This window comes from Hordeum vulgare, chromosome 5H (genome assembly GCF_904849725.1).
Source record: "Hordeum vulgare subsp. vulgare chromosome 5H, MorexV3_pseudomolecules_assembly, whole genome shotgun sequence".
NCBI lineage: Eukaryota > Viridiplantae > Streptophyta > Magnoliopsida > Poales > Poaceae > Hordeum > Hordeum vulgare.
In genome coordinates this window covers 153823370-153895458 of record NC_058522.1, presented here as the reverse complement: position 1 = coordinate 153895458, position 72089 = coordinate 153823370, and positions in this window count along the sequence as shown.

Here is a 72089-nt window from a genome sequence, read left to right as displayed (position 1 = left end):
GCCAACATTTATCATGGCTGGTCATTTGCCTTGGTCCTCTACCCCACTGTCGATGGATTTCATCTAACCCGTGTCCTCATGCACGACGGGAGCAATCTAAACCTGATCTATGCTGACATGGTGAGAAAGTGGGTATCAATTCATCATGAATCAAACCCAGCAACACCACATTAAAGGGAGTCATACCTAGTGTGGAGGCCCAATGTAGTGGCACCATAGCGCTACAAGTTTTTTGGCTCCCCGGAAAACTTTTGAAGCGAGAACTTAATATTTTATATAGTTCCCATCCGAAGTGGTTACCTTGTGTTGTTTGGTCATACGACATTCACCCTCTTTAAAGTGGTGGCACATTAGGCTTATCTAAAGATCAAGATGCCTGGTCCCAATGGTGTCATCACCATTAATGGTAATATGGAGTGCTTCCTCCGTACAAAGAAGCATACAACGTGCTTCACAGTTATCTCCCAGGCGGCTGAAGAAGCGTCCCGACGAGAAGCTCGGCAGGATCTCCCGGGCTCCTCAAAGCGCGTCCACGTTGTCACTTTGACTCGTGGCTGAACTCGCATGAATCCTAAATAGGAAAACACACTTCCTAGCTCCTACAACCTGGTAGCAGACTATAGTCTTAAAATTCCTTAGGAAATTGGGGAGTATAAAACTTAGAAAAGGAGGTGTGATGTCTCGGATCATCGATACACACCAAAAGCCGGGTGATCTCTTGAGCACAATAAAGGCCCACCAGAAGGAATATCTTGGCAGAGTCAAAGTGCCAACCCACTACTCTAGTCTCGTCAGGGGCCCCATTTCTCGAACGCTTCAAGCATAGCATATGCAGGGGAGTCGTCAACATGTACCAAGCTTGGATTAGACAAGGAAGAGATGGTCAACAACACGGAGGTGCAGACGTGCGACAAGGAAGTGTGGGCCACGACACCAGCTCATTAAAGCATTGTATTACACTCTTTTCTTTTTTAACATTTCAACATTCTCTCTTTTCCTTTTAAGTTTTTCCCTTATAATAGCTCCACATATATGGCTTAACCCTTTGAACGATAAAACAAACCTTTTTCGGTCCTTCTACAAATTTGCGTGTTCTCTTATTTTCATTCTTGCCTCGAATCAATTCATAAACCATATTAAAAATACAGATGATTCTGGCTTTCAACCAGGGGCTTGGATTCGTAATCGAGCCCATGTTGTAGTCTGATATCTATTTGGCGTCTTGGATATTGCATTATATGCATCTGTTTTGAATTGTGATTTTGGTCAATGATTGGGTTGGCCATCTCATGTCCTTGCCTCCTATGTCCCGCTATGTTCGGCTAGGAGTGTAAAGGGAGAAACAGTGTGATTGTCCTTCCAGCACGAATGGTCAAGCGCCTCACTGAAGAATGCCAAAAATCGAAGGTCTGGATAAGCTTAAACTTGTCGACAATCCGAAGACAATGTCAAACTAAAAACCGTTAATAGCTATGCCATGTTAAACAAAGGGTTCTTGTCACAAGAATTAAGGTATTATGATAGGTCAACTACCCAATGATTTAAGATTCTATGACTAAATGAAAGTAATAGAGCTACCGTAGTTTGATTGCCTCATTCCTCTAAATACACAACTGCCTATGGGACTTGAGATATCGGCTAAGGGTTCACACATTTTAACAAACACACCGCATAACATCTACAAGGGGGTAGAATCTGACGACTCACAAGTTTTATAAGTTAACATGGTCGCACATGAGACTAACATGTTGGATAGATATGACTAATTAACAACTTCCGAACCGCAGCTCAGACTTTGTCCATTGGACCTTGGTCACCCAAGCCCTTTCTTGGACCCCGGTCATAAACTGCTCGGGCATTTGGTTCTTCCCTATAGGAGACCCATACATAATTTTTAGTTTCTTGATCTTCAAAAAATGCGACATCACGGATGCATACACCTGTTCAGTGCCCTCCAAATAGGTCAACCACTTTCATTTGTTCATCTTATGGAGGGCATATGGCATCGTCTCAATAGGCCATAGGTTGATCCAAGTTTCCTCCATCATCGGTCACGCCGTGCAGAATAGCTCCCCTAGTTGTGGCATCTGATTGTTTACAAAGGTGGGTCCTCGGGTACCTGGAATTAAGCCGAAAAGGCCCTCTCCATGCAATCGTCGGGATGGGCGGCATTATACATCAACGTATCGACAACTTTTTTTATTCCATGCTATTATATTATAAATCTCAGATACATTATATGCAGTAATATGCTAGTCTATATATCATTTTTGGGAACTAACTAATTAACTAAGTGCCTAGTGCCAGTTTTGTGTTTTGCGTGTTTTAACTTATGGAGAAAATCAGTACCAAACAGAGTCCAAACATGATCAAAAAATTTGGTGATTTTTTCTAGAATAGTTTGGACCGACAAAGCTTCGGGAGGATGCCAGTGAAAGCACAATTGCTCGCTAATGTGGTTTTGGTAAGTAATAACAATATATGTGTCATTGAACTAATGTTCTTAACGAAGTACATTTTTGAAAAGTTCAAAGATGCATTGGCTAAAGGATTGTGAGGAGAAACCCCTTGATGTAAGGAAAGGAATATGATTGGCCAAGCTTCAAGCTACAGGACTCTACATTTTATATTTTGAGAAATCACATTTGGGTTTATAGGAAAGCCAAGACTATTAAAATGGGGTGATGTATCTATGATGAATAGGTTGCTCAAGTACTTATAGATAGCCACGAAATATACTCAACCATTCTCCCACCAAGTTCTCTATCCAAAGACTAAACATAAAACTCACAGCCACCAATAATTTCCATTCGGCCCTATCGATTTGCCACCAGACAGAACCTTTGCCAAACCCTAGAATCTCAGTACCACCAACCTCTATTTCGGTGCCACAAAAACCAGTGACCAACTTTCAAGAATGTATTTATCAAGAATCGGACATTCCGAGTCTTGGAATCAGTCTCAACAATATTTGGAAACTACCCTAGGTCACCATATCGGTACCACCGAGATTCCTATATCAGTCTCACTGAGAATTCAAAATTTGCCACATTTTGTGCAAATCGGTGCCACCAAGAATCACTTTGGTTTCGTCGAGTTGGGCAATAATGATCTAATGGTTGGATTTTTGGAGGTGCCTATTGTTATGACCGGTACTACGTACCAACGGAGGAGGCCCAATGGGCGGGATTAGTACTGGCTTAGCCCAAGTTATCTTAGTTATCTTAGAGTCCAAGTTATCTTAGTTATCTTAGAGTCATAGTTATGTAGATTATATAAACCGATGTAAACAACTCTGTTGGAATTAAGCAATAAGAAATTTCCATTGCCCGCCTCCCAGAGGAACCGGAACCCTAACCCTAGCCGCCGCCTCCTCTACTCGCCTCCCCCTCCTTCGTGCGTCGAGACGGCGCCATCACGCCGGCTACGGCGCCTTCGTCTCCTCCAAATCCCCTGCAATCCTTATAACCTAAGGCAGAGGTCTGGTAGATCCCTAGATCCTACCAATTTGGTATGAGGTAGCTTAGGTGCGATCATGTCTTCGCCGCTGCCCACCACAAGCCTCCCGCTATCGATAGCCACCATCGCCCCGCCGGCCACCATGGTCGACGCCCCTTCCCTGTCGGTGACGGTTGCCTCCGCCGCACCGGTTCCCACCGTCTTCACACCAAAGGAAGTCACCGGAGAGCTCCGTGATCTCGCCACCGCAGTCCAGGGCATCCGCCTCTACTTGGTCGGGCCCTACGGGCCACCGCCGGCCGCACCATCCGTCACGGCCGCCGGGCCGGTACTCCTGCCGTGGCAACCGCCGTTGGCGCCAGCCTCCGTGGCACTCGCTGGACCGGTGCAGCCCCAGCTGCAGCTGCAGCCGCCTCCCGCCTACAACCCGCCCTGGCCGCATTGGCCATCGCCGACTCTCGCTACCACCGCCTCGTCCGTTCCACCCTTGCAGCAGCCGCCGCAGCTGCAGGCGCCTCCGCCAATCCACTCTGGGCCGGCTACTACCGCGCCGGTGGGAGTCCCGATCAACCTGGTCCGGTTCCCACCTTCGCCATCGCCGCTTCCGACCTGGTTGGCCCGGTCGTCCCCGCCGCCAATCTATACGATGGCCTCCAACCAGCCGACACCCACCCTGTAGTACGGAGGGTCCTCCAGCTCCACGTGTCCATACACTAGCCTCGACGGGCAGCCACTTCATGGGGGACCCCGCGCGTCCACCGTTTCGGAGCTGCTCCACACCGAACTGTACGTCCATGGCGGTCATACTCAGACAACTTCGTGTTGTGCCAACTCGACTTCACCACCTATGACGGCACCGAGGACCCCCTCAACTGGCTCAAGCAACGTGACCAGTTTTTCCGGGGCCAACGGACCCTGGAGTCCGAGCGTACCTAGCTCGATTCGTATCACCTCTGAGGCGCCGCACAGACGTGGTATTACACTCTGCAACAGGATGAGGGCGGCATGCCCCCATGGGAGCATTTCCGCGAGCTCTACCTCCTCCGCTTCGGGCCCCAGATCCAAGGGACCGGTTGCCAGAGCTAGGCCGCCTTCCCTTCACCTCCACGGTGCAGGACTTCGCCGACCTCTTCCAGGCCCTGGCATGTCATGCACCCGGCGTGTCGGCTCCTCAGTGAGCCGAGCTCTTCGTGGGCGGACTGCCGGACCACATACGCATGGACGTCGAGCTCCGCGGACCGCAAGACCTCTAGACGGCCATGTATTACGCTGAGCCTTCGAGCGTCGCACACAGGTCCTTCAGCAGGCGGCCCCGGCCCACGGCGTCCGACAACCAGGCCGGCCATCCCAGACTGCACGGCCACCAGGACGGCGGCCCCGGGGACATATGGCAACCCCCGCTTTGGCCGTGCCACGAGCCTTCCACCGACTGACCACTGCCAAGAAGCTCGAGCACCGTAGCCAGGGGCTTTACTAGAACTGCGACGAGCCCTACATACCGGGCCACGTATGCCCGCACCTCTTCTACTTCGAGACGGCTACCGACGTCGAGGAGGACACCGCCACCGATGGGGCCTACAACTTTCCCGGCCTAGTTGCGGCTGACGTGGCCCCGACACCCGCCCTGATGACGGCTCTCGTGGTAGCCCTACACGCGCTCGCGGGCATTCGAGACGAGCGGACTATGCTCTTGCCGATGATGATTAATGGCGAGCACCTGGTGGCCCTCCTGGATACGGGCTCCACACATAACTTCCTGTCCGAGTCGACGATGCGCTGCTTAGCACTCTAGTCGATGGGAGGGGAGCAACTTTGGGTCACCGTAGCTAACGGCGACCTCCTCCGGTGCCATGGGATCGCCCGAGACGTTCCGGTCACCATCGGCGACGAGCACTTCACCATCACGTGTGCCGGCAATCATCTGGGCTGCTTCGACATCATCCTCGACATGGACTTCTTGCAGACCCTCGGCCCCATTCTTTGGGATTTCGATGCCATGACGATGACTTTCTGGTGCATGGGGCGCCGCATCCAGTGGGCGGGCGTGGCTGGCGCCTCCCCAGCGATGTCGCTGCTTCAGCTAGCCGCGACTAAGATAGGGCCTGAGCACCCCCTGTTGGATCACCTCTTTCAACAGCACAACGACCTCTTCGCCGAGCTTCAGGGCCTTCCGCCAGCCCGGATGTATGACCACCGCATTTATCTCCTATCGGGCATAGCGCCAGTTGCGGTGCAGCCCTACCGCTCCCCCCAGTTCCAAAAGGAGGAGGTGGAGTGGCAGTGCACGCTCAAGCTAGCCTTGGGCATCATCCGGATCTCCACGTCACCGTTTTCAGCACCGGTCCTTCTCATCTGCAAGTCGGACGACATGTGGCGCTTGTGCATCAACTACCGTGCCCTAAATGCCCCGACGCTGAAGGCCAAATTTCCTATCCCGGTCATCGATGAGCTCTTGGACAAGCTACATGGGGCGAGCTTCTTCACCAAGATCGACCTTCGTTCGGGCTATCACCAGGTGTGGGTGCATCGAGACGATATCGCCAAGACGGTGTTTCGGACACATCATGGCCACTTTGAGTTCTTGGTGATGCCTTTTGGCCTCTCCAACGCTCCGGCGACCTTTCATGCCTTGATGAACGACGTCCTCCGCCCCTACTTGCGCCGGTTTGTGCTCGTCTTCTTTGATGAAATTCTTATCTACAACACTTCTTGGGCGGAGCACCTTCAGCACGTCGCCATCGTCTTCAACGAGCTTCGCGCATCATCTTCATCTTAAGCGCTCAAAGTGCTTGTTCGGCACGCCTTCAGTCACCTACCTCGGCCATGTCATCTCGGCTGAGGGTGTGTCTATGGACGCCGACAAGGTAGCGGTCGTTGCAGCCTGGCCAACGCCGCACTTGCCGCGGGCTCTCCCCGGCTTCCTGGGCCTCGCGGGGTACTACCGGAAATTAATCCGGGAGTTCGACCTCATCGCGTCCCCGCTCACGCGTCTGTTACAACACGACGCCTTTGCTTGGAATGCGGAGGCAACGGAGGCGTTCGGGGCTCTCAAGTAGGCCCTCACGACGGGCCGTGCCCTTCATATGCCCGACTTCAACCAGCCATTTATGGTGGACTACGACGCCTCCGGTGCGCCGCTTGCCTTCTTCAGCAGGCCTTTCGTCGCGCGCCATCATAAGTTCGCGGCCTATGAGAGGGAGTTCAGTGGCTTGGTGCAAGCGGTACGCCACTGGCGTCCATATCTTTGGGCGCAGCCGTTCCGGATTCGCACGGATCACTACAGCCTCAAATTCCTATTGGACTAAAGGATGTTGTGGGGACCCCGACTTACGATTCGGGACCGCCGAATGAACGTGCTATGTGATCCTAGAGATCAATGCTCACCGAACACAAAGATACTGAATATTGAGAGTCTTACATCGAAGTACCGAATTATTACATCAAGTGACCGAATAGTCAAGTTCACAAGGTAGGACCTATAAGGCTAGATCACACGGATACAACTAGTAGCGTAAATCTTAATTAGGGCTAAGCGGGTGCCCATGCCATCAGCCTACACCAACTAGCATTCTGACTCGGAAGCATCCTAGTTCGCAGGCCGTCTCCGAAGACGTACTCTTTTCCAAACTCCGGTCCTTCCATGTCTGGACAATAATATAACCAGTGACAAGCCAATGAGTACTTTTGAATGTACTCGCAAACATCCCATGATATGAACAATACATGTGAAGGATAACAAGTAATATGCATCTTTGGTGGATAACATCTTGGTTGTAAATAAACATGATCATGGATGTGTAACATAAGTTAAATGTTGATTTGAAGAACATGTTGCATATATCAACATATCTATAAAGGGCTGAACTCTCCGGGTTCACCCTATATGCCAAGTCACCAAACTTGGTTATATCAATTGTTTCATATAAACACCTTTTTACCACACACTCACACACACACTTGGTTTATGCGGAAACGAATGGACATAGTTTAAGCATGATTTCCCAACTGTCCTTGACCGTGGAGATGGCTATTTGAATAGATTTACACTTTGCAGAGGTAGTACACTAGACCCACGAGATTCGGGAAACTTCCATGTAATCCATGACTCGTGGTATATAACATATCCGAGGTAAGTACCTGATCAATGCCTTTCCCCTGACGATACTAGAAAAAGAGGTACACTCGATTGGTACCCATCCCACATGTTGTATATCTTACGAGCATCGACTCTGGATAGTATCAAACATGCAGGGACCAACGGTGTGCTTGGAACATGTAAAAACGGCATACTGGCCCTAACTGGCATGACCCCATCACGAGAGTGACCACACATCACTCCCGCCACTAGTAATGTGGCTCTTTGCTAGCATCGACCAGAGTAATCAACAAAGCCCCGTACCATAAAAGGGGTAACATGGTGGTACATGTAGGGTTGGGATGATCGACACTTCATAAATCTATTCCCATTTCCGAAACTATAAACACACAAATACCTGGTGCACCACTTCACCAAAAATGGCCGCCTAACTCATCATCACCCTCGGGCATTAGTGGAACCCGATGGGCTTTTCATAAACCTTTGATTTAAATTAACATCATGCTCATGCTGCTATGCTTAGATCTGCTTGTAACCATGGTATTACCGTGACCCTCATAGGTGGTAGGATCATGCTCAATAATGCAAGTGCCCCAGAGGAGCAATCGGTAACATCACTCCGATCGTTTAACGATACTTATGATCACATGCAACGGAAACCTTTGCTACACTAGCTTGCAATATAACTTATGCTCAGACATGGTCAAAGGGCTGCTTGCCTTGCACAGCTAGGTATCCGGTGTCTTCGAGGTCTTCAACTCCAACTTCTTCGTCACACGGGTTTTGTATCGTTGTAGTAAGTAGAAGCAATAAGTAGCTCACTCCAAAACAGATCACAAAGTCACTTTAAAAATGTTGTTTAATTCTGATAAATCAATATTTTTATTTTAAAAATATTTGTCTCTGGTTTTAGTGAAAGAATATTTTAAAATAACACAAGAAAAACTATTCCAATTTAACCTTTTTTATTTTTCTAAAATAGAATAGTTGTTGCAAAAATTCATCCAATGGTTCTGTTAAATACAACATATTTTTAGGGAAATAAAAGTGGAAGAATCATATTATTTTACTGGTAAAATCATTTTTTGAAAATCATTTAGAATCAAGTTTAAAACAAATAGAAAAAGGGGTACAAACCCCTGGCCTGGCTTGGCCTGGGACTGGGCCAGCCCACTAGCCAGCCAACCAGCCTGCCCAGGCGCGTGTACCGTCAGGTTTGAACCTGACGCGTGGGCCCTTGCGGTCAGTGGCTCTGGCAGCAAGGGAAAGAGAGATGGGCCACCGACAGGTGGAGCACACCTATCGGGGTCGTCTCGTACCTCTGGCCAGAGAGGAGGAGGAGCACGCCGGCGTGGCTACCGACGTTCTTGGGCCCTAACAACGACATGAATGGATCCGGCTCGTTGTCGCCTACCTACTGGAGGTCGAGTAAACGACGGAGGGGCTCTGGTTCACTGGTGACGAAGTAGCCGTGGCGTAGGGGTTTCGGGTGAAGGTGAAGGTGGTAGCTACGGGCACGGATTTTCTCGTGGAAGAGGGGGGAAATCTTCCTCGTGTCACGGGGAGTGTTTTGGTGGGTAGAGGGATGCAAGAGCCGACGTGTAGCCGGAGATCGACCGGAGCTCCGAGGTGGAAGGTCCTTAGTTGATCTCGAGCATCGGGGCTCTGCTTGCTCAATGGGGTAGCTAGGGTGGTGATTGAGGTCTTAGTGAGGTGGAGTGAGGGGTTCTGGAGAGAGGGGAGGGGCTATTTATAGGCCCACGACAGTGAGCCGACTCGGGAGAGCTGGTGATCCACCATGGCATGCATGGGGGTGCAGAGAGAGGGTGGGGTCGAAACCACGGTCTCAGGACGGGGTTTTGGACCTCCAGGACTCACTGCGAGAGAGAGGGAGAGAGGAGAGGCGAGTTATCGTGGCCGCGCTCCTCTAGCGCTTCTGGTGTGCGCGGGCATGCGTCGCACCGACTCTTAGCGCGGGAAAGGAGGGGCCCTGATGGCTGCGTGATGCAGAGGGGTTGTTGGGGAAGAGGAGAGACACCACAGGGAGTCTGGAACTGGCCGACGGAGTTGCGTCCACCTCGGTTGCTCTCTTTGGCGTGTCCAGAGCACAGCTTTGGCACGCCACGGCATGCTGGCGCGCTCTGGGGTTCCTTGGACATGTCTAGCGTGTCCTCGGCACTGGCTTGGATATCCCTAGCCATTGGAGTCTCGTGGGAGCCTCTAGTGGTCGAAGAGAGACAAGGAAACAGGTGCTGTCAGCCTTGGGCTGAAGCTTAAATTGGAGATTTTGGTGTATCTACTTTGAACCAGAGAGGGGCCACTTGACTGGAGTTAGGCATTGATGTCAGCCACCTAATCTATGAGTTTGGGAGAAATGGATTGGGTTTAGCTAAGGTTAGGAGGGGTTTTACCCAACTGTCAGAAGGTGCTCGACAGTGGTTTGCGGTGCTTGCACCCCACCAGTGTCTATGCAACTTAACATGATTAGGTTTGGTGCTAAAACAAGGGGTTTCACCAAGTTTGAGCTCCACTGGACAAGTTTAGCTTCGTAAACTTGAAAACATTACCAAATGACCAGATATGTTCCTTTCAAAGAGTGTGTGGGCAAATAAAGTCCCAGAAATGCCATTTTTGGCATGGAGTCCTCATTTGAGGTATTAGGCACTCCTGCAAAGTTTTCAACTCCATTGGATAAACTTTGCTATGTAGAGTTGCTCTAACTTCATAGTGGACAAAAGGGGTTTTGCAATTATTTGGTGACCTTAATCACCTTGTATCATGGTAAAATTTTATATGGGCACCCAATATGGCATAGGGATACCATTGTAATGTTCTAGGGATTTGTTGGGAATATTTCCTTTGGAAATATTTCAAAAGGTCAAAACAGACAAAAAGGGTTTTTAGGGTTTTACTCAAATAATAATAATATAAATAGGGGTTGAAAATCTTATGTATGGAAAATATATGTCCTTTTGAGTATCTCCAAATTTTCTCACATTTTCTCAAGGCAGAAAAGTATTTTTCCATATAGGAATATCATTTCTGGCTTCAGAAATGGACATGCAATTAAAATAGGAAAATAATTCATAAAATAATTATTTTATGGTTTTGGTGAACTAAAATAGTGCTAGATCCAGATCACCAACTTTGGGTAAGAGCACTCCTTGCCATCAAGGACTTGTAGTGCAACCCAAAGCAGGGTTTTGAATTAACCAGAAATAAGAAAAAGGGTTTTAAAAATAATTAGGTTATGAGAATGTGGGTTTTGATATCACACACTCAAGCATTCAAGCATACAATGGCAATCATGGCAGTCACAACATTAGTTTTGAAAAAGTTTTAATAAGCTGATATTTTTGAATTACAAAAAAAGTAACAGACAAAACAAGGTGTGACAGCTGTCCACCATATCGCAGCACGAGTGGATCAACAAGCTTTTTGGCTTCGACTGCACCATGGAGTATTGTCCGGGTCACCTTAACACCGTGGTCGACGCCTTGTCCCGCCACGATGCCGACCACGACGCGAACACCGGCGACTCCGCCGGGGCGGCACTCTCCATCCGCTCGGGGCCTCCTTCTCCCTCCTTGACGACGTCTGTAGGGCCACCACCGACGCGCCCGACGCTCAGCTTCTTCGACACGGCCTCACAGCCGATGAGCTGGCCGAGCCATGGCGCTTAGTGGATGAGTTTCTCCTACATGGGCATCGCCTCTTTGTGCCGGATCACGGTGATCTCTGTCACCTGGTCCTGCTGTTGGCCCACTCGACCGGCCATGAGAGTGTTCAGAAGACCCTCCACCGTCCCCGTGGTGATTTCTACATCCCCTGTGATCAGGCCTTGGTCCGGGACAGTGTGCGCTCTTGCATTACGTGCCAGCTTAACAAGACGGAGACACTGCACCCGGCGGAGCTGCTATAGCCCTTGGAGGTGCCTTCTCAAGTCTAGGCCGATATCTCCATGGATTTCATTGAGGGCCTCCCCAAGGTGGGTGGCAAGTCCGTCATTCTCGCAATGGTCGATCGCTTCTCCAAGTATGCCCACTTCATCGCGCTTGGCCATCCTTACACCGCCACCTCCGTGTCCCGGGCCTTCTTCGATGGCATCGTTCGCCTACACGGGTTTCCCTCTTCGATCGTCAGCGACCGGGACCCGGAGTTCACGGGGCATGTCTGGCGCGATCTCTTCAGGCTGGTGGACATGAAGCTCCGCTTAAGCATGGTGTTCCATCCTCAGATGGACGGTCAATCCAAGGTGGTCAACAAGGTGATTGCCATGTATTTGCGTTGTGTTACAGGTGATCGTCCTCGTGCTTGGGTGGACTGGTTTGCGTGGCGGAGTACTGCTACAACACTTCTTATCACTCCACCCTGCGCAGAATGCCGTTCTAGGTAGTCTATGGCCGACCACCCCTGCCCATCCTACCGGTTGACCCAGAGACGGCTAGGACGGAAGCGGCGGCTGATCTTCTTCGCATCCATGACGAGATGCTTGCAGAGGTGTGCCAACGCCTCGTTCAGGCCCAGCAGTTGGCAAAACACTACTATGACGGCGACCACCGCGATGCGGAGTTCGCGGTGGGCGACTGGGTGTGGTTGTGTCTCCTTCAGCGTTCTACATAGTCCGTTGACCCACGTGCGAAGCACAAGCTGGGCTCGCGCTACGCTGGCCCATTTTCCGTGCTGGAGCACATCAGAAAGGTAGCCTACCGTATTCCTCTTCTGGCCAGTGTTCGCATCCACAACGTCTTCCATGTGGGGCTTCTGAAGCCTTTCCCTGCGGAGCCACTGGCAGCAATGTCGGCACTACCCCGACCTCCGACGGGCGACTCCTTCCCAGGCCAGCAAAGGTGTTGCAGGCCCAACTACATCGCGGGGTGTGGTACTTGTTGATCCACTTGGAAGGTCTTCCAAAGGAGGACGCGACTTGGGAGCAGCGTGACGAATTCCGTCAACACTATCTACACTTCCAGCTCGAGGACGAGCTGTTTGCGCAAGCGGGGAGAGATGTTATGACCGGTACTGCGTACCAACGCACGAGGCCCAATAGGCAGGATTAGTACGGGCTTAGCCCAAGTTATCTTAGTTATCTTACAGTCCAAGTTATCTTAGTTATCTTAGAGTCCAAGTTATCGAGATTATATAAACCGATGTAAACAACTCTGTTGGAATTAATCAATAAGACAATTCTATTGCACGGCTCCTAGAGGAGCCAGAACCCTAACCCTAGCGACCGCCTCCTCTACTCGCCGCCCCCTCGTCCATGCGCCGAGACGGCGCCGTCGCGCCGGCTGCGGCGCCCTCATATCCTTATAACCTAAGGCAGAGGCCTGGTAGAGCCCTAGCTCCTACCACCTATATATACCCATCCACCAGTTTTGTGTCGCACAGGAGGCACTCAGAACAAACACACACTTGCCATATCGATTTTTCTGAGAGAGATCCACCTAGTCATTTGTTGACATCAAATATTCCAATCCATCCATTTGAAACTTGATATCTAGCTTCCCCAAGTTGCTTTCCACCCTATAAATCGCATCTACTCATGCCAAATCTGTCAGAGAGTAATCGAGTGTTGAGGGGACTATGTTTTGAAGCACAAGATCAAGACTTCATCGTACTAGCACATCTATCACCTATTGGAGGCTGGTGCATCCTGGATTGGTTAGGTCTCGCTTGTGAGACTCCTACTTCATGTTGTGGAGTTGAACAAAGAAGTTTGTAAGGGAAAGGAGATCACTTACTTTATGAAGATCTAACCCGAGTGAGTCTAGTCCTTCATGGATGTAAGCAATGGTGGAATAGGCAAGGCCGCTTCTTCAGCGTGGAGCCCTCCATGGGTCACGGAGGTGTTACCCTCTATGGGTTGAAGTCTCCAATAACGTGGAGGTATGATAGTAACACCTATCAGAACCTTTGTGTTTGATCTTCCTATCCCTATCCTCTACTTAGATGTGCATGTCGTTACTTTCTGATGCTATACTCTTAGTGTCACACCCTGTATTTGAACTCTCGTGGCTAAACTAACATACCTCAAAAATTAGGACCAATTAAAATTTGTTAGTTCTTGTGATGTTTGATGTGATTTACCCTTGCTTGCTTGTTTTCTTTTCTTTAAATCACAAAGTTCCTACCACTCTTTACACTCACATCCATGCCAAAAGTGTTGGCCCAATGACCATACCATGTATATAGGACCATAAACTATTTTTACAAACTTCTATTTTTACCAATGAGCTTTTATTTAATTTAAGCTTTCAAAAAAACCCTGAGTTGGGATTAGTTCTACAAGTCCTGAAACTAAGGAAGTTCTTTGACACGCAATATTTTATTCAAATCCCATTTTTCTGAGGATAGAAATGGTCTTTTATGAAGAAAGGTTATTTTTCCTGCTTCCACAATATTTCAGAAAATTTAGGGAAACTTAGTGGACATATATATTCGATATATAAGAGTTTTAGCACATGCTCATGTTCAAAATATTCGAGAAAACCCTTCAAAACACTTTCTTCCTATTTGAAGCTTTCGGAATATTTCCATAAGAAATATTCTCAATAAATCCTAGTAAAGTTCTTGAATTTCACACATCATATATGTGATGATCTTGCCAAGTTTCATCTCAATCCAAGTTAATTTGATTCAGCTAAATATTCCAAAACTGTGTGTGTCCAGATCCAAATTTGAGCAACTCTACATTGCCAAGTGTCTCCAATTGTTCTCAAGTTTTGTGGACATGTTTTGATGCTCCAACAATGCATCCACACCAAGTGGAGCATCAAGGAGAATAGATGAACTTGTCAAAAAACCCTCAAAACCTGCTCTATCGATTTCTAGAATTGGGAAACTTTACATTGTGATGTTTCTCCAATTGATCCCAAACATTTTGGGCATGCTATAATACTAAAATAGTGTCACACACCAACTGGTGCATTAGTGGAAATTAATTTGCATGGTTTTATCTCCATCAAACCAGTTCTTCCCATTTCTAGAGTTTTTCAAGTCTACATTGGAAACTTTCTCCAACAAATCCTCAATTTGGTGTCCAATCTTATTTTCACCTATCATGTGATCCTATTAAGTTCCATAGCAATTGGAATCCATTAGCTAGCCCTAACACCCATCAAACACCTTCTTCTCACTTACCAAACTTGTTTGTCGTCCCCTTCAACTATTCTCCTTGAGCTCAAATTTTACCGCATCTTCTTCTAGCCCTCTACCATCTCGAGAAACTTTGCCATGGCCCCTGGTAAATTATTAGAGGGTGACTCCATCTCTATAGCTCTCCTATTTACCATAGCAGCACCTCTTTTACCCCTCATTCAATATCTCTGTTCAAGCCAATGCCCCCACATCCTTCCAAAGCACCTCTAAAATGCTAATGCAGTATTTCAAGAAAATATATGGCCTCCTCATATGGAGAATATGACCAGCCCTGCCGAAACATGATTTTTGGCAAAAATGTGGCCTTGAAGTGCAAGTGCTAGCTACTCTCCTCTCCTTGAGCTAAAACTTGATAGTCTTGTAGTCCCTCCATGCCTATGACTTCTAGACAAAGTTTCATTTCAAATTCCTCCCAGTAAAAATAATTTAAGGTAGCCCAGAGTTTTCTGGTGCAAACTTAAACAAAGAGGAAGCCCTAGCTGAATTGGCCCATATGAGACCAAACTTCTCCATCAGTCTTCTGCACGCATGCCTTGCATACCAGACACCTTTGATTGACCAAAATGCCACTGTGGACATGAATGGGCATGGTGACCCCATCCCTCGGATGCAGAAACGGTGCTCTGCACATTGTCCTCATCCTACATCCGATGACTGCGAGCGGCAGCATGCCCTAGCGTGCTATAAGATTCCTTTCTCCACCCTTGACCCCCTCCACGACGACAGCAAGTATCCAAAGCTGCTCACGCTGCATGCCCCCCATGCCCACAGCTAGGTGCATCTGAGGTCCCCTCCATTTGATCTCGCTCCCGAGCCCACTCTTACTCTCCCTCGCTCCCTCCTTCTTCTGTGGACCTCCACGACGACCTCATTGGAGCTCCCGCGCCCTCCCTCGCCTCGTTCCGCTCTAGCTTGAGCCAACCGGCCCTCCCTCGCCACGGCCAAGAGCTCCTGGAGCATCCCGGCGACGGCAGTAGACCCCTAGAAACCTCGGGGTTTCCTATCCGCAATCGTGCCATGCCCTAGCTTCAGCCGACGCCGTCATACACCACCCCTTCGGTGAGCTCCTTGCTCCTTGTCCCCCTCTGGCAAATGGGGCCACCCCAAGCGCGGCGTGGGGCGGGGCACCCTCCCAGGGCCACGACGCAACCTCAGGTGCAGCGGGGCAGCCAGGCCACGATGGCTGGCACCCCCCTCGGCCTCCCGTCGAGAGGTAGGTGACGGTGGATGAGAGAGAGAGAGAAGGGAGTCCAGTAGCGCCCGCCCGTAAGCGGCACGGTGGCGGGGCCCAGCCCTTTTAGTGGATCCGGGTTCTGGCGGACTATGCGAACCCACGAAGAAAGCACCGTTTTTGAAGTGCGCATTCGATGTGGTCCGTATGCCCGCGCGTCTAGACTGCTAGGCCGGCCCAACTGCCCATCCTGCACACTGAGCGCCTTTTACCGATGGTAAAGATTTCTCCTTTTTCTTTTGTTTTGGAAGATTAAAAAATTCACAATAAATTCATATGAACTCCAAAATAGGTGATTCAAATTCCTACATATCCATAAAAGCATGACCAGCCCAAATATGTGCATTGCACATTTTTCGAAAGAAACTTTCTCTCGTATTAATATTCAAATGCAAATTTGAGTATTTCAAATCCCACCTTCTAAAATTCCTAGTGACTTCAAATATAATTCTCTATTTTTCTAGCCTTAGTCAACATTTTTCTCTGGCATTGTGTGTGCTAGGTCAAATAAATAGCACCTGTTTCCATGTATTCCATGTTAGAAAATCCGTAGGAAATTAATACCAACTCAAAATCCAATGAAACCACTTCCCAAATGTTTCTAAATTCATGGCCTACTAAATGAGTGCCTCCACTCATTTTTAATAAAATATTTTCTGTATACTTCTTGTGGGGCCAGTGATGCCTCCATTTCCACCGTTTAGAAATCTCTAGTGATCCAACTCTCTTAGAACAAGCTTTAGGAATTTTTCTTATGACCAAAGATGTCCAAGAAAAATAAAACTCCTATTTATAGAGCTCTTTTGTTTTCTGCTTGTTGTGTGGCTTACTGTGGTTGCTTCCAACGATAGTTGACGAAATACTCGAAGATAGATGAGAAGCATGAAAAGACCCCGAATACTTTGCTGAACTAAGCAAGCAACCCTTGGATCATGCCTAAGAAACTTTTATTTGTATGTCATATAACGGCTTACTTATGCATATATTCATGTTGGATCGGACACCCCCCTTGTTGGGATATCCACGAAGTACTCCTTGTTCAAACCTGCAGTTGGGCATGACCCTACCACCTACGAGGGTTGTGCATGTGGGATGTAATTAGTTGCTAGTAGTTGCTACAAAAACAGGGATGGGAATATGCATGGTGATACTAGTGTTATGTCATACTTCGTTATTGCCTTGTTCCACATCATTGGTTTCTTGCGAGTACATTCAAAGTACTCATTGGCTTGCCACTTGTTATTTCATTAACCAGATAAGAGAGAACAGGGGATGGTGAAGAGTACCTTGGTGACGCTCCTGCGAGCTAGGAGACTTCCCACTCAGAATGCCTGTAGGGTTAAGGCAGATGGCATACGTTCACGCTATCCTTGAATATTTTCGTTGCATTGTATATGGAGTCTTGTACATAAAGGCCATATCCGAGATAGACGGTATGTATGGAGTTAAGACTCTTGTTATTAACTTTCTCTGTGTTCAGTGAGCATTGTTCTTTGGGATCACTGTACACGTGCATTCGGTGATCTCGACCTACAAGTCGGGGTCCCCACACTTATACTTGAATGTGTAAGGTGTTCTTGACTTGATACAGCTTCTAAAACTTGCCCACAACTAAAATTGGGCAAAGGCTAAGTTTTTATTTGGTCAAGTAGTCTAATCACCCCCCTCTCGACAAACTTTGGATCCTACAAGTGGTACTAGATCTTTAGTATCCATTGCATTGGTTACATAACCTAGGAGAGTATGGCGTACCGTGAGGGAAATTACCAACGTAGAGGTCCATATTTTGACGGTACAAACTTTGCTAGTTGGAAGCATAAGATGAAAATGCATATTCTTGGTCATAACCGTACCATTTAGGCTATTGCTCGTATTCGTTTGCAAGGTCAATTCTTTGTTGATCTAAAGGAACTGGATTGCGAAGGAACTACGAAAGAATTGAAGATGTTGCAATACAATGCTCAAGCATGCGGCATTCTATTCAACTACCTATGCCTTGAAGAGTTCAACAAAATTAGGTGTCTTTAGAATGCAAACGAAATTTGGGATACTTTTATTGATATGCACGAAGGTACCAAATCCGTCAAGGAATCTAAGTTGGATATGCGACAAAGTCAGCTTGACAAGTTCAAGATGAAGGATGGTGAAGGAGTCGCTGAGATGTAATCTAGGCCAGCTCTCATCACCAATGAGAATGCTAGCTTAGGAAGCGAAGAGATGACCTATAAATTCATCATCAAGAAGATACTTACATCCTTTGATGGAAAGTATGACACCGTGTGCACATTGATCGAAATGATTCCGAACTACAAAGATCTCAAGCCAAAGGAAGTCATTGGAAGGATTGTCACTCACGAAATCTCACTCTAGCACAAAGAAGAGCTGCACAACAAGTCAAGCGGTGCTTACAAAGCTTCATTTGATGCTCCCGCTACTTCAACTAAAAAGCTTTGTCACCAATGAAGAAATAGGCCACATGGTTAGAAAATTCAACAAGTTCTACAACAGTAGAGTCAAAGAGAGATGCTCCAACTCAAGATATGAAGAGAAGCGTTCAATTGAAGGGATCAGTGCCACCAATTTCTGTAATAGGGTTTCTCAGAACCATCTCGGTGAGACCGAGTCTCACTCCTCGGTGCTACTGAAAAGTATGGCCAAGTCTGTGTTGAGTAGATAGTCAATCTTGGAAGCTCCGAGTTTTCATCTCGGTGGAACCGAAACTCACAAAAACTGATACTTAGAACTAAAATTTTGAGTTCAACTTTTTCAAAATATCTTTGTTTGTGATGCTCATCCACTCGTGCTCTTCTATAACTATTCACAAGGTCAGCTTGTTGCTTGTCAGCTTGTCAGCATGTCAGGGTCTGAAGACATACATAATGATTCCACAGAGCCAAGTAAGGAAATGGACTCAAGCACTAGTCTTGAGAAGACTACTTTTGATCTAGGTACTCCAAGCTCCCATGATATGCCCAAGGAAGCTACTAGGTCCACAAAGAAGTTGAGCTCAGATGAGGAGGATGCTAATTTCACTCATGAAAAAAGAATTCCCCAGAAGCAAAAGGAGAGGGTCATAGTCAAGAAAACTGTGACAAAGGAGTATGCCACAACCAATTTTATGAGAGCTCTACAGACTGCTCAGAAAGGGACGAAGCTCACCCTTGAGATCTCCACCTCCAAGCAAGCTAAGAAATGGGGGCAAAAGAGAGTCTGGAAGAGGAGGGTGCATGTTGTAGGTAGGCAAACCTCCATGTATGAAGATCCAAAGAAGTTGCTAAGGAAGAAGAGGAAGAGGAAAATGCTAATCGACCTCCTTCCAAGAAGAAGAAGCCGATTGCAGATGTTATGCCCAACAAGTTTGTACCTAAGCCATATTCTATTGCTCCCAAGACCAAAAAGCATATAGCTCCTAAATCCAAGAGGACTACTAGGGATATACATGCATCAGAGAAGAATAAAGGCTCTGCATCCAGAGATGGTGCTTTAGAGGAGGAAGAAGATCTTACTGTTCTGAGGAAATTGAGGGCTCACCTTCCAGTGCATAATGATGCTAATTCAAGTTGCAGAGAACATGAAGAGGAGAAGAGATCAAGGTCTGAGGTTGTGGAGAGTAGCAGATCCCTATGATACTAGGAGGAGAGCTGTTGTTGATGTTCGTCTTCATACCAAGGGGAAACAAGATTTTTATGAGATAGTGCCATTGGACAAGAGAACCGCAGTGAGTGATATGAGATATGTAGACCAGGACTACATGAAGAATATGAGGACTACTACCCTCATGTGAGAGAAAAATTCACGGCAATTCATATTGAAGATTTTGATGGCAAAGAGATTACTGCTTAGAAATAACGAGATGATCATGCAATTCTACTCCACTTCACATTCTTACCCAAATGGTAGAATTGTATGGATGACTGAAGGTTAGAGATATGAATCAACTTTTGAGGAGTGGGCGACCATCATAGGTGCTCCAAAGGTCCAAGAGGGTGACTTGGATGTGTACTCTGAGCCAAAAATGAATCACAACTCTATGGCTAATATGTACAATCTTGTGCCCCACAAGTACTTGAAGACACACAATTTGGCTGTGTCTATTTCCTGCAAGAAGGAATACCCACCAAAAACACCATTATGAGGTACACCCTGATGCCCAAATCAGGAGATGATAAGAAGATCAGAGGGTATTCCATCAACATGCTGCACCACATTGACATCCACACCAGGATTAAAGTGATGAATCTGAAAGTTGATACACTCACGAGGATAGTTGCTGATCAAAACACATCATCTAGATATGCTCCGTACATCCAGATGTTGATCAACTCCAAGATGGAGAAGAATGCATATCTTCTAGATCATCCACACCTTCCACTCAAGCCTGAATTTGAAGACAATGAAGTTGTGAGGGACCCCAGCCATCCTAGTTCACCAATAGCACATGAACATGTAGAGGAAGCAGCATAGGAAGAGGCAGCCAGAGGAGCTGTAGCAACAGAGTTGAGAACGAGAGAGGAGAATATGTCATTTCTTGTTAGAACCATGTAAGCTATGGAGAAGAATATCTGTGAAATTTTCCTAAACCAGAAGAGCCTTGAGAGGATCGTGGAGACTAAATTCCATGACATGGATAACGAATTGACGGAGTTGGCTTCCACTGTTGAGTAGATGAAAAATAAAGTTGATGCAATGCACACACCTCGATCCAGTAGTGAAGAGGATAATTCGTCTCTTCCTACAACTACTCAGTTCAGGACTCAGACCAGATCTGTAGCCATGCTAGATTCAGAAGCTACACCATGTTCATCAGTCCATGCATCAACACCTTTAGCTCCTTCAGCTCCACTAGCTCCTGCACCTCTAGTGTCAACACCTCCACCTTAGTGGACATGTGCTGAAGCCTTTGCCAACACTATCCTGATGACTCCATCAACTGCTCCTGGAGGAGATCCAGCCCAGAGCGACTCTTAGTTCTAGACCTTTGAAATTTTTGGTAACTTATTGACAAAGGGGGAGAAGTGTATATATTCCTCAGGGCTTGGAGAGAGAGAGAGAGAGAGAGAGAGTTTTATTCCTATGTTTGGCTTTTCAGAACATCTGGTCTTTTGGATGTCTTAAACTTCTTTGTGTTTGATCATACGCATTGATTTTTCATTCCACTACTTTATATCTTTTAGCTATCTACATGGTGATCATTCACTCTTAGTTTAGTGTTATATGTATTACTACTCATTCATATCATTTATGTGCACCACCAAGATGTATTTGACATGGAAGAGTAACCCATGATCCTAATTGATTGTGCATTTGCACTCAAACGCAAATTTAAAATAATGCACAAATTTAGGGGGAGCTCTTGCTTTTCACATACTTCTCAAAGTGACAATGCTAATCATAGATTATATCTTTTGTCGAAGATTTGATGTATATGATGTCATCAATTACCAAAAAGGGGAATATTGAAAGCACAATTGTTCCAGAAGGTGGTTTTCGTAATTAATAACAACATATGTGTCATTGAACTAATGTTCTTATCCAAGTATATTTCAGAAACGTTTAAAGATGCATTGGCTAAAGGATTGTGAGGAGAAACCCCTTGATGCAAGGAAAGGAATATGACTGGCCAAGCTTCAAGCTACAAGACTATACATTTTATATTTGTGAGAAATCACATTGGAGTCCACAGGAAAGACAATACTATTAAAAGGGGGTGAGGTATCTATGATGAATTGGATTCTTAACTGCTTAGATATAGCCACCAGAAATACTCATCCATTCTCCGACAAAGTTCTTTGTCCAAAGCCTAAACATCAAAATCAATCCCACCAATAATTTCCATTTGACCCTACCGATTTTCCACTAGATAGAACCTTTGCAAAACCCTAGAATCTCGGTACCACCAACTTCCATTTCAGTGCCACCCAAACTAGTGACCAACTTTCTGTTATGCCGTTTTCTCACCGAGATTTGGAAACTGCCCTAGGTCACCATACCGGTACCATCGAGATTCCAATATCCGTCTCACCGAGAATCGGAAAGTTGCCAAACTTTGTGCAAATCGGTGCCACCGAGATTCACTTTGGTTTCACCGAGTTGGGCAATAATGTTTTAATGGTTGGATTTTTGGATATTCCTATATATACCCATCCACCACGTCTCATTTGTATAGGAAGCACTACGAACACACACACACACTTGCCATATCCATTTTTCTAAGAGATGGCCACCTACACATGTGTTGAGACCAAGATATTCCAATCCATCCATTTGAAACTTCATATCTAGCCTCCCCAAGTTGCTTTCCACCCAATCAATCTCTTCTACCAATGCCAAATCTGTGAGAAAGTGATTCAGTGTTGAGGAGACTATCTTTTGAAGCATAAGAGCAACGAGTTCATTGTACTACTGCACCGTCTAACTTTTGTAGGGTGATCCTCCTATATTGGTTAGGTGTCACTTGGGAGCCTCTTACTTCGTGTTGTGGAGTTGAACCAAGAAGTTTATAAAGGCAAGGAGATCGCCTACTTCGTGAAGATGTACCCCGAGTGAGGCTAGTGCTTAGGGATGTACGTCATGGTGGAATAGACAAGTCTGCTTCTTCGTGGACCCATCAAGGGTAGAGACCTCCGTGGACTTTTGCAACCGTTACCCTCCGTGGGTTGAAGTCTGACTGACGTGGACGTAAAATAGCATCACCTATCGGAACCACGCCAAAAATCACCTATCAACCTTTGCGTTTGATCTTCCTATCCATATCCTATATTTACAGGTTCATGTCATTACTTTCCGCTACTATACTCTTAGACTTGCATGTGTATGGTGTGCTTTAGTTGCTACAAATGGGAAAACTAGCCCACAACTAAAACTGGGAAAAGGCTAAGTTTTTATTTGATCAAGTAGTCTAATCACCCCCACTATACATACTACGGATCCTACAGTCACACGCTGCACGGGCTGGCCACAAGCTCGGAAGGCATGCTCTGGGGATAGTGCGCGCCCCTAGGGATTGTAGGCCCCTCGTTGCTCCTCTTGACCTAATTCCACTTCTATAAATTCTGAATATTCCAAAAACCCTAGAGAGCAATCATAAACACTTTTTCTACCACAGCGAGTCTGTGTTCCACCGTGATCCCATTTGGAAACCTTTCCTAGTGCCCTGCCAAAGGGGGGATCGATCATGAAGGCCATATACATCAATCTTTGGGCCTCCATGATGATGTGTGAGTAGTCAACCATAGACTTATGGGTCCATAGATAGTACCCAGGTGTCTTCTTCTTTATCTATGATCGTCAATATAATGTTGTCCGTGATTCTTGAAGTGATCTATCCGCTGAATCCTCTTTTAATGTGTGTTTGTTGCAATCCGATGAATTGTGGGTTTATGATCATATTATTCACTAAAGGTAAATGAGTCTCCTCTGAATTCTACTGTGCATGATTATTATAGCTTTGTATATCTCTTTGATCTATCTATTTGTTTTGGCCAACTAGATTTCTTTATCTTTAGTGGGAGTGTTTGTTGTAGTGGGTTCAATGTTGTGGTGCTCTATATCCTAGTAACAAAAGGGTAAAGACACATATTTGTATTGTTTCTACTAAGGATAAATTGGCGGGGTTTGAACATATTGCTTGTCGTACTTTGTCAACATCATGTCATCTTGTTCCAAGCATTACTCTGTTTGTCATGAACTTAATACCTAGAGAGGCAAGCATATAAGTGCTGTCAAAGTGGAGTAATAGTAGTAGATGCAAGATTGTTTTGGTCTACTTGTTTATGGGCTTGATGACTATATACACATAATCATTTTCATGAATAACCTATAACAAAGCATTATTATGTCAATTTCCCAATAATAATTTGTTTACCCACCGCGTGCTATGTTCGAGAGAGGAGCTTCTAGTAAAAACTAAGTCCCCCGAGTCTACTTAATCCTATTGCCAAAAACACAAATTACCTTACTTCACTTTTACTTTTATTTATTTACTTTTGCTATTTATATTATTTATATATTAGAATTAATCCTTGCAATTAACGTGTTCAAGGGGCTTGACAACCCTCTTTCCTGTGTTGGATGCAAGTGTTTGGTTTTGTGTGTGTAGGTGTCGATGACGAGAGTTTGTGTGATTCTTCTGTTGGTTGGATAACATCTGTTCTCACCAAGGAAAATAATTACCTCTACTATACCGCATCACCCCTCCTATTCGGGGAAACCCCAAAGTAGTTTACAAGATTCCTGGAGTGATTGCTGGGGAGACATCATGAAATTCTCATCAGGTTCCTTCATACAAATTGTCGTTCATTTGGTATACTTTTTATTTGCCTTTATATTTTATTCCTAAAAAATTTCTCTACTTGTTTTTTACTATGGCCAGTTCTTCTTTTGTTCCATGTACTCTCGAGAATGATGTGCTTAATTTAAAATAAAGGAAAGGAGAAAAATAAAAGATGCTTGGTATAGAATTTGTGGTGCTCAAAATAGTTCCACCCGTAGGCAATCGAATACTATTTTGGTTCATAATTTCTACATGGTTGTTACTACTTCATATAGATTTGAGATTGACACTATTATCAATGGTGATTTATTGACGAGTCACACTGTGGACACTTCCAATGCTATAAAAATTTAGTCGAGTCACAACCCATCATTATTAATGATACATTATTAATGTTGAAAGATGTCATGCTTATGCTGTCAGGACCGGTTAACAAATAATATAATTATTGGAAATTATCCATGAATGTTATTCCACCATAGAAAATAACTCCCATTGGTAGACCAACCTTGATACAAAAACACCCGTTGTACTTAACATTATAGAGGATTGAGCGAAGGTCGCTCAACAGGTTATTACAAGCATGCCCATATTTAACATAAAGGCGCATATAACACAATGATCATGGGGGGAGTTTAGCACTATTGACTCACCTATATAGGTGGATGTGTCACGACGGAGTGAAGTGACACGACTCAATATACTACAACATGTCAAGCATGAGAGTGAGGCTTGGCAATTTATTCATGGTGGCGGAAGCGGTGAAATAATACAACGGTAGACTCCAAGATCGCAAGACTGACTGGCACTCCTCTAGGCATCGTACTCGCTATCGTACTCTTCATACATGAGACATCCTTTGTCAAAATCTAGAGAAATCAACAAGCAAGTGAGTACTTTCAAAGTACTCGCAAGACAGTTCAGACATAAGGTATAGAGAATGCAAACAGAATGCACAAGCACAAGTTAATTCATTTGTGACAATCAGCAAAGGTTAATAAATTAGTAGTAAGATGAAGTAAAGTAAAGATAGATCAGTCGGGTGGTAGTCCTCCTGAAATAACAAGGAAAAATAAAATACACCAATCGGGTATCACAGGCGACACCTCGAAAGTTTAACCGTTAAAGTAAACTGCCACGGTCGGGCGTCTAGGCCACACCACGTAAAGGGCTTAATAAGATAAATCAATTTCTGTCACACCACAAAAATTTAATAATATTTTTATAAAATAAACTATTGCCTAGAATAAAAATTTTGAGAAATAATTTGCTTCATGACTCTTTTCAAAGCCTTTTTCCAAAAACTTTTCCTTTCAATTGGCTTTTTAAAGATCATTTAGTGCTTGAGCCCCTGCTTGAGACCTTTTTAAATTCTTATTTAATTAAATGGGGATAATCTTTTTATTTTGTCCATGTTTGCTTAATATATGAATTTCCGGGTTTTCAATTGATTTTTGAAACACTCCTTTTTCCTTTTATAAAATTCTTCCCCAAGTAAATATTTTTGACAATTATGTTGGAACCTGAGTGCTTGAATCAAAACATTTCTTTTATTCTAACAAATTCATTGGAGTTTTTATTTTTAAATATTTTTGCCAAAGTTTCTTTTATTCAAAAATGACTGTTATTTCCTTTAAGGGCCTGTTTTGCACTACAACCTTTATATTTCTTTTTTCTAAAATTTCTACAAAAATTTGTAAGTGAGAGGTGATGTCCGTGGATCTTATTTTTTAAAAAACATATCCAAGTGTTTTGGAAAATTTGAGCTGATTAACTCCTTTTCTATTCTGGCCAAAAGTGGAGTTTGTACTACAACCCCTAGATATATTCTTTCAAAAATTCCATAAAAATCTGGGGATGTAAAGTGATGCAAGATATTTACTTTTATGTAAAATCCAACTTTGTGCTTTATAAAAATTTAGCAAAACAACTCTCTTTCTCTGCTGGTCCAGTTCGGTACTTTGTACCGCAACCATGTTTTTCCTTGCTCTGATTGCCTTAAGATTTTGCATGCTTGTGTAACACCCTAACAAAATCTAAACTCCATGAGATGAGCCCCATTGGATAATTTTAAATGCACGTCATATTAGCCTCAACTTTCTGGCGAGAAATAATTTTCTCTAACAATTGCATTACGAAGTTTTTCTTTTTGCCAAAATAACTTGATCATCTTGACTAACACCTAGAGAGACCCTGAACTGGAGCTTTGGGTTGACATCAAAGCTAGAAGCCTCTGGCATTTCATCAAGCACCTTGGGAGCATTGACAGATTTGGCATTGTTTTTTATTTGCATTGTGGAGTTGTTTCCCCAGCCGAACACTCATGTCCAGCAGCCCTCCCCTTGCCCATAGGCTAACCCTAGTAAATCCTAGGAGCCCTCGAGTTCATTTGTAGGTGCCTAGCAATTCATCGAGCAGGTGATGAGCATGCTTTTGGCGGGCCAGAGCACACGTTTTGCACGCGCTCCCCCGAGCTGCCACGTCACTGCGTGTGCCTCTAGGAAGCCTGTAGAGCCGCGTGAAGCCCGAGAGGTATTCATCTCCCTGATGTGCTCTACCGCAGCCTCTTTCGCGCCCGAAGCATGGCTGCCACTGGAACAGCTGCTCCGACCGACGCCCCTGCTTGAACGCTGTTGTGGCAGCACCGCCCAAACGCGCTCCGAGCACCACCTAACCCGTTGGACCACCGCTGCGTCGCCCTCCTGCTACCGCTGCACCCATTGATCCCTGCAGCCACCCCTGCTTCGCCCTGCTGCTCCCCTGCCATTGCCAGAATCTGCCGCAGTTGGTCTTATCCGAGAGCCGTCGCGGAACTGCCTCGAGCCGGCTATAAGAAGAAGCCCCTATCCCCCTTGAGCATCAGGCAACCTTCTTTGACCCACAGCTCGCCCCCATCGCACCCTTACAAATAGAGTGGCAACCCTGCTCCCCTCCGACAGCTTTGACCGCTGCAGCCTTGTGGAGAGATTCGTCGCAGCCAAAGCCCCAAACCTCACCCTACCCCACCTGCTGCACTCCCATGAACCTCTCGAAGCGGTTCTACCGCTCGAACTCGACGCGGACCACCATAGGCCGAACCCTTCGGAAGCGAAGCTCCATTCCTCCATTGTTGGAACACCGCCCAGCCTTGAGCTCCATCGCGCCCCTAGCCTCCAAAAATCGATGCGGCATCTTCGCCCGAATATGTGCATAGCCAGAGCACGACGTGGGCTGCCATGTCCAGTTGGTGAGCCTCGTCGGAGCTCACCTCTACTTCCTGCCCAAGCACGCGCGGGAGGTGGTAGATGTACCCGACAGGCGGGCCCCACCTGTCGTTGAGCCAGTCGTAGCCCCCGAGTGGTGCAGCCCCGCCTCTGTGCTTTTCCGCTTAGGAAGCGCCCTCCTATGAGTATGCCTCCCCTGCCCGATAGCGTATTTTTGGTTAAACCGTGTCTTCCCTAATTCCTTTTTTAAAACAGAATTAAACATAAATGGCTCTAACCTTTTAGAGAAAAATACAAATGGACATATTCTTTTTTCCTACCTCTTTCAAATTTCCTCTAGTTTATTTACATATTTATTTCAAAAATATTCAAACAATTTTTCTGTGCTCTTTTATGTTTGTGTGTTAATTAAAATATGTTCAAAATTGGATGTTGGAGAGAGGAGACTCACTTCAAGTATTATGTGTTGCACATCACCCTCCTCAAACTCCAAAGGCAAGCATCTTGAACTCTGATTTGCATAAAGTTGTTTGATGTTTGTGGTGGTGCATCTATTGCGTGATTTTAGGTTATGTTGATAAAAATCTCACATGGAATCATACCTTGCATGAGAGCATGTGATGGATATTTTTGTTGCTAAGTTTGTGGAAGGAAATTGGGAGTGGGTACTGCCTCATACCTCGTATGCTATGTTGGTCTCGACAACCATGGAGTAAGGTGTGTCATGGTGGTCATGAGACCATGGGCTAACATCTCGTGGGACGAGAGTGGTCAGTGATAGCATGTGAGGGTGTGGTGGTAGTAACCCTGAGACAATTCCTTCAGCAAGAATCTGTAGTTCTAACCTATGTAGGAAAATATTAAATCTCCTAAGTCAACCGTAGATCGAGTCTTGTCTCTGTGTCACCTTACCTTCGTGCTACCGCAGGTCTTCGCGAAAGAGATACGGTCTTGTAGGTCATAAATCTATTCCCAAGTACACACCAAGTAGAGAGGCCGGGATGAAGGTATCCATGGCCCTGGACTAAATCCAGTGATCCGGTCAGGGCGCATGGGTGTTTACGGTCTGGGACCGAGAGGGAATGGCCCTTCCCTTGTAGCGCGTGGTATAAATTTAGTCCCACGCTAGTCGAGGTCGGAGCCTCCCCGTCTTATGCTTTTTCCCTGAAAGGGTAGTCCGGGTGAAGCCGGGCTTCGCGGGCGTAAAAATAGGTGTGTACTGGTTATGAGAGTTTACTTCTAAAATACCGTACGTGGGATTAGTTTGAGTGACTATTGAAACCCGTGGGTTGTGGGTAAAGAGTACATCCTCTACAGAGTCAAAACTATTCGAGTAGTCGTGTCCATGGTCAAGGTCGACTGGTTGATTATTCAAGTGTCGGTCTGAGTGTGGGTCTTGGGAGGAAGTTAAAGAAATCATGAGACTTATTAGGAATTGTGGTGGATAATCATACTATTATTATTATTTGTGTGGACTAACCCCTACGATTATGATTGGGACGGTTCTACCTCTTAGATATTCCACATTTATTATTATTTCTTATAAGCCCTTTTTGTGGTGTCACTCAGACGTTCGACTGAGGCATGCTTATGATTATTTCTTATAAGCCCTTTTTGTGGTGTCGCTCAGACGCCCGACTGAGGCATGCTTATGATTATTTCTTATAAGCCCTTTCTGTGGTGTCGCGTAGACGCCCGACTGTGGGATGCTCGTTATTATTTATTATAAGCCCTTTCAGTGGTGTCGCTTAGACGCCCCGCTGTGGCAATTGTTATTACTTGCATGTGAGCCCTTTAGGCGATGTCGCTCCGATGCCCAACTGCGGCACGCATGTTATTACTTATTCATTTTTACCTACCTTGCTTGTTTATACAACATTGGTGTCAATTGTTTATCTGCATGAATGCACCCATAAGTTAATTCTGATGGCATGGTAGAGTTGCTAAGTGGATTATGCACACATCTCACCTGCTTTAACTTATCTGTTTTGTTGATGTTTGCGAGTACATTCAAAGTACTCACTGGCTTGTCCCTGGCTATTGTCTTGGCTAGAATGCATTCAGAGAGGGGTACGATACCGTCAACCATGGAACCTAAGAGCCCAGGATAGCAGCCTTGTGAGATAGAAATTTATCCAGGTCAGTTGTTCCTGTGTGAATTGTATCCCATGGACACTAGAGAATTCCTCGAGTCGCTTCCGCCGTCAACCTAAGACTTTTGTCCAAACCAATAGACCTTTATGGTCTTGGAACCCAGATTTCGTATTTTTCTTGGATATTCTGTATCAAGCGAGAGTCTACTAGTTAACAATAGTCCTAGGGCTGGTAAACACAAAGAACTGTTTTCTGGAAATTATTTTCTGAGATACCGGTCGCTACAACCTTGGTATGACAGCTAGGCTGACCATTGGCTAAACCTATCTTAGCCGGGTCGCTATCCCTATCCCAGATATTTATATATCCACAAACCAGCTTAGCCTAACCAATAGGCACCCATAGTGTCCATTCGACGCCTTTTGGTAGTCGGTGCCTAACCTGTCAACCTAGCCCTTAAGATGTGTGTCTATGACCCAAACCGGAGTTGTCGCATTCCTTAGCGTGCGATAGAACAGTCCCTACCCTATATAGTAAGACCTTGCCTGAACCCAGCAACCCGCAACTTTTAGACCACTACCCAAGTAACCCCCTTGACTTGCAAGATGCCTGGCCGCATTCTTTGCAACCAGACCACCGTTTCTGAGCCTGGAGAATTTATAGTCATCCTCATAGGCCCCAGCCGCCAAGTTTTTGGCATAACAGAGCCTCTAGTGTATGTTGTGCCTGAGGAGCACATGATTCATGCTATTCATTACTTTTGGGCCTCGGTGCATCCTATGGAGGGACTTCCTTACTGGATTGCCCTCACCATTTCACTGGTCGAGCATCCACCAATGAAGCCCAAGCCCATCAGCTTGTAGCCCGAGAGGCTATAGTCCAGGTGCGACATCTGTCGCCATGGATGAATAGCCGAGCCTTCTGCTACTATCCTAGTCGTGAAGGCTATGGTAGTCTGACCCGAGTTGCTCGAAAAGACCTTGAGGCAGACCCTGCCCTGGTGCAGGTTGTGTGCTATTTGAGAGCGCAGGAGGCACTCATCAATCAGATCACCTCTAACTTGGTTGGAAGGCCTATTGGATCTTTGATGTCTACCCCAGCATTTATGTTAGCCCACCCGACCATGACCCGGGCAGAGCTTCACCGTAGTTTGGATGCCTTCTACAATGAAGTTGTGCCAAGGGCGCACCGTCCGAGACATCGTCACCACCGCAAACCTGCAACCCCGTTCCATGGCCCTGTTGACTCTGGAGCCATGGGAAATGGGGTAGCCATATTGGTTACTGAGCCCATCCCCTCAGAGGCCAATGAAGGCGAGCGAGTCTGTCAGAGTAGCTGTCTGGCCTTAGTACCGAGTGACGCCCTGTAGCGTTGTATTTGAGTAATAGGCACTGTTTCAAATAAATTGCAGGATGCCTGCACGCCGTTGGTTTCAAAAGTAAATTTGCGTAAACCAGTCCGCGTGGCCTTAGATTAGATTTTTGGACGTCACCACCTAGCCACCAAGCCAGCTACCCGAGTGATGTATCACTTGGGAGTTGATACCTGAGCTTCCACCCCGATGAACCAGGCCACACTAGTGTCATACTGTGTGTCTCTAAACCACGTACCTTTTGAGACCACCCATGACCGCTCCTAGCACTTCTAACCAAGTGCACTACCCTGAGCCAATCCTCCCCATGAATACCCATTGGGACTCATCCGAAAATTATGGATGAAACCCAACAAAGGTAATCGTGTTGCCTCATAGCCAGTATAGAGCGGCCCTAGTATGCCCATTCATTTTCCTTCAGGTCATCACCAAGGGTGTTGACGCATCAACAGGAGGATAAATTCCACGCCCCCTCTATTGGAAAATTTTCTAGATTTTCCATTGGTAGTCCGCTATTGTCAAATCAAGGAGACACGCTCTCCAAAACTCCTTCTAGGAGAAGTAGAATGTGTTTTCCCCGACCGAGAATATTTTCTCAGGAACCCCTTGCCCGTATCTTGTTGACCGCCCTCGGAGTTTACGTTAGTCCAGTAGTATGTGTTTCCTGATGCTAGGTGAGTAGCGGTGTATCATTTGGTTGCATTGTTTCCACCTGCATATGAGTGACCGTGTGCTATATGATTATCTTGTTTGCACCTGCAATTGAGCGATCATGATTCTGTGTTTTCATGCGTGAATTGGTTTCTTTCCCTAAGAAAATCTTGGGGACGAGATTTATTTTTAAGGGGGTTAGTGTGTGTCGCACACCAAAAATTCAATAATATTTTTATAAAATAAAATATTGCTTAGAATAAAAAAATTGAGAAATAATTTGCTTCATGACTCTTTTCAAAGACTTTTTCCAAAAACTTTTCCTTTCAAGTGGCATTTTAAATATAATTTAGTGCTTGAGCCTTTGCTTGAGACCATTTTAAATTATTATTTAATTAAATGGGGATACTCTTTTTGTTTTGGCCATGTTTGCTTAATATCTGAATTTCTGGGTTTTCAATTGATTTTTTAAACACTCATTTTTCCTTTTATAAAATTCTTACCCAAGTAAATGTTTTTGAAAATTATGTTGGAACCTCAATGCTTGAATCAAAACATTTATTTTATTCTAAAAAATTCTTTGGAGTTTTTCTTTTTAAATATTTTTGTCAAGGTTTCCTTTATTCAAAAATGACTTTTATTTCCTTTAAGGGACTGTTTTGCACAACAACCTTTATATAACCTTTTCTAACTAATCTACAAAAATTTCTGAGTGACAAGTGATGTCCCTGGATCATATTTTTGTAAAAACATCTCCAAGTGTTTTAGAAAATTTGAGCTGATTAACTCCTTTTCTATTCTAGCCAAAACTGGAGTTTATACTACAACCCCTAGATATATTATATCAAAAATTCCATAAAAATTTGGGGATTTCAAGTGATGCATGAGATTTACTTTTATGCAAAACCCAAATTTGTTATTTAATTTTTTTAGCCAAACAAATCTCTTTCTGTTCTGGTCCAGTTTGGTACTTTGTACTCCAACCATGTTTTTCCTTGCTCACATGGCCTTAAAATTTTGCATGCTTGTGTAACACCCTAACAAAACATTAACTCCATGAGATAAGACCCATTGCATAATTTTAAATGCATGTGATATTAGCCTCGACTTTCTGGCCAGAAATGATTTTCTCTAACAATCGCATTACCAACTTTTTCTTTTTGCCAGACTAACATGATAACCTTGACTAACACCTAGAGAGACCCTAATCTGGAGCTTTGGGTTGACATCAAAGCTACTTAGAATCCTCTGACATTTCATCAAGCACCTTGGGAGCATAGAAAAATTTGGCATTGTTTTTATTTGCATTGTGAAGTTGTTTCCCCAGCCAAACCCTCATGTCCACCATCCATCCCCTTGCCCCTAACATAACCCTGGAAAATCCTAGCAGCCCTGCAGTCCATTTGTTGGTGCCTAGCAATTCATCGAGAAGGTGCCATGCATGCTCTGGGTATGGCCAAAGCGCATGTCTTGCACGAGTTCGCCCGAGCTGGCGCGTACCTCCTTGTGCCTCTTGCCAGCCCGTAGAGCCACGTCAGGCGTGACATGTATTCCTGTCCCTATAGTGCTCTTCTGCAGCCTCTGTCGTGCCCAAGGCATGGATGCCGCTGGCAAAGCCACTGCGGCCGACACCCCTGCTTTAGCTCTGCCATGGCAGCACCGCCCAAACGTGCTTCGAGTGCTAGCTAACCCTTTGGGCCACCCCTGCGTCGCCCTCCTGCTGCTGTTGCACCTGCCCAGCCCTGCCGCCGCCCCCTGCTTCACCTTGCTACTCCCCTGCCATTGCCAGAATCTGCCGTTGTTGGTGTTAGCCGAGAGCCTCCGCGGAAATGCCTCGAGCCGGCTATAAGAAGGAGCCCCGAGTCCCCTTCAGCATCAGGAAACCTCCTTTGACCCACAGCTCGTCCTCCTCACACCCATTCAGCTAGAGCGGCCAGCCTGCTCCCCTTCGACAGCTTCGACCACCACAGCCTTCCTGTGAGATTCGCTGCAGCCAAAGCCCCTAACCTCACCCCCACCCTACTAGTTGCAATCCCCTGACCCTAACGAAGTCGTTCTACGCGGAGCAACCATAGGCCGAACCCTTTGAAACCTAAGCTCCATTCTGCCATTGTTGGAACACCGCCCAGCCTCGAGCTCCGTCACGCCCCTAGCCTCCAAAAATAGATTCGGCATCTTCCCCCGAATATGTGCATAGCTGGAGCACGTCATGGGATGCCCTGTGCGGCCGGTGAGCCTCACCGGAGCTTGCCTCTGCTTCCTTCCCACGCACGCGCGGGAGGTGGTAGAAGAACCCGACAAGCGGGCCCTGCCTGTCGATGAGCCAGCGATAGCCCCCGAGTGGTGCAACCCCGCCTCTGTGCTTTTCCTCTTAGGAAGCGCCCAGCTGTGAGTATGCCTCCCGTGCCCGATAGCGTATTTTTGGTTAAACCGTGTCTTCCGTAATTCTTTTTTAAAAACAAAATTACACATAAACTTAAAATGGCTATAACTTTTTATAGAAAACTCCAAATGGACTGATTCTTTTTCCTATCTATTTCAACTTCCCTCTAGATTATTTAAAAAATATTCAACTAACTTTTGTGTCCTGTTTTGTGTTTGTGTGTTAATTCAAATATTTACAAAATACGATTTTGGACAGAGCAGACTCACTTCAAGTATTATGTGGTGCACATCACCCTAGAAAAACTCCAAAGGCAAGCATCTTTAATTCTGATTTGCATAGAGTTATTTGATGTTTGTGGTGGTGCATCTATTGCTTGATTTTAGGTTATGTTCATAAAAATATCACATGGAATCATACCTTGCATGAGAGCATGTAATTGATATTTTTATTGCTAAGTTTGTGGAAGGCAAGTGGTGAATGGGTACTGCCTCATACCTCGTATGCTATGTTGGTCTAGACAACCTTGGAGTAAGGTGTGTCATGGTCGAAATGAGACCATGGGCTGATATCTCGTGGGATGAGAGTGGTTAGTGAAAGCATGTCGGGGTGTGGTGGTAGTAACCCTTGCAGGAAAATATTAAACCTCCTAAGTCGACTGTAGATCGAGTCTTGTTTGTGTGTCACCACACCTTTGTTCAACCGCAGGTCTTCCCGAAAGGGAATACGGTCTAGTAGGTCGTAAATCTATTACGAGGTACACACCAAGTAGAGAGTCCGGGATGAAGGTATCCATGGCCCTAGATTAAATCCAGTCATCCGGTCAGGGGGCATGGCTGTTTCCGGTCTGGGACCGAGAGGGAATGATTGTTCCCTTGTACCGCGCAGTATAAATTTGATCCCATGCTAGTCGAGGTTGGAGCCTCCCCGTCTTCTGGTTTTTCCCTAGTAGCATAGTCCCAGTGAAGCCGGGCTTCGCGGGGGTAAAAATGGGTGTGTACTGGTTCTGAGAGTTTACTTCTAAAATATCATAAGCGGGATTTGTCCGAGTGACTATTGAAACCCGTGGGCTGTGGGTAAAGAGTACACCCTGTGCAGAGTCAAAACTATTAGAGTAGCCGTGTCCACGGTCAAGGACGACTGTTTGACTAGTCAAGTGTCGATGTGAGTGTCGGTCTTCGAAGGAAGTTAAAGAAATCATGAGACTAATCAGGACATGGGGTGGATGATCATATTATTATTATTATTACTGTGGACTAACCCCTATGATTATGATTGTTGGATATCCCTGGGACAGTTCTACCTCCTGGTATTCCACATTTATTATTATTTCTTATAAGACCTTTCTGTGGTGTCACTCAGACACCCGACCGAGGCATGCTTATGATTATTTCTTATAAGCCCTTTCTATGGTGTCTCTCAGACACCCGACTGAGGCATGCTTATGATTATTTCTTATAAGCCCTTTCTGTGGTGTCGCGCAGATGACCGACTGTGGCATGCTCGTTATTATTTATTATAAGCCCTTTCTGCGGTGTCGCTTAGACATCCGACTATGGCAACTGTTATTACTTGCATCTGAGCCCTTTAGGCGGTGTCGTTCCGACGCCCGACTACGACATGCATGTTATTACTTATTCATTTTGTTACCTTCCTTTCTTGTTTATACAACATTGGTGTCAATTGTCGATCTGCATGAATGCACCCATTAGTTAATTCTTATGGCATGTTAGAGTTATTAAGTGGATTATGCATGCATCTTACTTGCTTTAAATTATTTGTTTTCTTGATGTTTGCGAGTACATTCAAAGTACTCACTGGCTTGTCCCTGGCTATTGTCTTGGCCAGATTATGTTTGGAGAGGAGCGTGATGTCGTCAACCACAGAACCTAAGAGCCCAGGAGAGCAGCCTTCTGAGATTGGAATTTATCCAGGTCAACTGTTCCTGTGGGAATGGAGTCCCATGGACAATGGAGAATTCCTCGAGTCGGATCCGCCATCAACCTCATACTTTTGTCCAAACCAGTAGACCTTTATGGTCTTGTAATCCAGTTTTTGTATATTTTGCTTGGATATTCTGTATCAAGTGAGTGTCTACCAGCTAACAATAGTCCTGGGGCTGGTGAACACAAATACCTGTTTTTTGGAAATTATTTTCTGAGAAACCGGTCGGTACACTTTCCAGAGTCGAGCGTCTAGGAGACACCATGTAAAGGGATTAATAAAATAAATAACTTGCTACAGTCGGGCGTCTAGGCGAAAACACATAAAGGGCTTAATAAAATATATAATTTGCCACAGTCGCGCGTCTAGGCGACACCATTTAAGGGGCTTAATACAATAAATACTTGCCACAGTCGGGCGTCTGGGCGACACCAGGTAAAGGGCGTAAATAATAAATCAACATGCCATAGTCGGGCGTCTAATCGACTCCACGTAAAGGGCGTAAATAATAAATCAACACGCCATAGTCAGGTGTCTAAGCGACACCTCACAAAGGGCTTATGGTTTAGTAGCAACAAGGGATTATCCGGGTGGTACAACCAACCTACATGATACTCAATATAGCCAATGTTTTACCAGGTTAGCCGTAACCATCACACACATGTAATCATAAGTAAGAGTTTTCATAAATAATATTTTCTCTCCATAGTCTGACATGAAGACCGACACTGGACCTGTCAACTAGTCGGCCTTGATCATGGGTGCAGTTAATCGAATAGTTTTGACTCTGCAGAGGGTGCACTCTTTAGCCATAGCCAACGGGTTTCAATAGTCAACAGGACTAATACCTTGTACAGTATTTTAGAAGTAAACACACATGACCAGCACACACCCATTTTTACCCAGCAAGGCTCGTAATCACCCGGACTACTCTTCGAGGAAAACCTATAAGACGGGGAGGCCGACATCTTCGAATAGCATGGGATCAAATTTATACCGAGCACTACTAAGGGGTACCCTCCTCTAGGCCACAGGCCGGAACACCCATACCTCCTGATATTATTCCATGGCCATGGAACCTTCATCTGGACCTTATACTTGGTGTGTACATGGAAATAGCATCATGAGCTACTAAATCGTATTCTCCTTCGGGAAGACCTGTGGCAGCATAAAAAGTAGTGACATACTAACAAGAATCGATCTATGCCAATATTGGAGTTGTTAAATTTGTTCACATACTAGCATGCATCTGCCGCGACCATGCCACAACCTATCACGTCCCGCGTGACTAGGATGTCAAAAGGCTTTCCATCACTTCACAAGTGTTAACTTAACCATGCATGAAATCTTACTACATGCCATGCTATATATTCCATATGTAGCAAGTTTATCAAGCAATCATGTCAGCAAACATCACATCAAACGTTCAAACATGCTTGGCTGGGTCGACAAAGTCGGAGGTAGACTTAGTGAGGTGGACGAAAAGGTTTCTTCTCCTTAGGTATCTACGCCACATGAATACGACATCTATGTAAATACCGTGCACATAGAAATTTTTCCCAAAATATTCCTTATTAAATATCATAAAAAACTAAATGGAAAAAGGATTTGTGAGAAAATGAATCAACCCAAAATCAATTTCTTTAAAAGTTATGAGCAAAATGCTCCAGGGACATATCTGTGATAAACTAAAAAGTCTCCAGGGTTTAGACTGAGGAAAGAGAAAAATTTTGATGGAAATATGCTAGCCAAAGGAGAAGACGTATCCTAGCGAAAGACATTTTCACATAAACAACTTAAATAAAAAGAACCTGACTTGCGGGCCCCTCTTGTCAGGTTTGAAAAGGCGCAGCAACGACAAAGGGCTTGCGGTGGTTGCCGACGGCGACTTAAAACAAATCAAGGGGAAGGGATTGCACACACACACACTCACGGTGGTGGTGGGAGGTGAACAAGGGCATCTTCTCCTTTGGTATCTACGTCACACGAATACGACATATTCGTAAATATCATGTGCATAGAAATGTTTCCCAAAAAAATCTTTTTAAATATAAAAAAAGATAGAAAAATGGAGTTTCAGAAAAAGAATCAACCCAAAAATCAATTCTTTTTAAAAGTTATGAGCAAAATTCTCCCGGGAACCTATCTGTGATAAATAGAAAAGTCTCCATGGTTTAGACTAAGAAAAGAGAAAGCGTTTCGCTCGAAATACGCTCGCCAGAGAAAAAGTCGTATCCAGTTGAAAGACGTTTTCAGAAAAAACGAGTTAAAAGAAAAGAACCTCACTTGCGGTCACATCTTTTCAGGTTTGAAAATGGACACCAATGACAAAGGGCTTGCGGTGGTCGCCGACAGCGATCTACATCTGATCAAGGGGAAGGGATGGCACATGCGCACTCACAGGGTCCTTCCGCAAGAGTAGGTGGTGGATGAGGTCTTCGGCGAGCACCAGGTCGATGGCAACCACCACTCTAGGAGACAGTGGCTTCGGGTGTATGTAACACCCCAAATTTTTGCCAAAATTTTTATTTAATAAATTTGGCCTGAATTATTTTAAAATTCTATTCTAGGTTTTTTCTTGATTTCAAAACCCCTCTTATTCTTGGTTTTGTGAATAACTCTTTTATGAGCTGGAGCTTTTTGAAAACTTTTATGTGACTTGAATGTTGACTCAAATATTTTCCCCTCTGAATATTGCAGAGAAGACTTTTTTTTAATATTATCTTCCAATTCTATTTATTCAAAACTGGTTTTTTATTTTCCTAAGGGTCCAGTTTGAACAACAGCCACCTATTAACCTCTTCTAAAAATTCCACAATAAGCTAGGAAATTACCTACTATGTTTCTGGATCAATTTTATATAATAATATAGCCAAGTGTTTTGATAGGATTAAGCAACTTAATTGATTTTACTTTCTGGTCCAATTGAAGATTTGTACTACAACCCCCTAAATAAAGTCTCCAAAAATTCTACAAAAGTTTGTAGTAGCTAAGGGATTCATACAAACGAGGTTTACGCAAAAACCCAGCTGAGTATTTTGGTAAAATATTCCTCATTGATATCTTTTCTATTCTGGTTCTGGTAGGTACTTTGCAGTACAACCTCTTCATTAAAGTCTTTAATAATTCTGTAAAAAATTGTAGAGGTCAAGATGTTTATATGAATGAGTTTTCCGCAAAAATATATATTGGTCTTTTGAAATATTTGAACACCACCTCTTTTTTTCTGTTCTGGACCAGATTGGCATTTTGTGATACAACCCCACTTTTTCCTTTCCCAATGCTCTTGAAATTTTTTATGACTGTAGTCCACCCTATGAAACCCTTAAGTTTCAAATTTCAAACCCATTGGAGTTGTTTTGACCCCTGTTGCATTATCACTTTGTTTCTGTCCAGAAATGGATTTTTACTAGAATTGCATTATGAAGTTATTTGGTTGCTAGATCTAACCTTGACATCTTTGTGCCCATCAAATGAGGCTTATACCTGGTAATTATTGTGGCTAGCGAGTGCCCCTAGATGCCCTTGGCGTTCTATCAAACACTTGGCAGCCTCAACCAGTATTGACATGAAATTTTGTTTGTGTGGTGAAGTTGCACCCAGGAGTGAACCAGCATGTCTAGAAGACCCCTAGTAGAGCATTTAGCCAGTTTGTAGTGTTTCACCACCAGCCCAAGCCCCTAGCTAGCCATGGCAATTCGTCGAGCACCTAGCAGGCATGCCAGAGCGTGCTCTAGAGCGCGTGGATTGCAGCTAGTAGACCCAACCCGCCGCGGTGCGGCCCTGCCGCCCCCTCACTATCTGAAGCAGCCTCAGCACGTGGGCACACTCGCACGACCTCCTCGTGCACCCCTATTGCTCCTGCTGCCCTGGCCGTCCCTGCAACGCTGCAACCGCGCCGGCCGTCACCAAGCAGCAGTAGCAGCGCAGCGATTCAGTGCCGCCCTAGCCCTCCTCCAGCGCCACCTGCTACGTGGACCACCTCCCTGCGACGATCGGTTGCTTCCCCGCCCTGTTGCTGCATCGAGACGCTCCTATGCCCTCGCCAGTAGTTGTCCCCGACGTTCTCATCCATCCCTGCCGCGGAACCGACACTCCGAGGCTATAAATAGGACCTCGGCAACCTCACAGCATTACAAGTCCTCCCTGGTAGCCGTAGCCAGCCCCTCTAGCTCCAATTTGAGGCCAAGACGCCTTCGTTCCCTACTCCGGTGACCTTCGGCTACCTCAGCACCTCGTGTCGATTCGGTCTTGTTAGAGTGCCTTCTCCTTGCCTGAGCCTACCACTTGAACCCCCTGGATCCAACGGAGCTGCCTCACCCCCTCGCCGTGCACCTAGGACTCCTCCTAGCTTGCGCCTCGTCCGAGCCGTAGCTCCCTCCACCGTGGAGGAAGAGCTGCTCGCCCTCGACCTCTGCTATGGCCCCAAGACCATGAAATGGATGTGACGTGACCCCCTGAGCATGCCGGTGCCCCCCCAGTTCCTCGAATGGAGGATCCTGTGTCCGGTGCGCCTCGTCGAAGTCCCTCCTTCCTTCGGCCACATGAGGAAGAAGGAGACCAGAGTCAAACCTGCATGCGGGCCCCGCGTGTCAACGTCCCTGCCCCAGCCAGAGCCCGCGCTAAGTGGAAGCGCCTTCGCCCGAGTACGCTTTCTCTCTTGCGCTAGCGTATTTTCGTCCGAAGCGTTTTCTTTTCTTTTTGATTTTTAAAATAGATTTTTGACCAAACTTTGACTAGCTATAACTTTCTATAGAAAACTCCAAATGAGTTGATTCTTTTTCTCACCTCTTTCAAATTATTCCTAGTTTATTGTAGTATTTATTTGAAAATTTTCAAAGACAACTTTATGTGCTGTTTTTATATTGTGTGTTAATTAGCATATGTTTTTAAATAGGCTTTGAAGAGAGGAGTTAAACTTGCAAAAGTTTTGTGGTCAACCCCACCTCTCTACACTTGGAAGACAATCATTCTGAACCTACTTTTAACTTGGTTATCTGTGTTTGCTTGGTGAAAGTAACATAAGTTATGTTATATTTGTGGTGTTATTTCATGTGGCAAATCATGCATGTGGTTTCGTGATATTGGAAGTAAGGATTTCTAGGATTGGGGTGCATGGACAGTGGGCATCCTTTCCTACTCTACGTGCCTACCGGATGGGATTCAGTGAGAGTCGGGGTCTTGTGGAGACACGACCGTGGGATTGACATCTCGTCGACGATAGTGGTCAACAAGGCATGTTAGGTGGGTAGTGGCTCTATCTGCACATGGTTTGCGTTAATCATACAGGTAATACTTAAACCTCCTAAGTCGACCATAGATCGAGTCTTGTCAGTATGTCTCCTTATTTGCATCCTACCATAGCTTCCTGGATAATGGATTCGGTATAGTCAGTTGCAGACCTATTATCAGTCACACACTAGTACAGGGGCCGGGATGAAGGTATCCACGGCTGTGGTATAAATCCAGTCATACGGTTAGGGGGCACGCGTGTTTCCGGTCTGGGATCGGAAGGAGGGCACTCCCCGTGAGCTCGTGGTATAAATATTTTTGATCCCATGCTAGTCGAGGTTGGAGCCTCCCCGTCTTATGGTTTTACCTCGGCAGCGTAGTCCGATTGAAGTCGGGCTTCGCGGAGGTAAAATGGGTGTGTGCTGGTTCTGAGTGTCCGCTCCTAAATTGCCGTACGCGGAATTAGTCATGATGACTATTGAAAACCATGCACTATGGGTAAAGAGTACACCCTGTGAGGAGTCAAAACTATTTGAGTAGCTATGTCCATAGTCAAGGACGTTGGTTGACTAGTGAAGTGTCGGTATAAGTGTCGGTCTTCGGAGGTACTTAAAGGAGTATGAGTCTAATCGGGAAATATGGTGGATGATTATAAACATTATTTTCTGTGGACTAACCCTTATGATTTTTATTGTTGAATATCCCTGGGACGGTTCTACCTCCTGGATATTCTTTATTGTTTCATATAAGCCCTTTATGTGGTGTCGCTGAGGCGCCCGACTGTGGCATGTTTACTATTTCATATAAGCCCTTTATGTGGTATCGCTGAGATGCCCGACTGTGGCATGTTTAATGTTTCACATAAGCCCTTTATGTGGTGTTGCTGAGATGCCCGACTATGGCATGTTTACTATTTCATATAAGCCCTTTATGTGGTGTCACTGAGACGCCCGACTGTGGCATGTTTTATATTGCATCTGTTATTATTACCCTTGTTGATTGTCTAATAAATTTCAGTATGATTATAATTTCACTACTAATGCTTGAGTAGTATTTTGGGTTGACGTAGAATTATGGTATCATTATGAGCGTATAATTAACACTGCAAATTAAATGTTTGTTTCTTGATATTTGCAAGTACATTCAAAGTACTCACCCGCTTGTCCCTGGCTATTGTCTTGGCCAGATTGCAAGCTTGGAGAGCAGATGCTTGGCGATAAGCTTGGAGCATAGACTTCGAGGACAATAGTCGCACGAGATAAGAATTTACCCGGTCAGCTGTTCTTGTGGGAAAAGGAGTCCGAGAGGAGTTGGAGATCCTTGTAACGCTTCCGCCATCAACCACTAGAAACCCCTTTTGATGTACTCATTAGACAACCTTGGTGTTGTACCTCAATTTTTATTTTGCTTGGACATTTGTATCAAGGAAAGGTGTTCCACAGTGTAGGTGGATCTCGCCGGAGAGACCTGCATCCACCAAATTGGAGTACATGCCCGAACTTCGGCTTCACTAGGAGGCTATGGTGGAAGTTTGGGGGTGCGGGCATCAACTGGCCAGTGAATTTTGCCAGAGGTTGAGGCGGATCGGGTGACCGGAGGCGGGGAAGAAGACCGTCCCAAGGTCCTCCACGAGGCTAGGCGTGGGTCTAGGGTTGGAGGAGAGAGGTGTTGGATGATGGTGGCTTGGGGGACTCTTATTCAGAAGCCGCTCAAAGGAGTGCCATGACGGAGCTATCTCCGGCGCGGATCATGGCGAACCAGGGGGTCACTGGTGTTTACGGTGGCTGGGATAGCTACAGCAAGCTGTGGGGTTCCCATTTTTCACCAAAACGTGGTCAATGCTTGATACATCCATTTTGCATCATACTTTCATGTTGATATTTATCGCTTTTTGGGCTGTTATTACACTTCACGGTACAATACTTATACCTTATCTCTATTATTTTGCAAGGTTTACATGAAGAGGGAGAATGTCGGCAGCTGGAATTCTGGCCTGAAAAAGGAGCAAGTTTGAGATACCTATTCCGCGCAACTCCAAAAGCCGTGAAAATCAACGAGGATTTTGTTTGGGATTTATAAAAAATACTGGGCCGAAGAAGTACCAGAGGGGCGCGAGCAGGAGGCCACAAGCCTGCTAGGCGCGGCCTCCCCCCCTGGCCGCGCCTAGGGGGCTTGTGGGCTCCCACTTGGCCCACTGGCTCCCCTCTTTTGCTACAAGAAGGGTTTCATTCTAGAAAGAATCAAGAGGAGGCTTTTCGGAGGATTCACTACCGCCACGAGGCGGAACTTGAGCAAAACCAATTTAGAGCTCCGGCAGGACGATCCTGCCGGGGAAACTTCCCTCCTGGAGGGGGAAATCATCGCCATCGTCATCACCAACACTCCTCTCATCGGAGGTGACTCATCACCATGAACATCTACATCAGCACCATGTCATCTCCAAACCCTAGTTCATCTCTTGTAACCAATCTTCGTCTCGCGACTCCGATTGGTACTTGTAAGGTTGCTAGTAGTGTTAATTACTCTTTGTAGTTGATGCTAGATGGATTACTTGGTGGAAGATTATATGTTCAGATCTTTGATGCTACTAATTACCTCTCTGGTCATGAATATGATTATGCTTTGTGAGTAGTTACTTTTGTTCCTGAGGACATGGGATAAGTCATGCTATAAGTAGTTATGTGAAATTGGTATTCGTTCGATAATTTGATGTGTTGTATCTTGTTTTTCCTCTAGTGGTGTTATGTGAACGTCGACTACATAACACTTCACCATTATTTGGGCATAGAGGAAGGCATTGGGAAGTAGTCCCTCCGTTCCTAAATATAAGTCTTTTAAGCGATTTCACTAGGGGACTACATACGGAGCAAAATGAGTGAATCTACACTCTAAAGTATGTTTATATGCATCCGTATGTACTCCTCTAGTGGAATCTCTAAAAAGACTTATATTATGGAACGAAGGGAGTAGTAAGTAGATGATGGGTTGCTAGAGTGACAGAAGCTAAAACCCTAGTTTATGTGTTGCTTCGTAAGGGGCTGATTTGGATCCACTAGTTTAATGCTATGATTAGACTTTGTCTTAATTCTTCTTTCATAGTTGCGGATGCTTGCGAGAGGGGTTAATCATAAGTGGGATGCTTGCCCAAGTAAGGGCAGTACCCAAGCGACGGTCCACCCACATAACAAACTATCAAAGTAGAGAACGCGAATCATATGAACATGATGAAAACTAGCTTGACAGAAATTGACATGTGTCCTCGGGAGCGTTTTACCTCCTATAAGAGTTTTTCCAGGCTTGTCCCTTGCTACAAAAGGGATTGGGCCACTTTGTTGCACCGTTGTTACTTGCTCCTGGTTGGGTTCGACACTCTTACTTATCGAAAGGATTACGATAGATCCCCTATACTTGTGGGTCATCAAGACTCTTTTCCGGCGCCGTTGTCGGGGAGTGAAGCGCCTTTGGTAAGTGGAATTTGGTAAGGAAAAATTTAGTGTCACTTTTCACTATGGAAACTAATCCTTTGAGGGGGTTGTTCGGGGTATCTTCACCTCGAACGGAAGCACAAAGATTTGATCCTCCACCCGCTGCACCTACTAAAAATATTTGCTATAAATTTCCTTCGGGTATGCTTGAGAAACTGCCGGCTAATCCTTTTACAGGAGATGGAACATCACATCCAGACTTGCATCAAATCTATGTACATGAAGTTTGTGGTTTATTTAAGCTTGCAGTTTGCTCGAGGATGAGGTCAAGAATAAGGTCTTTCCCTTATCTTTGAGGGATAAGGCGTTGACATGGAACTACAATCGGTTGAAATTGGAATTTCATCAAAAGTTTTATCCTATGCATCTAGTACATCGTGATCGGGATTATATTTATAATTTTTGGCCTCGTGACAGAGAAAGCATCGCTCAAGCTTGGGGAGGCTTAAATCAATGTTATATTCATGCCGCAACGATGAGCTATCGAGAGGAATTATCATTCAGAACTTCTATTCTCGGCTTTCTCATGATGCTCGCACCATGCTTGACACTTCTTGTACGGGTTCTTTTATGAAGAGAGATATTGACTTCAAATGGAATTTATTGGAGAGAATTAAACGGAACTCTGAAGATTGGGAGCTTGATGAAGGTAAGGAGTCAGGTATGAATTTCAAGTTTGATTGCGTTAAATCCTTTGTTGAAACAAATACTTTTTGTGATTTTAGCGCTAAGTATGGACTTGACTCTGATATAGTAGCTTCATTGTGTGAATCATTTGCTGCTAATATTGATCTCCCCAAAGAGAAGTGGTTTAAATGTCATCCTCCCTTAGAAGTCAATGTAGTCAAACCCAATCCAGTTGAAGAGAAAGTCATTGCCTATAATGATCCTATTGTTCCTAGTGCTTATATTGAGAAACCACATTTCCGTGTTAGGATAAAGGATCATTCTAAAGCTTCAACTGTGATACGTAGAGGCCACATTAGCACACCTACACCCCCTAAGCAAATTAGAGTTGAACCTAGCATTGCTATTATCAAAGATCTCCTGTCCGACAATGTTGATGTCCATGATATTCACTACTGTCAAGATGCTGCTAGAATTGCTAAACCACACACTACAGACAAACATAGGCCTGTTGTTGGTACACCTGTTGTTTCTGTTAAGATAGGAGATCATTGTTATCATGGTTTATGTGATGTGGGTGCTAGTGTTAGTGCAATACCTTAATCCTTATATCATGAAATAAAAGACGAGATTGCACCTGTTGAGATGGAACCTATTGATGTCACTATTCAGCTTGCCAATAGAGATACTATCTTCCCTCTGGGAATTGATAGGGATGTTGAAGTCTTGTGTGGTAAAACGAAGTATTCTGCTGATTTCCTCGTTCTTGCTACCACACAAGATAGCTTTTGTCCCATCATATTTGGTAGACCTTTTCTCAATACTGTCAATGCTCATATTGACTGTGAGAAGCAAACTGTCACTGTTGGCTTTGAAGGTGTATCACACGAGTTCAATTTCTCCAAGTTTGGTTGACAACCTCATGAAAAAGAGTTTCCTAGTAAGGATGAAACTATTGCCTTAGCTTCTATTGCCTTGCCTCCCACTGATCCTTTACAGCAATAATTGCTTGAGCATGAAAATGATATGCATATGGATGAAAGGGATGAGGTAAATAGAGTTGTCTTAGAACAATATCCTATCCTTAAGAGTAATTTGCGTGTTGAACTACTTGGGGATCCACCCCCACCAAAGGGTGATCCTGTGTTCGAGCTTAAACAGTTGCCTGATACTCTTAAGTATGCTTATCTTGATGAAAAAGAGATATATCCTGTTATAATTAGTGCTAGCCTCTCAGAGCATGAAGAAAAGAAGTTACTAAAAACTCTGAGAAAGCACCATGCTGCTATTGGATATACTCTTGATGATCTTAAAGGCATTAGTCCCACTCTATGCCAGGACAAGATTAAAACTGATCCTGATTCCAAGCCAGTTGATGATCATAAACGCAGATTAAATCCTAAGATGAAAGAGGTAGTAAGAAAAGAAATACTAAAGCTCCTGGAAGCAGGTATTATTTATCCTGTTGCTCACAGTGATTGGGTGAGTCCGGTGCATTGCGTCCCTAAGAAGGGAGGTATTACCGTTGTCCCTAATGATAAGGATGAATTGATCCCACAGAGGATTATTACTGGCTATAGGATGGTGCTCGATTTTAGGAAATTGAATAAAGCCACTAGGAAAGATCATTACCCTTTGCCTTTTATTGACCAAATGCTAGAAAGACTGTCTAAACACACACACTTCTGCTTTCTAGACGGTTATTCTGGTTTCTCCCAAATACCAGTTGCACAAGCTGATCAGGAGAAAACCACTTTCACCTGCCCTTTCTGTACCTTTGCTTATAGACGTATGCCTTTTGGCTTATGTATCGCACCTGCCACCTTTCAAAGATACATGATGGCTATATTCTCTGACTTTTGTGAAAAAATTGTTGTGGTTTTCATGGATGACTTCTCCGTTTACGGGTCTTCTTTTGATGATTGCCTCAGAAACCTTGATCGAGTCTTGCAGAGATATAAAGACACCAATCTTGTCTTGAATTGGGAGAAGTGCCACTTTATGGTTAATGAAGGCATCGTCTTAGGACATAAAATTTCTGAAAGAGGTATTGAGGTCGATAAGGCTAATGTTGATGCAATCGAGAAAATGCCATGCCCCACAGATATCAAAGGTATAAGAAGTTTCCTTGGTCATGCTGGTTTCTATAGAAGGTTCACTAAAGACTTCTCTAAGATTTCTAGGCCTCTTACCAATCTCTTGCAAAAGGATATTCCTTTTGTCTTTGACGATGATTGTGAGGAAGCCTTCGAGATACTTAAGAAGGCGTTGGTAACTACACCTATTGTTCAACCACCTGATTGGAACTTACCTTTTGAAATCATGTGTGATGCTAGTGATTATGTTGTTGGTGTTGTCCTAGGGCAAAGAGTTGATAAGAAGTTGAATATTATTCACTATGCTAGTAAAACTCTAGACAGTACCCAAAGAAACTATGCTACTACGAAAAAGGAATTTTTAGTAGTCGTGTTTGCATGTGAAAAGTTCGGGCCTTACATTGTTGATTCCAAAGTCACTATTCACACTGATCACGCTGCTATTAAGAACCTCATGGAGAACAAACACACTAAACCTAGACTTATCAGATGGGTTCTCTTGCTACAAGAATTTGATTTGCATGTTGTCGATAGGAAGGGTGTCGATAACCCAGTAGCAGATAACTTGTCTAGGTTGGAGAATGTTCTTGATGACCCACAACCTATTGATGATAGCTTTCCTGATTTGCAACTGAATTTTATCAATGCTTCACGTAGTACACCGTGCTATGCTGATTATGCCAACTATATTGTTGTCAAATATATACAACCTAATTTCACATACCAGCAAAAGATGAAATTCTTCTTTGATTTAAGAAATTACTTTTGGGATGATCCTCACCTTTATAAGGAAGGAGTAGATGGTGTTATTAGACGTTGTGTACCTGAACATGAACATGGACAGATCCTACAGAAGTGTCACTCTGAGCCCTACGGAGGACACCATGCGGGAGATAGAACTGCACACAAGGTATTGCAATCAGGTTTCTATTGGCCCACTCTCTTCAAGGATGCCCGTAAGTTTGTCTTGTCTTGTGAAGAATGTAAAAGAATAGGTAATATCGGTAAATGTGAGGAAATTCCTATGAACTATTCACTTGTCATTGAACCATTTGATGTTTGGGGCTTTGATTATATGGGACTTTTTCAAAAATCCGACGGGTATACTCATATCCTAGTTGCTGTCGATTACGTCAGTAAGTGGGTAGAAGCTATCCCAACTAGTAGTGTTGATCACAACACCTCTATCAGGATGCTTAAAGAAGTTATTTTCCCTAGATTTGGAGTCCCTAGATATCTAATGACCGACGGTGGTTCACATTTCATTCATGGTGCTTTCCGTAAAACGCATGCTAAGTATGATGTCAACCATAGAATTGCGTCTCCCTATCATCCTCAGCCCAGTGGTCAAGTAGAGCTAAGCAATAGAGAGATTCAACTAATTCTGCAAAAGACTGTCAATAGGTCTAGAAAGAATTTGTCTAAGAAGCTCGATGATGCATTGTGGGCTTATAGAACTGCCTATAAGAATCCCATGGGCATGTCTCCATACAAAATGGTATACGGTAAAGCATGTCACATACCTATTGAGCTAGAGCATAACGCTTATTGGGCAATCCAAGAGCTCAACTTTGATTTCAAACTTGCTGGTGAGAAGAGATTATTTGACATTAGCTCACTTGATGAACGGAGAGCTTAGGAATATGAAAATGCCAAGTTGTTCAAAGAAAAGGTCAAGAGGTGGCATGATAAAAGGATACAAAAGCGTGATTTCAATGTAGGTGATTATGTCTTGCTATATAATTCTCGTTTAAGATTTTTTGCACGCAAGCTTCTCTCCAAGTGGGAAGGTCCTTACATTGTTGAGGAAGTATACGATTCCGGTGCCATCAAGATCAACAACACGGAAAGTAATTTTCCAAGAGTGGTAAATGGGCTGAGAATCAAGAATTATATCTCACATACTCCCATAAATGTTGAGAGCAATATTATTAGTACCATAACTCCGGAGGAGTACATAAGGGATATTTATCAGCCTATTTCAGACTCCGAAAACGAAGAGGTATGTGATTCGGTAAGTAAACCGACTTCAAAACTTTTCCAGTAGGATTTTTTCTCCGTTTTGGAATTTTTAGAAAAATACAATAATTTAAAGAAGTTCAGAAAGCGCACGGGGAGGCGACAAGCCTGCTAGGCCCAGGCCACCCTCCTGGCCGCACCTGGGGGCTTGTGACCACCTCGTGTGCCTCCCGGACTCTGTTTTCTTGCGGAGTACTCCTTCTGGTCTAAAAAAATCATTATATATTCGCCCGAAAGGTCTGAACCTCGTATCACGCAAATTTCCTCTTTTTTCATTTCGAGCCTGTTTCTGCTGCAGATCTAGATTGCTATGGCGTCACCAAAAACTCCGAAGGACAAGATCTTCGAGAAGGTCATCAATCCCTACCTCGCAGGAGTGCTGCAACACCTTCAATCTATTGAGATGCGTGAGGGGATGCTGCATATCCGTGATGTTGAGGGGCGCAAGAAGACCGGAAGCGTGGAGTTGAGGCTCCAAGCAATGGAGCAACAAGTCTTCAAGTGCCAAGGGATGGTGGAGCGTGGACTCAACGCCAACCACATGATGATCACGGAGTTCACCAACAAGCACAAGATCGATGCCAATGACATCGGGAAGCACCTCTCCAGGCTCTATGATAGAATTGATCACCTCCAAGCCTAGATCTATGACCTGCAAAACCAAAACTGTGAGTATGAGTATAGATTTAAATCAAAACGGTTGGCTGTAGATTTGAGGATTCCGGAGACTCGGTCATCTTTCCATGATGGAGCACCTATGCCTTGGAAGACGGAGGATCAAACCCATGTTGCAACAACTCCACCACCATCACCTCCAAAGGAAGACAACTGAGCATGGGTATGGGTTATCCCCTTGGCTAGTGCCAAGCTTGGGGGAGTTGCCCCGGTATCGTATCACCATCAAATCTTTTTCCTTTACCTTTTCTTAGTTCGTTCCTTTTTGGTTTTATCTTTCTCTAGTAGAATAAAGGTCTTTGTGTTTTAGGCTTGAGTTTTGCTTTGTGTCACCCCCGATGTATTCGAGCTCGTGATCCATATAATAAAGAGTGTCTTAGTTAGGGGCCTTGCCTCATGCCATGATCAAAAGAATGAGAAAAGAACAAAAGCATGAAAAGATCATGCAATGATCTTATGGGAAGTGATGGCTTCACATATAAAAATAATGATGATTGAAACTTGTTGAGGGTAGACAAACGTAGACCTTGGTCGTTTTTGCAATTAATAGGAAGTGATAAAGAAGGAGAGGTTCACATATAAATATATCATCTGGGACACCATATGTGATTGTGAACACTCACTAAACTATTACATGCTTAGAAGTAGATGTTGGACAAGGAAGACAACATAATGAATTGTGTTTGCTTGGTTCCGAACAATGTTATATGACTGGAGATACCTTCGCATGTGATGATTCCTTCCACCTCATATTAGCCAAACCTCCCGCACCAAGTAGAGATACTAGTTGTGCATCCATAAACCTTCAACCCAGTTTTGCCATGAGAGTCCACCATACCTACCTATGGATTGAATAAGATCCTTCAAGTAAGTTTTCATCGGTGCAAGGAATAAAAATTGCTCCCTCAATATGTATGATCTATTAGTATGTGGAAAATAAGCTTTGTACGAACCTGTGACTGGGAAGACATAAAAGCGACAGACTGCATAATAAAGTTCTTTACCACAGGGGGCAATATAAAGTGACGTTCCTTCAAACTAAGAGGACACCCATCCAAACCTCAAAAGCGCATGACAACCTCTGCTTCCCTCCGCGAAGGGCCTATCTTGTACCTTTACTTTTTGTCCCTGAAAGAGTTATGGTGATCTACACCAATTCCTCATTTCGCCTTTTTTCTTGGCTAACGTCATATGCTAGGGCAAGATCTATATTCATATGTCAACTTGGAAGTAAGTATTCATGAATTATTGTTGTTGACATTACCCTTGAGGTAAATGGTTGGGAGGCGAAACTGTAAGCCCCTATCTTTCTCTATGTCCAACTGAAACTTTGATCTCATGAGTACCCCGTGAGTTGTAGCAATTGTAGAAGACATAAGGATGATTGAGTATGTGTATTTTCTTTACAAGCTCTTATTTGACTCTTTCCGATGTTGTGATAAATTGCAATTGCTTCAATGACTAAAGACTATCGGTTGTTAATTCTCGGTAAGGTTCTTGATCCATGCTTTACTTTGTGGAGGAATTGTCACTTTAGCATAAGAGATGATATGATGGTATTGCTGTTCTGACAATGATCAGGATGCGTGCATGTTCGTATCTTGTTTTATCGAAACCTCTATCTCTCTAAACATGTGGGCATATTTCTTGATCTCGACTTTCGCTTGAGGAGAAGCGAGGTTTAAGCTTGGGGGAGTTGATACGTCCATTTTGCATCATAATTTCATGTTGATATTTATCACTTTTTTGGCTGTTATTACACTTCACGGTACAATACTTATGCCTTTTCTCTCTTATTTTGCAAGGTTTACATGAAGAGGGAGAATGCTGGCAGCTGGAATTCTGGCCTGAAAAAGGAGGAAGTTTGAAATACCTATTCAGCGCAACTCCAAAAGCCGTGAAAATCAACGAGGATTTTTTTGGGGATTTATAAAAAATACTGGGCCGAAGAAGTACCACAGGGGCGCGAGCAGGAGGCCACAAGCCTGCTAGGCGCGGCCTCCCCCCTGGCCGCGCCTAGGGGGCTTGTGGGCTCCCACTTGGCCCTCTGGCTACAAGAAGGGTTTCGTTCCAGAAAAAATCAAGAGGAGGCTTTTCGTAGGATTCGCCGCCGCCACGAGGTGGAACTCGAGCAGAACCAATCTAGAGCTCCGCTAGGACGATCCTGCCGGGGAAACTTCCCTCCCGGAGGCGGAAACCGTCGCTATCGTCATCACCAACACTCCTCTCATCGGAAGGCACTCATCACCATCAACATCTTCATCAGCACCATCTCATCTCCAAACCCTAGTTCATCTCTTGTAACCAATCTCCTTCTCGCGACTCCGATTGGTACTTGTAAGGTTGCTAGTAGTGTTAATTACTCTTTGTAGTTGATGCTAGTTGGATTGCTTGGTGGAAGATTATAGGTTCAGATCTTTGATGCTACTCATTACCTCTCTGGTCTTGAATATGATTATGGTTTAGAGTAGTTACTTTTGTTCCTGAGGACATGGGATAAGTCATGCTATAAGTAGTCATGTGAATTTGGTATTCGTTCGATAATTTGATGTGTTGTATGTTGTTTTTCCTCTAGTGGTGTTATGTGTACGTCGACTACGTAACACTTCACCATTATTTGGGCCTAGAGGAAGGTATTGGGAAGTAGTAAGTAGATGATGGGTTGCTAGAGTGATAGAAGCTTAAACCCTAGTTTATGTGTTGCTTCGTAAGGGGCTGATTTGGATCCACTAGTTTAATGCTATGGTTAGACTTTGTCTTAATTCTTCCTTCGTAGTTGCGTATGCTTGCGAAAGGGGTTAATCATAAGTGGGATGCTTGTCCAAGTAAGGGAAGTACCCAAGCGACGGTCCACCCACATATCAAACTATCAAAGTAGCGAACGCGAATCATATGAACATGATGAAAACTAGCTTGACAGAAATTCCCATGTGTCCTCGGGAGCATTTTACGTCCTATAAGAGTTTTTCCAGGCTTGTCCCTTGCTACAAAAGGGATTGGGCCACTTTTCTGCACCGTTGTTACTTTTGTTACTTGCTACTTGCTACGAATCATCTCACCACACAACTATTGGTTACCGATAGTTTTAGTGCTTGCAGATTTTACCTTGCTGAAAACCACTTGTCAGATCCTTCTGCTCCTCGTTGGATTCGAAACTCTTACTTATATAAAGGACTAAGATAGATCCCCTATACTTGTGGGTCATCAGTGCTCTACTAATGTTACAGCTGAATGGGATGACGTTCACGGGCGCAACGGCTACAGTTGATGCACTTTGGTGCATCCAAGCCACGGCGACGGTCTTGTAGAGTGGGGCTGCAGGCTGCACACGGGCCACGCGGAGCTTGCAGTGCTGATGGACGGTGTTGTCCATCTGGTCCTGCTCACTGGCATTAGCCGCGGGTGTCACAGTGCCAGTGGGAAGGATGTCGCCTACGAGCCAGCTCACGATCGATGCCCTGGTGCGGCCAAACGAGCATGTGGTGCAAGGATAAACTCGGGGGAACAAGGAGCAAGCACCAATGCATGGCACTCACTAGATTGTGGTCGGACTTGACCGGTCACTGATCCAGTACAAAGCCAGGTGCTCGACAAAATGCATACGGCATGAAGAAAACGAGTCTGGAGCTGAAACTTGGAGGGGAGTCTTCTCATTGGTTCTAGAGGCTGCCAAAATGAACTCACATTTTTTGGGGCTGAGAAAGATAAGTTTTCACCACAAATATAATTTTGGTACAAATATCAATGAAAAAGATTTTAAAAAATTTGAACCGCAAAACAAAAAGTTCTTGGATAATTAGGTTGAGGGTACCTAGGGCTATCACAGATAGCTTACTTGGGGTCAGAAGCTAAGGAGAACTATTGGTTTCGTTGCAAATTTTTGGTGGCCAAAAATGATTACAAAAAATTCCTAGAGTCATTTTAATATAGATGAGTATAACAAACACATGTAAAACTTTGTGAAACTGTTTTAGATGATCCCCTTCGGACAAAGGAGGGTCATTGGGATGAAAACATAGAATTTAGGAGTGGAGAGAAACGAGTGATAATTTTAGGGGGGGGGGGTTGAGCATAAACCAATTAGTGATTTTCAAATAAAATAACAGATGAAATTCTCACAAGAAGATTTCTCTCATGTAAGAACCACGTAGAAGCTCTTGTCAAACTAGAAATTATTTCAAGAAACCTAATAAGAAAGTTTCCTAAAAGATTGGAAAAGTGGTTTTTATAAAAATTGCAATATCTCCCTTTAAAAAAAAATAAAACATCAAAATTCCAAATAAAAATTTTGTGAGTGTTACATAGGCTAGATGTTATTCTAAAAATGTTAAAATATAACGAACCAAAGATTAGTGGATGACCAAGGCAAACCCCAAGTAGAATTGATAAGTTGGAAGAAATTATTAACAAAGTGGGATCCGCTTTTTCCTCCTCTAAAACTATTCAAAGCACTCCTCTCATTAAGAATCCCAAGGCTATGTAGGTTCCTAAAAGTACAAGTGTCACACCTAGTAAGGAGAATAAATATCTTAAAATGATGAGTGTGCACCCCAACTTCATTGTTGTGATAAAGGATCCTATCATTAAACGTCCACTCTTTTATCCCTAGGAGCGTGGTCATTAATAACTTGTGTGCTAAGACTTCTAGGAAGCGTGGTTGTGTAATGGAGGACTAAACATGAAGGATGAAAACACGTGATACTATGCATTATGCCTACCTAGGGCCACGAAACAATAACTCTTGTTGGGAGGCAACCCAATAGTTATCGTAAAGTTCTTGTTTTCTTTTCTATTTTAATGTAATGACATGATTATTGCTACTCTAAGGATTGTGTTTTTATGTTCTAATTTGTGTTTGTGCCAAGTAAAGCCGTTGGGATTATTTGGAAGATGGTAAAATTGATCTTGTGAAAAAAACAGAGACTTTTACATAAAATGTAGAATTTCTTTGATTTTACTGGAGTGCCCTTTTGATGTGAATGTATACACAATATTAGTATACAAATTTCCCAGGTTATCCTAATTGTTCAAAATTGTCTGAGTTGCAGAAGTACGGTTTTGGTTCTCATCATTACAGATTGTTCTGCCACACCCTATGTTTTGCCTCTCCTAACTAAGTTAACATAGCTCAAAATTTTGGGGCAACAAAAACATTTTCTATGTGATGTGATGATTGAATTGATTGTTGTTTCATTAATTGTGTGGTTGTGTTTTAAATCACAAAAATTCTCCTTCTTTCAAGACCCATCTCCTTCATCCAAATCTTTGCCCAATGACCATGCCATGCGTATAGGACCTAAAACTATTTCTGTAAAATATTATTTTTACCAAAAAGCATTTATTTAATTTGAGCTTTCAATAACCCATAAATTGAGGTTTGAACTACAAGTCCTCAAATTAGAGATGTTTGCCCCAAATATTTTATTTAAATACTATTATCAAAAATACTTCCCAAAACCACAAAATTATGATTTTAAAGGTTATTTTCCTATTTTATTTAAATAGCTTTCTCTAATGCCAGAAATGATCTTTTGTGAAGTAAAATTATTTTCTAGCTTCCAAAATATTTGAGAAAAATTTGGGAAAGTCACTAGACATATATTTTCCATATATAAGAGTTTCAACACATGGTCATTTTCCAAATATTGGACAAAACCTTCCAAAACCCTTTTTGCCTATTTTAAGCTTTTGAAATATTTATATAAGAAATATTCTCAAATAGTTCGAGTAAAATTCTAGCATCTCACACATGATATATGTGATGATCTTGCCAACTGTCATCTCAGTCCAAGTTGACTTGATTCACCACAATATCCCGAAACCCTCTTTGTCCGTAACCAAATTTCAGAAACTCTACATTGCCAAGTTTCTCCGACCGTTCTCTAATTTTTTGGACATGATCTTATCCCTTAATATTGCATCCACACAAAGTGGTGCATCAACAAGAACGAATCCACTCGACCAAATCCCACCAAACCCATTTCTGCCGATTTCTAAAGTTTGGAAAGTTTGCATTGTCAAGTTTCCCCATCTAGTCCCAAACTTTTTTGGCACGATCTAATCCTCATGTAATGCTACCACACCAAGTGGTGCATTAGGGGGAATAGTTTTGCATGACTAGACCTACATAAAGCCAATTTCCCCCATTTCAGCAAATCTCAAAATTTGCGAATAGGATTATTTATCCCAATTCTTTGATCCTCTTAAGTTTCATAGCTAGGGGAATCCTTTAGCTATCCCATACACCGATCTAACACCTTCTGCCCATTGCTCTTGCTCAATAATTGGAGGACCACAAGTCCTCTCCTTGAGCCCATATTTTTACCACAGCTTTAGAGAGACCCACATCACCTCCAATAGCAACTCCAACGGCTAGCTCTATGATTGAGGGGGTGAAACTCCACTTGCACCCCCCTAGACAACAATGATTCCTCTCTCTCACCTCCCTCTCTATCCTAGCCAACAACCGGAGCATTCAAAGCCCTTTTCCAGTATTATACTACCCAGTCGTGCTCCAGAGGTTTGACTTTGCGTCCTGCTCATGCCCTCGCGACCTCGGGCCTCCCCTTGTGCCAGTCGAGGCCCCTCAACGTCCATGACATGGCACCCCTACCCCCTTCTCTCTCACCCTCCTAATGGATTTCCTCGCACGAGCGCTGGTTGGCCGAGAGCTCCAATGAGCGACATCACATGCATGGGCATCTAGGTCCCTCTCGCTCCTCTTCTTCCCACCTGCAGGCACGGGCCACGTCCACAACTACTGCAGACAGAACCTAGGGCATCCCCGTGGCCCGTGGCATCGCCCTCGTCATTCTTGGAATTGGGGATCCAAACAGTTTTGAACTCTCGGGTGAGCTCGCTCTCCTACCCTATTCTACCTCTCAACTTCACTGCTAGTCTCCGACGGCTCGAGCTAAGGAAAGTGAACAAGAACACACGAGCATTTTACCCATGTTCAGTCCACCTTATGGTGTAACACCCTACTCCTGCTTGTCTGGATTGCTTGAGGTAGAAGGCGAGTACAAAAGGCAGGTTCTTGCCCCTAGTGGAGGTGATGGACCCGCTTCTATGGAGGCTGAGCCTCTCTTTTATACTGGCCTTGATCCTCCCCCGCCCCCCAAAACACTCGACAGGAAGGGTTTCCACAACGTCCATTTTGAAATAGCACAGGACTGCGGTCCACCCTGAAAGAGTGGTCTTCGCCTACCAAAGCTCTTCGTTGCAACACGCAGGTGGGCTCGGGGGTGACCTCCGTACTACTGACCCCCCAGCCTTGGTTCTCTTACACCAAATGGGAAACCTTTAGGGGTTGCTTTGGGGGTCCGCCAGCTAGCCCCACTTCCTTCGCACGAAAGTGGAAAGCCCTCCTATTCAAGCCCACACGCACTGCCCCTGCGCCGCGTGCAACCTGCGTCACCCACGTGAAAGCACAGGTTCATGAGACCCTACATGGTCGCCCTTGACGAGAGCACCCCGCGAGAGCCTGAGGGGTTGCCTCAGGACACGTTCTTGTAGTGGTCAACCTCTCGTGGTCCATGGTGATGATGCTCAGGTGCTCGCCCGCGAGGGTCATCCTCGTTGGGCTTGCTGGTGGGCTGAATCTGGCCTGTGCTCGCCTCACGTGGCGAGGTCCCTCGCAAAGATCATCCTCATTGGGCTTGCCGATGGGCCAAATCTGGCATGTGTAGCGCGTCGCGCCTAGGCCAACAAGTAGATGTGCCTGGCTACCCCAAGTCCCAAGGTCCTAACGACAGCCCACGGGCCTGCGTCATGCATGACTCTGCCCGATGGGAGGGGCGAAGCAACGCGGGACCCAACTGCCTGTGGGCCAGGCTCTACCTGGGACTCTTCTCCTTCATGCAAAGCTTGAACCGCCCCAAGTGAGTTGACGTAATGCCTGCATGCAGCGCCGGCCATCGTTGCTCTTGACCAACGCAACCCACTAGCGTGAGCCTTCCCGCGTAAGATTGCTCCTGGGCCCACGGCATGCACATAGCAGCCTATCGGGGGAACAAGGCGATGCGAGCCATAACCTCCCGTTGGCCAGTCATGGCATGTGGCACACGACGGAGCACATGCCATCTCCACTTCCGATGATCCCTCGGGGATTGCGGCCGTGGCTATAAAAGCGCCACACTGGTGGGGAGGAGCTACCGCGACACTGCTTCAACCTCCTACCTTCCTACCATGTTGTTTCATCATTCTTGTGTGAACGTCATGTTCTTCCTCCTTCTTCTCTTGCTATTGCGGCTAGGAGGGATGTCTGGAGCGCTGAGGCGTGCATCGGGCCTTCAGAGCCGTGGTTGCCCCCACTATGACGGTGCTAGGCTGCCAGCGACGAGTAAGTATGCCATCACAGTTGCTTTTCCTCATGTACCTTGTCTGCCTAACGAATCTGATCATCGAACTTTCCAGGACGCCGACACCCCACAGGCACCGCGTTGCAGCATTGGGGGCATCCTCTCGCGTGCCACCTCCGCGCTTTGGCCTGATGAGGCCCGGAGGACCTGCAACCCCCTCTCCATGGCGATTGCAAGGTCGTGGGGGCGTGCAGTCCAATCCACCACATCCGCCTCTCAGAGCGCCTGGTGCAAGGCGGACCTGGCCCCCGGGAAGGGGGATATCATCGAGTGGCAGGCAGACGTGGCTCTCCTTGAGCGGGAGGCCGCCCGGACAGCCTATGATCAGGAGGCGGATCAAGAGTGCCTCTAGGACCTAGAGAGGCGCATTCTCATGGACAAGGGCACCTTCGTGGCGGTGTGTGAGGAAGCCCTTGCCGATGTGGATGCATGGGTGGCCCAGGAGCAGGTGACTACCCTGGAGGATTATCACTATGAGATCGCCCGACAGGAAAGCTGCCTCCAACTCATGTGTGACGTGCTCCAGGAGGATGTTGGCGTGCTCAGGGCCCAGCTACATGATGCCCAGGATGTTCTACAGGCCACGCTCAGGGGCGAGGAGGGAACGAAGGAGGAGCTGGCGGTGCTTCAGGCCCAGGTCGGAGAAGTTGTCTATGTCGTGCGGGCGGCCAGGACGCCCCAAGCAGTTCCTGGAGCATTCCCATCGCGTGAACAGCGCACTCGGCCACTTTTTTGAGGATGTCGCGGTGCTGCCGCATGCACATGGAGACAGGGGCTACCTCGACTTCCTCCTCAAGTTGGTGGAGGCAATGGAATCGTGTGTCTCCAAGGTGGATGAAGACGTAGACTCCAGCGCACCTAACCTCCTCGACAGTGTGTTGACTCGCGTCTTTTCCAACTTGCGCCGCTATGACCCCGCGTTCGACCTCTCACGCATGATGGAGCCGGTTCCCATGGAGCTCCGGAGCTTTCTCAGCGACGAGGTGCGCCAGCACATGGAGTCCTTGGTCGGGCTGTTCGTCCAGGTTCCACCCTTAGAGGAGAGCGGCAGCCTTGGCGCTCGGGCCCCCGGGGGCCATGACGAGGACAACTCCTCCTTCGCTTAGTCTTCTTATCCCTTTCTTGTTGCATCAACAATCGCTTAGCCCTTGGAGGGCATTAGGCATTATGTAATATACTTTTGCTTTAAGTAGTGGTTGCCTGTTATGGTTGGGTGCCTTTCTTCCTTTCGTGAGGTCCTCCCTTGCCCTTCGTGTGTTTCCTATGCTCTGGCCAGAGGGGTCCCATAGGACGCGGCTCCCAATGCCCTCTCCCCTGGTGCGTGATGTCGACCTTGGGGTGACAGCCCATGAGCTCTTCGTAGTGTTCAAAATATGCCCTAGAGGAAATAATAAAATAGTAATTACTATATTTCATGTTCCAAGTTAATCGCTTATTATCCATGCTATAACTGCATTGAATGGAAACATAAATGCATGTGTGGATATATAGACAAAACAATGTCCCTAGTGAGCCTTTAGTTGACTAGCTTGTTGATCAAGGATGGTTAAGGTTTCCTAGTGTAAGTGCACCTAGTACCCCTTAGTGATTTTGGTGGTTTGAAGACTTATAGGTTAAGTATCTAATGTGTTTGTGAGTGTACACAGGATCTATAAGTCACTGAGGAGTTTGAGATATTTGATGAGTATCGACCCCTAAAAATATATATCTTCGGTTGAAGAAATTAGTCTGAAGCTGAAGAATTGAATCGCCAAGAATCTGCATTGAAATTGATATTCCTCATGAAGATATTGAAATTGAGGCATTTCCTCGGACGATCACTAGTGTGCTGGTCCTCAAAGAAGCAGAACTGCGTATCACTGTCTACTATCGAAGCTGAGTACATTGCTGCTGGTTCATGCTGTGCTCAATTACTATGGATGAAGCAAACCCTCAAGGACTACGACATCAACATGAAGAATATGCCTCTCTACTGCGACAATGAGAGTGCAATCATGATTGCATACAACCCAGTACATCACTCGAAGACTAAGCACATCCAGATTCGTCATCATTTTCTTCGGGACCATGTCCTCAAGGGCAATATCCTCATCGACCATGTGAAGACTGATGATCAACTCGCAAATATCTTCACTAAGCCCTTGGATGAGAAAAGGTTTTGCAAGTGGCGGTGTGAGCTAAATATCTTAGAATCTTCAAATGTTTTGTAAAAACATGCACACATCCTAACACTTATGCAAAATTGATGACTTAGATGTGCAACACATGATGAACCGATTTTCTTCGACTCATGAAGAATATCACTCTGAATGTGAAGAAATCAACGAAGAAATTGATTCTCAGGGCCCTACGACAATTGTACGCGGCGTCTGTAATCAACATTCTTATATGGTGGGTCACGCCACCGCCCAACGTGCAAATTCCTGAAGTTGATTTTCTTCAATGTTCCATTTCCTCAAAATGTGTTTTTCTTCAAAACAACTGTTCTTCATTGTGACGATTTATCACAAAATCCTCAAGTTACTCAAATCTTCAAAAACACTTGATAACTTTCGTTTGATTAGATAGACTGTGATTTCAAGTCCTCAACAGCATTCACTTATAGCTATTTCTTGAAGTCGATATTTCATCTAAGTGAATGTGATCGGACCCTACTTTCCCTCTATGCTATTCTCATCCAGTCTATTCGATTCTTCATATGCGTTCTACTTGAAACTTTGTTCAAAATCCTCAATGCGTCCTTGTCAGCTGATGATTATGTAACAAAATCCTCAACTCTTCAAAAATGTTTCTTTAATGCACAGTAACTGAGCCCCACTTCCCACGTTCGGATAACCACGATCTCCACTATCTCCACCGCCTGGCTCGGGAACTACACGTGTCCTGCAGAGACGTAGAGACAGGGGTTGTTTGGTCCGAATTCTTCGCGCCAACAGTAAGTGTCTGGCTATAAATATGTCCTTATCCTCCTCGGCAAACACTTCTTCGCCCCATCGCTCTCCTGCTACAGCAAAAAGCACCGAACCCTAGCGCCACCGCTGGAAGTCACGTTGCTGGCGAAGAAGAGCTTCACTACCTCGACTTCTCCGTCGCCGGAACCACGCCGGAGTCGGACCATCTTCGTCCGCCGCCGCCGTACATGTCCTCTGCCGCCGGGTTATGGCGTATTGGACACGCAAACGAAGAGCTTCTCTCTACAACCTTTTTGTGTTCTTCATGCGCGCCTTCAAGGGTAAATAAAAACCCCATTTTTACAGCAAGTTAGATCTACTATTTTACATCTCATATGTGAAATCTGTTTTTCCTCAAGAATCGATATGCACATGATTCCTCAAACACTGCCTATCACCACACCATTGATGAACTTCACTAAGCATCTAAGATTTTCACGAGATTCCTCAATTGTGCGAACATTCGGATCTGTACAACTCTGGAACCCAAGAACAGTATGGTTAGGCAAATTCCTCAACCACTGGTTCATTTCCTCAACTGTTAAACTTTTTCATTTTCTTCAAATCTGAGAACGCATATGACCTCTCCAAATTCCTCGCAACTATACTCTGTTCACAGGTACACACATTTCAGCTGATGAATCTCTCTGTTCTCATCACATTAACCCATCTGCAGCGTTTCTTGAAGAAAATCTTCAAGTCTCATCAGAATCCTCAAGAGTTCAATCTCATCAGCAAAATCCTCAGCTGAAGAAAATGGAGGATGACAGGAAACAGAAGGGAGGGAAGAAACTTGAGTAGAACACAACTTTGGATATCCCTGAGGATATTTATTTGGACTATTGCACACCTGATGAAAATGAAACAATGGCCAAGAGAAAGATTCGACTTCAGAAGATAGAACGCCGATGGGCTACGGAATGGAAGGAATACAGATTTGTAACTGCCAGGTATGCGAAGAAATTCTCCCTGAAGCCTCCTGGCAAACGGGCCCCACTTGAGGCTCATCTACTAGCACACCCCTCAAGCCTCAAGACCATTGATGACTATCCTGATGAAAAGGACAAGCATTTGGCTAAGCTTAAGAAGCAGGCAGATGTTGCGGTGAGGAAATTCAATGAATCCTAAGCTGCTACTTCAACTGCGGCTACTTCCTCTGCCGCCGAGACCTCTGGTTCAGCAATTCCTCAACCACAGTCCGTGCCGTCAAAAGCAAGGGCTCCAAAGCCTCAAGAGAAACCAGCTCAGGCATCAGTTACAAAACCCTCAGCACCAAAATCCTCAGCGCAAAAATCCTCAGCACCACCACCAAAGCCTCAAGAGAAACCAGCACTGAAGCCGGTCATGAAGCTAATGCCCGCTACCTCCAACTCCTCACTCCCAGCTGCAACGAGCTCGGAGACAAAGTCTTCACTACCTCCTGTGAAGACTCAGGTGTCTGCTGGAAGAGCAACACAACCAAGCCCCAGCAAAATCATCATTGTCCCATCTGCATCAGAGGGTAGTGATGAATATGATGATCAAACTCTGCAATCTATAATCAAAAACAAGCAGGAGAGGGTAGCTCAAGCATCTGGTAGCGCCATTCCTCTGGCCATGGACCCCAAGGTCCTCCTAGACTACATAAACATCCGGTATGAGGACCCAAACACTCCGCTTGATGATTTGAAACTTCCCCTGGCATCAGCCACATGGTGCCCACATTCATCAACGAGGCCAAGTGGAAAGAACAACAAGCCAAGCAGGCCAAGGTTGCTAAGCTTAAAAAGGAGAAATTATTCAAGCAGAATCTCCTCAGCTTGACGCCTGATGCACTGGTGTCAACACAAGCTAAGTTGAAGACATTAACTAGTAAGTACTCCAAGCTATCTCATCGTCAGAGTCTCAAGAGCAGTTTCATCAAACTTGCCACTAGAGCTATTGACGACTACAACAAGAAGGCTGCCTCTCCAGCACCAACTCCTCAGCCCTTGATTGAAGAGCCAGCTGATGAATCTCCTCAAGCTGATGAAACTCCTCAAGCTGAGGAAATACCCCAAGAAAGTCGTGTGGATGTACAGGCTATTGAACAAATCACCATGGAAAATCCAGCTCATGAATATGCTACAGCTGGTGAGACTGCTCCTGACCCAGCTGCTTCATCAAAGCAAGCTGATGATTCTACTCCAGCTGGTTCCTCAAAGCCAACTGATGAATCTGTCGAGAGAACCCCTTCACCAAAAGCTTCAAAGGTGAAGAAGATGATTCCATCTGCATCAGACGTGAAGACAACCAGGGCTGCTGATAAGGAAGCCAAAAAGAGAAAGGCCTCCTCAGCAGAAGAAGAAACAGAGGCCAAGCACCTCAAAGCGCTTGAAGATAATGCTCCACTGGACCCTGTGCCCCTCAACGTTGCTCCGTCTTATGAAATGGTCATCCTTGCTGACCAAGAGAAAGGGAGAGATGAGGAAATGAAGGATGCCGCATCTGAGGAACACACTGATGAAGAAATACGTATTGACTACTGTCCTCAACCCTCCATTCCTCAGGAAGTCAGTGCACAAAGATCAGCTGCACCAGCTGATGAAACTGCCTCTGTCACCAAGCCAGCTGAGGAAGAGCAAAGTGAAATTCCTCAAGCTATTGAAATTCAAAGTCCTGAGAAAAATCCTCAAGATGAGGAACAGGCTGACCCAACTCCTCCACCTGAGAAAGAACTTCACACTGAGGCTCAGAATGAACCTATTCCTTCTCCGGAGCAGAACCCTCAACAGGATGCTCCAATTGATGAAATTCCTCAGCCTGATGCCCAGCCTGAAGCCCAAGCTGATGGAATTCCTCACCCTGAGGACAATGCTGAGGAAAATGCACCAGACCAAGAAAATGATTTTGTCGTGCTGAACCCAGAGACTGCAATTGTTGTCTCCCCTCCAGTTCCTCAGGAAAATCTTCAACCAACGCAGCGTCAGCCATTCTCCAAGCGACTGCAGTTTCAAATTAAGAACTTCTTTGAAGAGCGCATGTACTTCATTGGAGAGAATCCCTATGATAAGCCTCAAATGAGACATCTAAAGTTTTGGACGAGGTCACAGCTAAATTACTATGCCTCTCTGCTGTGTGGAAGAAACAAGATATTCCAGCACACGCATATTCCTCACGTTGAACTTGAAGCAATACCGTGCCTAGATCCAGTCCTCAATGTCCTCCATGAAGCTGGCCTGCTACCAATGTGCTCAGACATCTCTAATTGGAACAGTGAGCTCATTCTTTAGTTTTATGCCACTCTTCACATATCCGGCGATCCTGAAGACATTAACACCTAGGTGTTTGACTGGATGACGCAAAACACTCACTACAAGGCTCCTGCTACTGAGCTCCTGCGTGAACTGCCAGTATCAATTCCCTCAGAGGAGGCTGTGAAGCTTTACGCTGAGCGTGAGCTGCCCAATGGGATGATGGAAGTCTTCATGAAGCCTTTGGCTGAAGGGCAATCACTGAGAAAAACCTTCGTCCTCCACGAGCTCAAATATACACCAAGGTATGTTTACAGAATCCTCTACAGTATGCTCGCGCCGATCAAAGGCCATGATGATGAAGAAGATGTCGTAGGCATCATGAAGAATATCCTCTTCAACATCATCCATGGTATTCCTATCAACATACATGATTTTTTTCTTGAGGAATTTGGCCGACAATTCTATGTGTCCATTTGATCACAAGATATATGCCCCATGGATCATGAGATTCATCAGGACAAGGACAGGCATCAACTTCCACGCTGATTTCAACAACCATGTTGGTTATATGCCTCCTATCAGGGTCAACAAGAAGACTTTCGAGCTAGTTGAAGGAAAAGGCAAGTCAATCATTGATGAAGGCCGTAGGCCCCTTGATGGCCAGTTCAGAGAGCCGGAAGCTTATTCTTCATGGGATGATACTGAGACTCACCCGGCAAGCCCTGTTCCTCCTCGCGTGATGAATACAAGAGAGCTTCTCCTCAGTCTTCACCAGAAGGTGGATCGCAATCACAAGTGAGTCAAACGCCAGTTTGGCACCATTGTGAAAACCCTCACTGAAACACAGAACTCAGTGAATCTTAACCATCACTATCTGCATGAGGTTTTTGATCGCACCTGGGCTATACTTGCTCATCTGAAGACTCAGACAGAGCTTGAAGAAATGGACTTTGAGCGAGACTTTCACTGGTCGTGGCCGCCCAAGAAGAAGTTCAGGCCAATTCCATTTCCATACCTTGAAGATAGTTCCTTTTCTTCATTCCGCACTGCTGAAACTGATGAAGAACAGCTCGACACTGCCACCGGTCCAAGGAAGAAGACTACTCCCAAGAAGCATCACGCCACTTCATCAACCGCCAAGAAGTGAAGTCTTCACGGGCGTTACTCCCCAGTTTGTCCCTTTTTGTCACTTCATGACAAAGGGGGAGAAACTTGAGAGTTAGTCTTCAAGCGAGATATTTTGGGGCTTATGAACTATATTTAAGTTACAAACTCTTAGCTCTTCTGATGTTTTTTGTAATGAGTTGTAACTTAAGCCCGATGGTACTCTGACGCTTGTGAACGTTTTTCTTCGCATGCTTATTCCTCAAGTTTTAATGCACGCATGCTGGAATTCGTCAGATACCATTTTTCATCATGCATCTTCATATTCTTCATACTATATGTTACATGTATGCATGATTTACAAGACTCAGGGGGAGATCTCCATGATAGAAATCATCAATGTGCATTTGTTGTGGAAAGCAAAATCCTCAAGATATGCACATCTTCAGGGAGAGTCTCTCTGAATCTTGATTTCAAATTCCTCAAATAAGTATTTACACTTCATATTATTATCCCTGTTGAAGACTTAACCTAATTGTCATCAACCACCAAAAAGGGGGAGATTGTAAGTGCATCTAGTGCCCCTTAGTGACTTTGGTGGTTTGAAGACTTATAGGTTAAGTATCTAATGTGTTTGTGAGTGTACACAGGATCTATAAGTCACTGAGGAGTTTGAGATATTTGATGAATATCGACCCCTAAAAATATATATCTTTGGTTGAAGAAATTGGTGTGAAGCTCAAGAATTGAATCGCGAAGAATCTGCATTGAAATTGATATTCCTCATGAAGATATTGAAATTGAGGAATTCGGTGTGTCCTGAAGAAAATCATTATGAAGACTTTGAAGCATGAAGATTTACTCTTTCTGTTTTATTTTCTTCACACTTGAGTAATAGGAACCCTGTACTTTTAAAGGGGGTCAAAGTTACACTTTGGAATGAATTTCCTCATGATTCTCAACCCAAGCCTAATCCTACCAAAAGCCTCAAGTGAGGAATATGCGTGACATGAGGACTCTCACAGTTGAGGGTTCCACCGTTTCGATAGCCACGCCACATCATTGGTCTTATCCACACCAACGGTCATATTATTTAAGGGCATTAGTGTCAAATCATGTCGGGATGCTCCCAGGCTATAAATAGCAGCCCCCCACAACCATTAGCTAGTTGGCTGCTCCATTAGGAACTGACACCTGTCATAAGAGCAACCCAATTCCATAGAGTCTTCGAGAGTAATTCATCAGTGAGGAAATATCCCATACGCCGAAACCACAAACCTGGAACCAAGTGATTGAGCATCACTTAAGCAGTTGTTCCTGTGTGGGACTGAAGCTTTTTACCTTTCAGGATTGTGCATCCTCCAGACGGTTAGGCGTCATGGTCTAGAGCAATCCAGCAGTCAATTGTGGATCGCCGGTTCACCAAGTTTGTGAGGGTTTGGAAGTCTGCCCTGAAGACTTACCACGAGTGTTGGGCGAGGACTGTGTGTTCTTAGCCCAAGGAGAACACGGTAGGGACTGTGTGTCCTTTGGTTTCAATACCAAGCCACTCCAAACCAGATGTACAACTGTCACAGCAGTTGGAACTGGGTCATCAACTACTGTCTTCGCTGTGAAACGGGTTCTAATTCCTCAACTCCTTTGTTTCCTCAGATTATGTGTTGATGATTTTTCAGTGTTACTGTTTGAAGAATTTTGCTGAAGACTTTCTCTGAAATTCCTCAACACCAAATTCTTCACGCTAGTTAATCCTCATCTGTTTTCTGTGTGCCTGCTCACTATGCAATCTGTTTTGACATTCCTCACTCTAAAAAACTGTTGTTGTGAAACTTTGCACTTCTGATCCTTTACTGTTTCTGCTGTAAGTTAGTCACCAGTGAGGAATTTCCTCAAAAGGAATTTCCTAAGTGATGAAATTCTAAAAATCTCCTATTCACCCCCCTCTAGTCGATATAACGCACTTTCACCTAGCCATAGACAAGTGTTGTCATTTGATGACGGGATCACATCATTAGGAGATGATGTGATGGATAAGAGCCAAACTATAAATGTAGTGTATGATCGTGTCGGTTTATTGCTACTGTTTTCTACATGTCAATGTATCTGTTCCTATGACCATGAGATCATGCAACTCCCGGGCACCAGAGGAATACCTTGTGTGTATCAAACGTTGCAATGTTACTGGGAGACTATAGTAGTGCTCTACAGGTATCTCCTAAGGTGTCTATTGGGTTGTCCTTGATCAAGACTGGGATTTGTCACTCCGTGTGACGGTGAGGTATCTCGGGGCCCACTCGGTAATACAACATCACAATAAGCCTTGCAAGCAATGTGACTAAGGAGTTAGTCATGGGATCTTGTATTACGGAATGAGTAAAGTGACTTGCCGGTAACGAGATTGAACTAGGTATAGAGATACCGACGATCGAATCTCGGGCAAGTAACATACCGAAGGACGAAGGGAACTCCATACGGGTTTAACTAAACCCTTTATATAGAGGTTAAACCGACAAATTTCTTCGTAGAATATATAGGATCCAATATGGGCGTCCAGGTCCATCTGTTGGATATTGACCGGAGAGTGTCACAGTCATGTCTGCATTCTTCTCGAACCCGTAGGGTTTGCACACTTAAGGTTCGATGACGTTTTGGTATAGTTGAGTTATAGGTGTTTGTAACCAAAGGTTCTTCGGAGTCCCATATGAGATCCTAGACGTCACGGGGAGCTTCGGAAGGGTCTGGAGGTAAAGATTGATATATAGGAAGTCCTATTTTGGTCACTAGAAAGGTTTTGGCCTCATCGGTAGTGTACGGGGAGTGCGAGGAGGGTGTCGGGGGACAACCGGGAGGGGTGTGACGACCCTAGGGCTTCATGGGCAAAGAGAGGAGGCAAACCAGCCCTTGGTGGGCTGTCCGAATTCACCTCTAAGGGACCATGTGGCTGGAGTTGAAAATAAGGGGAAAATACAAAAGGTGGAAAAGGTCTCCAAATGGAAGGAAAATCCTACTACGAGTAGGATTGCAGGAGGACTCCTCCTCTCCTTTCACTTCGTCCGACCCAAAGGGGCAACCCTCTGGCTGGCGTCCTCCCTCCGCTCCTCCTATATATACTAAAGCTTTTGAGGGTTTTGAGACACAACAATAATCAGCCAGGTGCTGCCCTCTCTCTAGATCTGTTTCTCCTCTAGTCTAGTTTTCAGCAGTGCTTAGGCGAAGCCCTGCTGGACTAGCTCCACCACCATCGTCGTCACGCGGTCGCGCTGCCGAAGAACTTATCTACCTCTCCGCCCCCTCTTGCTAGATCAAGAAGGCCAAGATCATCGTCGAGCTATACGTGTGTTGAACGTGTATGTGCCGTCCGTCCGGTGCTAGATTGGGACGGATAGTGGGACAACGGCGATTTGGATCGCAAAGACGTTCCACTACATCAATCACATTTTTTAACGCTTCCCGCTTAAAGATCTACAAGGGTATGTGGATCCGATCTTCCTCTCGTAGATGGTCATCACCATGATAGATCTTCGTGTGTGTAGGTATTTTTTTTGTTTCCCATGCATCGTTCCCCAACACTTAGTACTCATCCTTACCTAGCTAGGTTGTCGCTTCGCGTTCCCTTGGCCATACAACCCCATGAAGACCTCAGAGGCAGTTTCTCGGCGCGGCACCGCAGCGGCGCCTCGAAGCACTTGATGATGGTTGCTTGTGCGAGCCTCGCGATGCTAGTGCCTTCCAGAGGGCCTTGTCCGCACAGCCTATCGACCGATCAATCCCAAGTCGGCAGGTTCTACGAGGTCGCAAGCAGGCGCCCCTAGGCTTCTCCAAGGCCTCGGGCCCAGCATTGCAGCACACGGACGCACACTAGGCGCGCTTCATCTGGGAATGGCAATTGGGACGATGTGGGCCCTCCCTGTCGAAGAGTCAAGCACAACACGTGGTGCACGACGGGGCGTGGGGTGCTCCAGCTTGCCCATGTCACCTTGCCAACCCCCGGTGCTAACATAAAGCCTGTGCGCGGCGCGGGGCCATTATTTCCCACATTAACCTTCTGCCCGCAGAATGCGGGCAAGGAGGTGCAGGCTGAACGCCCACTTGTGGGCCCCATATAAGGGCAAGGGGAAGGTCTTCTACCCCACCTTCCTCATCCTTGCTCTTTGTTCTCGCTCATCGTCGCCACTGTGATGGCGCAAGTGAAGAGATCCTCCACCACTAAGAAGGAGACAACACCAAAGAGGGGAGCTGCCGTGCGATGACTGGCGAGGGGAAGAGATCGCCCCCGCGCACACCGTCGCCACGCTCAAGACACCTGTGAGGGGACGCGGGTGCTCCCTGTCGGAGCCTGTGCTGGCCCGAGCAGCCTCGGGAGGGGTTCCATTCATGGGCGCGGCGGACGTGGTAGCCGCGGACGGGGCCGGCGGAGCGGCACACGCCCTCAGTCTCCAAGGTCGTGAAGTCACTCTGCCGATGCGGCTCGCGAGTTTATTGTATAGATGGAAGACAGGCCTCACACCTGGCTCCGGCTTCCCGACTCTTTCGCGAAGGATATGGAGAAGCTCGCGCCCCTCGGCCTGTGGCTGCAGCCAGACGGCTGCTAGAATGGGCCTACCTGGGTGGCGACAGAGTTCAACTCCCTAGGCTGCATGTTCCTAGGCCGTGTATGGAAGTCGTTCGCCCTTTTCTACGGCTTGCAGGAAGGGCACGTCCTCGACTTCAAGTTTGACGGGGCCGCCACACTCTTCATGAAGGACTTCGGAAGCTTCGGCAGTCGCGTGGACTGTTGCATTGAAGGTGACAGTAGCGGCAGCAGCAGCCCCTCTGGCATCGACAGCAGCGACATCTCCTCCTTCGGGTGGAGCGGGGACGACATCGACTCTGATGGCTCCCCGAGCGCCCACATCAAGGTGGAGTAGGACTCCGACTGAGCACGCGCAACAAGGCGTTGAGGCCCCTAGTGGTGGTGCTTCGAGAGCTCGATCTACTTTCCTTGCATCGCCTTATTTTACCTGTAATATAACATGTTGGCTCCATGGGGGCGTGTAAAAGGGGTCATGTCCTTCACGCTTCAAATTGATTTGAACGCTATTTTGGATCAAAAATAAACTTCGCCTTGGTACTTTTTGTTGCGCTTGGACCCTCTCGAAGGTCATCCCGACGCCTTGCGAAGCTAAGGCCAAGTCCCCGTGCATGAATATGAGGGCTCCATAGGCACGGAGCTTAGGGGCTTGCCTTCTTCGTGCGAGCGGTTCATGCGAGGGGTTGCCTCTTGCAGGGCCCGCGTTGCGAGGCCCCTTGAGGCATGTCGTACGGTGAAGACACCTTGTCCAGATGGTGCATGCTTGTCCACTTGCATCTGGGCCTTGTGCGAGAATTATATGCCGCCACGACCCTGATTAGGTGACGCGCGGATGGAGTCTGCCCGTGAGTGAGAACCCAGTTCCCTAGGTTCCAAGCACCACCAGGGCATTCCCAGGTAAAGCCAGCACTCGCGTGCCATGGGGGGGAGAGACTTCGTCATCTTGTCCCTAGCACGACGCATGTGGCTTCCGCTAGGTGCGGGCATGGTAATAAGAGAGGAAACTAAGGAAACTGTGCGAAAACCACATGATGAGGACCTTCACTAAAACCCGAGGCTAAATTTTTTGCAAGCCCAAAAAGGGGAGGTGCGGCTGCCGTGCCCAGCACGGGTCAGCCTGGTGAGCTCATTCACAAGTCCAAGAAATAAAGGTATAAAAGTGGTTGCCGTATCCAGCACAGGTCAACCTAGAAAGAAATGTGGCTAGCGTATCTAGCACATTTCAACCTAAAAGAAGTGTTAGTTGTGGCCCGTGGGACGTCTTCTTCGATCATTCCCCACGCGCGATACAAGGGGCTTCCATTGGGGCGTGAGCATAGTTGTGGTTCGATAGTCATTCCGCCAGCGCGAAGCATAGTGAATTCCACTTGGGAGTGGGCGGGAGCTCTCCACCAAGGTCATGACGCATCTCATCGTGGGCTTCCACTCTGGAGGCTCCGGGCGTATACAACCCACTCATTCTTACGTCACAGTGTCATGGGTAGACTTCCAGACGTTTGACTCCAAGCTCCCAGCCTCTGTCTACAAGAGAATGGCGCGAGATCTGGAGACATGGGTAACCTTGAGTGGGCCCCCACCCTCTGTCTCTAGGCGCGTGACGTCAGGCCTGGAGATATGGGAGCTTCTGAAAGCCCCCCACCCTCCGCCTCTAGGCACGTGATGTCAGGCCTCGAGACATGGGCATTTTTGAAGGGGCCCTCCCATAGAGGGCTTGCCTTGGGTGCTTCCGCTCACTTCGTCGTGGAAATGTGTATGTCGGCGCATCACTCCCATGGCCCAAACATGAGCACCATCGCGCCTCATGTGGCCAGAAGAGTGTGTATGCATGGTGGCGGCGTGACACTAGAGCTTAGGATTTAGCCAAACGATACCATCTCAAGTGAAGGTTA